The sequence below is a fragment of the Zea mays genome, chromosome 2 (genome assembly GCF_902167145.1).
Source record: "Zea mays cultivar B73 chromosome 2, Zm-B73-REFERENCE-NAM-5.0, whole genome shotgun sequence".
Lineage (NCBI taxonomy): Eukaryota > Viridiplantae > Streptophyta > Magnoliopsida > Poales > Poaceae > Zea > Zea mays.
The window spans coordinates 217,740,312-217,810,612 of NC_050097.1; the positions used below are offsets into that span (position 1 = coordinate 217,740,312).

A 70,301-nucleotide genomic window follows, 5' to 3' on the forward strand; every position below is an offset into this window, starting at 1 on the left:
GTATTTAAAATAACCTAAAGCATTGATTCTGGATTTTTAGAAAATAAATGGTTACACCTTAGTTAGAAGCCTTGGGTAGAGTTTGGTTTGATTTGGAGCTTGTTTGATACTTAGAACCCAAAACTTCCTGCCCTTTGAACTCCTTTACTAACTCCGGAAACCCTAAGTTCTCGGAGTTCCGTGAAGGAAAGTTGTATTCAAGACTTAGATAATAAATCTTTATTATCCTTGCACTCTCATGAGCATTACATGGCATTCATTCTTATATATACCATATGGTTATATTTAGAAAACGAAGAAGAGATCGAAGTGACTGAAGAGAAGACACCACCACCTTGGGAATCTCAGGCCGGAAACTGTTTCTACTTTGACATCTGCGGATCCGAGCCTGACTCACCTACTAACAAAGGCAAGCCCCGGTGCATGCAACCCCTTCCTTGTGTTTTTAAATAATTTTTGCACACTTTAAGTCTAGTGAAATGTGCATTAGGTTTATAGGAGTTGCTTGGAAACCCTTTGATGCATTGCCTTCCTTGATATCCATACCTTTATAGATACTTCTGGTGAAGTATCAAAAATATGATTTACAAAAATGCTTAGCCCTGCTTAGATCTTGTGGATAGAGGTTGTCTTTTGCAATACTGCCTAGCTCAGGGGTTATCCTGAGGAAAGATGGCTTTTACCTGCAAGATTATATTTTCATTGGGAGCATGGTGGGATCTTACTGCAAAGTTTCCTGTGATGCTCTTTTCATCCTAAGGAAAACAAACAATCCTAAGGGTGGAAATACTTAAATCGGGACTTGGGCTTGGAACAGGTGATGTTCTACCCAGGTTGATTAAGGATTGATGCGTATGTAGGCTTGCTGACCGAGGACCCTTTAACTGGTCACATGCCTCGTCATGGGTAAGCCTTGCTTCGGGCAGACTAAGGCCAGAATAAGATAACACGAAATGGGCGTGGAGCGGTGGCGAGAGTAGCGTGTACCCTCCGTAGCAAGAGGCTGGACGGTGGTGTATATGTGCTCTCGGTTTGCGTGAACCTGATCTGGTCTTAAGAACCCCGGTGGCGGGTTGACATATGTAAGGGTTAAGTGCTACATATGTCGTGTGATTAGAGATCCTCAGCTGAGTATAATCGATTCGGATCGCCGTACCTTCGCGGTTATGAAGACTTGGTCACTGCCCTGCAACCTAAGTCAGGATGTGAACATTATGAATGAAAATGATGTTGTATTGATGAGATGGTGAAAGTAGACCATATGCAAACAGAGTCTATTAATACTTAATCTGCATTAAAATGTTGAAAGTAAGGACTCACTTTAGTAAGCTATTTCTGCAAAAGTATCTAAGTTGATTCTTGCTAAAGCCTCTCCTTGATTCCCAAATCCAGCATATCCTTGAGAGTCTTTTACTTTGTCGGGTAAGTCTTGCGAAAGTACACTTCGTACTCAGGGCTTTGTCCCATGTTGTTTTAGGTGAAGGAGCGACAACCTTTTGTTGCTTCTGCTCTAAGGTGGTACCAAAGGAAGAACGCAAGGAATGAAGTGCGGGAGGAAAGGATCCTCCATCTAGGACTTTTGTGAAAAACTTATCGGGAGGAGTTTTTGCCTCCCTTGGTATGTATAATAATACTACTCAGCACTCGTTTTAGGACTCTGGTCTATACTAAATAACTTGATCTTACTTTCTAAATAAATGTAAGTTTATGTAATTGCTTCCGCATCTCTATATCTCCGATGATCTGTAATGTCTGCAAGACGGGTAAAACGCTTTTAGGAAAGGTAAAGAGTACGATACCGAACTTGTCAAGTGATTCAGGAACATCTACATGGTTGTCTGATGTCCCTTGGACAAGGACAACTGTAGCTAGGCCTAATTACTTGGGAGGTTCCACCACAGCTAGGATCGATTGTTAGAGGTAGTTGTTGTTCGTCGATGTAGTTCAATTAGAATACATGGATACTAGGAATAGTGGAAGTACATATTTCCACAAAGATTAGAGAGATTACTAGGGCAATGGGTTATCTAGGTAGAGAACAGCAGCACAAAAAAAACATAGATAAAACACCATTCACTCTATCATCTCCTTTGTTTTCCCCATGGTTCATCCAAATACCTATTCTACAAAATTCATATATGTTTTCCACTTTTTCACGCATGCATAGAAAGGTTGGACTGGCACCCAGAAAATGTGAAATAGAAAGGTTGGAATGGCACCCAGAAAATGAGAAGAAAAAAAAATCATTGTCATCAACACGGCTTCAACCTTCAAGAGCAACGGCTGTCGAGGAAACAACAAATACGGACCAAGTCAAGTATTGCAAGAAAAAACAAGCATTATGCATTGTTGTGGATTTATTAAACCAACACGTTTTCCCTGTCCGCTCATCACAGAAAATTTCTTGATACCAATATACCCTATGCCACATAGCTGCCAAGAAACAAAGCTAAAAAACACCAATATGTGCACATGTCACGGCCTTCGTAACTTCAAATACCTCTAACCACCCACGAACTCGTAATTCTAAATAAAATCATGAAGGGGGTGAGAAATATACCTTGTTTATTGTCGATTTATAATCACAACATATTTAAGATGCATTATATAGACCCAATCAGCACTAATGCAAACAGTTTTATGGCTTAGACCTGTTTGGATGCAAAGTACTTTCGGAGTTCTGAATAAAATATCATATTTTTATGAAATACTTTGGTTTTAGAGTGACAAGACATGTTTGGAGGCAACAAACTTTATGGTTTTGAATATTGCTAAAGATAGTCCTTATAGAGTTCTAAAACAGGTTCTAAACCATGATTTTGCACACTGATGGGTTCTAAAACTGCAGTTTATTAATACTACATCGTCCATAATGCATTAACGAGTTCCAGAAAAGACTATTAACACTCCAGTTAATCATACAAAAAACAATGCACCAATTACGATTTACAAAAAAAAGAAACAAAATACATCCCAATTGACAGCACTAATAGTGCACCGTGTCTCGCCGAGTAGGGCTTCATTATTTACTGAACAAGGAAAAAGTGCAGAACTATCAAAATGCAACATGGTAAACTAAGGGGTGTTTGTTTTGAAGAATTACTTTATCTAAAATGAGATGGTGCATCATAAGCCAATTTCTTAAATTTGGTGAAATGACTCTATTCCTCATATATTAGTACTAACTAACTATGAGCAATGAGTTGGTGACAGATCAAATCATTTCATTCCACATACCAAACAAAAAAAAGGTGAGTAGGAAGATGATGGAATAGCTCATTTCTAGATCCAAACACCCTATAAGTGCTGCAGAGTTATCTTATATAAAGATAACTAGTGGCTGACGCGCGCCTTGCGCGCGTTATGTCTAGGTGTAAATTAGTATTGTTATGCAAATAGAACACAGTTGTAAATACTGATATGAATTCTAAATTGTTTATAGTAAAAAATACTGCATTTATCACTTACCTTTCGATAGTAGGTTGCACGGTTTAAAGGCTAATTGGACAAAATGATGACATTATCCAGCTGGTAATTATGTTTTTGACAATAACGTTCAAGCGACCTAAATGGTTGCTGTAGTTTCTTTCAGGGAAAAAAATGGTTCCTACAGATTACAGAACATGCTCCAAGTATACATAGATAAGCAAGCTAGCACTACACAATCATACTATGGTAAATCACCTTTGTATCCCAGCCATCAACAACAAATACATCCAAACAAAAGCCATCAGTCGTTGAGAAGACATGAGCTTCACGGATGTTCAGTCCAACTTCAGACAACAAAGCAGATAGCTACAAACAATAGCGCGGACAAACATTCAAACCTAAGGAACTTGATATGTCATTAATCTTAAGTCCAAATGGAAACCACATAAATAACACAAGGATTGGTGTTCTAAGTCTTACCTGAGCGAGGAGCTTTGGTTTGTCAATGGTAGAAAAAATAATTTCATGAACATGGAGGATTTCTACATCTCCCCTGTGAATATTTGAGTGTCAGTTTCAGAAGTTCCATGAACCAGCCAAAACTCATAAGTCAAGCAATTTAATAGAATGATTTCCCACAAAGAAGGTCCACATACAGAAAATTGGTTGGGAAAACGTAAAATATAAAAGCAGACGAGGAAGACAAGGCCAATCATTTCATAGAAATATGCTGAATTTCTAAAGTCTAACTTATAAGTTTATGCTCATGATCAACCAAATTTTACAAATAAAAGTACTCCTTTCACGTCAAAGAAGCTTGCTGCAATAACTCTTCCATTGACCTACAGTTGCGGAAAGTGCCATTCACAACAAATGGAAGCATGGTAGAAACACTCATCAATTTACACCAATCAGGCATAAGCGATATTATTATTTCTAATCTAAACCAGAAGCATGAGTTATGCCATGGTCCGTGGATATATTATTCAGGCTTTTATAAATCAAAATTAAGGCATGAGCTTTTGCGATTGAAATCATGGCAGTGGTGGTTGTTTAGATCAAGTCATATGGCTGAATGGCAGCCTGATACACAAAGGTTTCATTGATGCAGCTTCCATTCAACTGAGGTAGACACAGACCTCGAAGAACCGGCCACATAGTCACCCACAACCTTTTGTCCAGTTAAACTGAGGTCCTCGATCCCTTCACATGGCTCAAATTTTCTGTGCAGCATATATATAAGCATATGTTTTTAGCAAGCAAGACATAACACCACAAAAATACTCATACAAGGCACAGCTTTTTTTTCAAAAAGGCTAATCGAAACTACAGATGACAAGAGGTTGATTTAAAGTTGCACCAAAGGTAAAATTCTTCACCATGGTGTTGCAAAGTGCGTGGGTCATAGCCTGTACCTCAAAGTGGAATCCTGAGAACCCCCACAATTACCGTTTTCGCTCGTAGAGATGGATTGAGTGTTATAGAGATGGATTGAGTGTTATACTGTGGATCCAACGAGGGCGGGATGCACTGGTCATACAGAGGCAGAACAAAAATCTCAGTCTCTTCTAAAAAAAGATACGATCCCAGTCTGTGCTGGCGCGTTTTTGGCCTTTCAGTGAGAAGCCAAAGCACAGTGGAGACGCGATCGAGCAGTGGAACTCACGTTCAGGAAGCCCACATGGAAGATGGGGCGATTTTCAGGGTCAGTGCACTCGTTGAGAATGCTCCGGTGCAGCAGCACGTCCTCCGCCTTGTCGACGTTCACATCGATGGCGTAGCTGCACATACATACACGTATAGCAGTGATTGTAAGGGCGAAGCAAAGCAGGTGAGGGGAGTCGACCGACGACGCTGACCTCAGCGGCAGGCGCTCGAAGTGGCGGTGGAGCTCTTCGCGGAAGGCCACCGGGTCCGCGACGACCTCCGGGATTCTCTTCTCCATGAGACGGTCGAATACCTCCTTCTCGATGTCAGTGTAACCGTGTGAGTCGCCGCCGCCGCCGCCGGCCGAGGAGGAGCCTCCTCGGTCGGCGGCGGGGGGACAGGTGCTCTCGCCTACACCCTCGGTGTCATCGTCCTCCATCTCCCACGGTGCCGAGGTGCCGCCTCCACCTACGGCTCGGCCATAGAGACGTCCGCCAGTCACATCCTAGGGCTCAGCACTGGGGTGATACAACGGCAGCGGGCGGCGGAAGCGAGAGCTCGATGGCGACTGGCGAAATGGGTGGGCGGGGGCATCCGAGAGGATCTTTTGGCAGAATCTTGTGGAGGAAGACGACCCCCCGTGGGTTCTGGAACCTTCACGGCACATGGAGACGCCGAGCCGCTAGGGAGCGTCCACGAAAAATCCGACGGCCACCTGAATTTCAGACGACGTGGATGGCGTAACCGATGCCGTTTTCATTCTGCTTTCATAATATAGAAATTCCATGCAAGAGCATATGACTAATGAAATTATTCAAGACACACTACAAATTTACAAAGCCTAAGGCTAAGACTACCAAATTCATGACAAGTAGCAGGCGCTACCAAGTTCATGACAAGCAGCAGGCGCAGCACAGAGAATTGAGTCGAGTTTATTAGTCTACACTCTACAATACAAAGAGAACAAGCTAGCAATACCCGTATTTCACATTGTTTCTACCAACCTTATAGCGCAAGAAAAGAGACATACGAGTTTCACAACACGAAAGATATCGCAATATGCATCACAAAATCAGTTGAACGGATGAGAATAGCACAGTTGATAGCGCAGTTAGCTCTAATATACCTGAAATATCTGATATGAAAGCACTGTCCAAACAGGAAGGAGCAATGGATTTAAAAACTACGTCTTCTTAACACAAATAGGTGAGACAAGAAAGCACTGCTAGTCCAGATATAGATCTCAAAACCAAGAGGCGAATAAGGACTGAAAACTAGGCGGTGAGCACGACGGCGCCGCCGGCGGCTTTGATCTTCTTCTCGGCGACCTTGGAGATGAGCTTGGCCTTGACGACGATGGGCTTGGGCGGCAGCACCCCCTTCCCGAGCACCTTGAAGTAGCCGAACTGCGTGACGTCGATCTGCGGGGCCTTGTCGCCGACGGCTTCCGCCGCCTTTTCGGCGGGCACCATCGACCAGAGGCGCTCGATGTTGACCGCGGGGCAGTAGAACTTGTTGCGGAGCTTGTGGAAGTAGCGCATGCCGACCTTACCGAAGTAGCCGGGATGGTACTTGTCGAAGAGGATGCGGTGGTGGTGCATGCCACCGGCGTTACCGCGACCTCCGGGATGCTTCCGGTGCTTGCCGATGCGGCCGTGCCCGGCGGACACGTGGCCGCGCTTCTTGCGGTTCTTCTTGAAGCGCGTCGTCATCGCCGCCGGCGACGTACCTGTGCGGCGCCTGGGAGTGGGGTAGTGGAGGCGGGGGGGAGGGAGTGGAGGAGGAAACTCTAGGAGCTGGGAATGGCGTGGTCATTATAAGGCAGGCCCCTGGCCACAGGTGTCTGATGCGTACGCCGTTGGATGTAGGATGCGGGAGCGGGAACCGTTGATGAGGTCTCTCTAGGGTTCTGCTGTGGTGTGTGACGAGATGTTGGGCTGTGACTGGATTTGGTCGTGGCGATTGCATGGTCTGGGCTTTCAACTGTTTCGAAGCAATGGGCTTCTGTTCGATTCATATGATCTGCAATTCGGCCCAAGCTGCAGAAAAAAAATAAGGGGGAGAAAAAACTGCTTCTGCCCTGAGATTGTGATTCTCGTCCAGCTGTTTCTCCCTTGGCATGATGCAGCATCTGCGTGAGGACAACTCGCACGGGCGGTTTTTGCGAGTGCGATCGCCAAGGCGAAGCTCACGCTCACGCTCTGCGTGTCCATTTTTGCCTCCGTTTGTGAGAGTACGTTGGCAATTTGATAGTCTTCCTAGGACAATTCGCACGGGCGGTTTGTTCATTTTCCTTCCAACCCAGGGAATTTTGGTGTAAACTTTTGTGTCCAACAAGCAGTCAAGTTCATGAATCATGACGGTCTCAGAGTACAAGTTTATATTGGTAATAACATGACATTATGTGCTGCAAATGATTAGAAATTAGAATTCATCGAATGGTGGGTTACGTTGCAGATGGCATCATTGTGCTGGAAATGATTATAGAAATAAGAATTCGTCGAATGGGGACATTTGGTAGCTTTACAGGAAAAAAACTGAGTGGTACCTTTTGAATGACATGCTTTATTAGATGCCAGTACACATTTAGATAATATATGTGCTCATAGAAAATAAACAATATCTTACACTGCAGATGACTGTTAGTTCTAAGGATCTCTACTAAGTCGAACCTAGTCAATACGAAGTTACTTGAATGAATAGCAGTGAATCTATGCATGTGCTCACTGTGAACACATAAACAGAAGTGATTAGGATGACATATAACCTTGTAGTCTCCATTCCCGCCGTCGTCGTCCTGCAGAGATGGCTCGGTCGACAAGATCCTAGGCCGCCATTAGGGGTGTATCTTTCCGTCACTCTGACACCTAGCTGATGAGTCATATCGTTAGCTTTTTCCTTCGACCCCTTAATCATTTATATATAGTATTGTGTACCGGAGACTCCAACCGAGGTTAGCATAGACCCTTCCAATCAAGCGCCCGGTTAAGGGGATGGACAATTGGGTAGTCGTTGCATAGCTTTGGTAACTTAATACAAATATTAAGCTTGTTTTTGGTCAATTTTATTTGTCTTATCTTTTATTTATTTTATTAAATTTGTTTTGAATTTAGGGCCTTGATATGAATTTCGGCAAAAAAAATGAATTTCAAGTTTTTATAATTCTGGGCCGTCCTAAATGAGTCTGCCATGTTTAAGCAATTACGTGTCAGACCGTGGACCGAGGGCTAGACCCATGGACCGGCCCGGCCTGGCCCGACCCTGGACCAAAATTTAAATGGACCGGCCATTTTTAGGCTTGGGTCGGGCCGGGCAGACCGAATGTACACTATACTCTCTATAAAAATAAGTCCTCATTTGATTTTCATGTGGAAGGCTAAGAACTAATTTGATAAGTGTTGCTTGTCAAAAGAGGTTTTTCCCGTGACTTTAATTTTTTTTTTCTTATCTTTGTTTAGGAGTGAGTTTAATTTTTGTGCACCGATACAAATAGAGACAAGAAAAATAAACATACCCCAATTATATCTTAGTGCTTCTGTTTTACTATATCATTGTGAAAACACGATAATAATTGGAATATGTCATACAGAGGACATATCCTGTGCAATCACTTATCCTGGTGCAAGCGTGCAATCAAGCGATCTGGTGCATCCGATCTAGATCTAATGATGACTGTTATTTTATATTTAACCCCTTCCACCTAAAACATAGTACCTATTTTACTTTTAACTCTTTCCATATGAAACCGTTAGATCTAGATTGGATGCTCTGGATAGTTTGATTGCACGTTTGCACCAAAATGAGTGATTGCACAGGATATGTCCTCCATCATACAGGGTGATATTTAGAGGTGGTCACATCGACCAGCTCATTGAATCAACTATTTTTTTCATATATATTTTGATCTAAAGATAGCAAATAGAAATAGAAATATATAAGCCTCGGGTCACCATCCTTGACCCATCCGTGACTCGGGTTTCCCCGGATGATATCTACTTTAATGCAGTAAAAAAACTAACAGTCAAAATGCTAAAAATACTCTAAGGACTAGTTTGAAAGCCACAAAATCGAAGGGGTTGAAGAGGTTAAAATCTCCTTATTATTATTTTGAATAAGAAGATGATTCTAGCCCCTCCGATTCCCTTCGATTTTGTGGCTTCCAAACTAGTCATAAGGGCTTGTTTGGAGCAAGTGGAATAAAGGTGATTAAGTAGGCTAGAATCTTTTAGGTTTTATTTGGATACTCTAATGTTTACTCCAAATGGACGTCCTGGCCTAGTCCTGCACGGGACCATTCGGCCCTACAGCTAATCTGGCCTTGTCGGATCGACCCACGGCCCACGCACGACATGCCAGCTGATCCATTAGCCCGGGCATTTGATTAAATAGATGAAAAAACCCAAAAAAATTATCATAGGTAGGGTTTAAACTCGCGCGACTAGGACAAAAGGCAAAAGACGTAGAGTGAGACTAGCTAACCAACAGAGCACATATTTTTTTATAGTATACATGAATATAAATTATAAATATATACACTATTTTTTGTAAAATAAAAAATATAATCACACCATCAGACCAGCTCAAACACTATTAAATTGGCTTATTAAATTGTCCAATCAACCCACCAAATACGGGTTATTTGAACATTTGTACCTTAAACCCACAATAAACCCACCGAGCCAAACCCCCAACCACCCTCGCAAACAACGCAAGAAGCACGGACTCGGGCACTCGGCTCACGGCGGAGCAAACCCTCTCGGCCTCTCCTCCTGAGTCCTGCCTCCGTCCCTCATATATTAACCGCAATTTTGTCTTCGCTTCCGTCGCCAGATTCCTCCGCACCGCCATGGATGACCTTGAGCATGTCATCCTTCTTGCCTCCGACTCACCTGCTGCCGCAGCGGCGTCCCCATCTATCCGCGCGGAGGCTCTCGCCTTCTGCGCCCGCGCCCGCGACGAGTCCCCGCCGTCGTCGCTCCTCCGCCTCTGCCTGTCCGGCATCGCCTCCTCCCCGCACGCTCAAGTCCACTTTTGGTGCCTCCAGTCCCTCCACGACGCGCTCCTCCGCCGCCGGCTCGTGCTCCCCGACGACCTCGCGTTGCTCCGCTCCTCCCTCCTCTCGCTGGCGGTTTCCTCTCACGCCGGATCGCCACCGTTCCTCCGCAACAAGCTCGCGCAGCTTGTTGCGCTCCTCATCCGCCTCGAGTACCCCCATGTTTACCCCTCTTACTTCATTGATCTCCTCCCGCCCGCACCGCCGCAGCCTGGCCCCACGGACATGTTCGCGCGGGTTCTAATCTCTCTCGACGACGACCTGCTCTCCCAGGAGTACCCCCGCAATTCTGGCGAAGCCGCCGACGCTATGCGGGTGAAGGATTCCATGCGCGCACAGTGCGTGTCCCAGATCGCCAGCCACTGGCACGCCGCCGCCGTGACTCTCCGTACAGCCGACCCTGCGGCTGCGGCGGTGGCCCTTGACGCGGCGCGCAGGTGCATCTCGTGGATTGATGTCGGACTGGTCGCCAATGATGTCTTCGTTCCTCTATTCTTTGACATTGCGATGTCCCCTGGAAGCGCGTCTCCACTCGCTGCTGCAGCGGTGGGGTGCCTTTCTGGTGTGGCGTCGAAGAGGATGGACTCAAGGGCGAAGGTGGGATTGCTGAGGTCACTCCTGGCTGCACAGCAGGGGCTTGGTAGCCCAGACAATGGGTTGAAAATGGCACCTTTGGTGATAGCATATGCTGCAGAGGCTCTCGAATGTCATAGCAGGCTTGGCCCTAGTGATGCTGATGGAGCTGCAGCATTGGAGATGCTGGAAGAGGTGCTACCAGCTGTATTTGCAGCTGCAGAGAGCGGTAACGATGAAGATGTGGATTCTGGTTCCGTGCTTGAGTTCTTATCTGGCTATGTGAGCACAATGAAGGCACCATCTGAGAAGCAGTTGGGGCACTTGGGACGGATCTTGGAGGTGGTGCGGGTACAGATGTCATTTGATCCAGTATATAGGGGGCATCTTGATGTGCTTGACAAGATAGGGAAGGAGGAGGAGGACCTCATGGCAGAGCAACGGAAAGATTTGATCGTATTATTCCGGAGCATTTGTCGTGTTGCACCAGCTGCAGCTCAGCTATTCATAAGTGGGCTGATTGTGACAGCTCTCTCATCTGCAGAAGCTAGTGTGGAGGATGTTGAGGTTGCTCTTACCCTGTTCTTCCGGCTTGGAGAAGCTGTGGGTGAGGAGGAGATTCGGACTGGGGCAGGGCTGATAGGCCAGCTTGTGCCCATGCTCCTAACTGCGAGGTTCTCGTGTCACACACACCGCTTAGTTGCATTGGTGTACCTGGAGACAGTAACCCGCTACATGAAGTTCATGCAGGAGCATGTGCAGTATGTACCACACCTGCTTGGCGTGTTCTTGGATAACCGTGGAATACACCATCAGAATGCCCACGTGAGCCGTCGTGCAGGATACTTATTCATGAGGGCAGTCAAGTCATTGAAGGCAAAGCTAGTGCCTTACCTGGATACCATACTGCAGGTCTTTCCTTTTTCTGTTTGGTTGGTAGAGACATAATTTTTATGCTATTCTAAAGCTAATATTATGTATCTGTGAGTTAGCAGAGCCTGCAAGATGTACTAAGTCAATTCACTTCTATGAATTGGCCAAACAAGGATACTAAGTTTCCCAGCTCAGAGGACGGCAGCCAAATTTTTGAGGTGCATTGTTTATTTTTCTCTATAAGTTAACTTACCTGTGCCTATTTATTTATGTTTTGTGCAGTGGAAATACTAACTTGGACCAGTCACTCATGGTTTAATTTCAGGCTGTTGGATTACTGATAGGCATTGAAGAGGTATCACCAGAGAAGCAGGCTCAGTTCTTGACCGCTCTTCTAAATCCTCTCTGTCATCAGGTGATTAATTTTTGTTTTTTAATATTATGGCATTTTTTAAAACATGAGAGACTTACTGATGCGGGTAACACCTCCAACCCCCCAGGTTGAGTCACTTGTTATGGATGCCAAAGCACGAGGGCTTGAGGAATCATCACCAATGGCTATTAGCCTTCAACAAATTATTGTTGCATTGAATATGGTCAGCAAGGTAATTTGCATCCACCATTGCAAGGATGCACGTAAAATATTCTCTAAAATGTTTGATATTAAGGAGACTGCCTGTGGTCCATCTGATTGTTTAAAGTTGTGATTTATTCTCATGTAATATTCTCTAAAATGTTTGATATTACTTACAACTCATACTTACTGTATCTGAACACTGCCCTTTTTTAGGGCTTCAATGAGCGTCTTGTGATGGTAAATAGGCCAGCTATTGGGATCATGTTTAAGAAAGTAAGTTTTGTGAACTTGCCTATATTCCACAGTATTGTATGGTTCTCACTTGTTACCATGTAGCATATATGCAACTAGCCAGTGGTGGAATCTGTTGTTAGCCCTCAATTACTACCTGTTTAAGTAGTCTCCACATCTGTGGTCTTCATTCAGCCCTTTCTTCTGATATAAATTGTTTTTACCATCTTCTCCCCAGACCCTTGATGTAGTTTTGCAAGTCCTTGTTTCATTTCCTAGCGTGAGACCTCTGCGATCTAAGGTAAATCTGAACCTGTTCCTTAAGCATCTTCGTTACTTCCGTGCTTTAATGGCATGATTAACCATTCCCTAACTTCTCCATATGCTGAAATACAGGTCATATCGTTTCTGCATCGTATGATCGAGATATTAGGTCTCTCAGTGCTTCCCTGTATTCCAATTGCACTGAGACTATTGCTTCTTGACAACGAGGTGTTTCAATTATATTTTAATGACAAACCTCTGTTTTCTTGGTTTTTTTGCGTGTGAGTCTTGCTGTGTAAATAATAGTGTTAATGGTTTAAAAAAATGGTTCTCAGCCTTTAAAATAGAAAGGTGACCAAAAGGAACTTGTTGATTTACAAAGTTAGGCATTTAGCCGCAGACAGGATTACGCCATAGATAGTATTAGCAATTTCTTAATTACCCCTTCTCTACTTTGTGAACTGCATGTTGCTATTTTAGGCAGTGCATTAATAACAAAGCACTCTTTCCTTTCTGAAGATTGCAGTGTGCTCCTAAAAATATTGTCTTGTCTGTCCTAAAGCAATTATAATAAGTCACTAGAGAGCGTATTTGTGTTTTTTTTCTGTTGGCCAAAAAGCACAGGAATAAATCCTCTGTACTGCTACTGCTCTACCCCTATGTTTTCCTATTTCTCTGCTCATGGCCATAAATACAACATCCAATGTCTTCATGGTTTGTTAGAATCTGCCTACTCAGATATGTATGTTTTCTTGTAAGTTCCATCACTCGCTGCTTGACTGACTTCTATGTTCTATTACTCGCTGCTTAACTGGCTTCTTTGTTCCAGCATTTCTTTTTTACCTTTTGTAGTGGGAAACACCATCATTAGTACTTTATGGTTGTAGAACACAGGTTGAACTACAATAGAAGCCATTCGTGCACAATTGAGTTTAGGCAAAGTTCATTCAGGGGTTGTCTTAGGGTGATTAGACTATGGGTATGATGACTAGGGCAGGGCACTTGTTTCATGTCACCTAACTATCTCTTAAAAACAACAACAAAGCCTTTTAGGCTTTTAATCCCAAGCAAGTTGGGGTAGGCTAACTATCTCCCTAAAGGCAGTTATTAACACAATTAAAAATGTGTGATTCTAACCTGTTAATAGCCTTGAAAGACTTCTAGTTTGTCTTGTTTCTTTCTCCTTTTCTATCTTGTTACTGTTAATTCTATCTTGCGCCATTTTTCAGTTCTGACAGTATTATTATTTTCGTGCAGGCTAAAGATATGGTGGAATTTCTCGTATTGGTAAACCAAATAATCTGCAAATTTAAATCGTCAGCTAGCGCCATATTGGAGGAAATATTTCCTACTATTGCAAGTCGTTTGTCTGCGATATTATCACAAGATGCATTTTCAGCTGGTCCTGCAAGCAATACTGAGGTAATGTTGATTGCCTCTGTAAACAAGCCACTGTGTATATTACTTTATTTTCTAGCTGCTTATACTTAATATACTTTTTTATGTTTCTGCTGTCTCTATATTGCAAGAATGCTGCTTTTAAATGTGCTAACCTTGGGGATATATTACATTATTTGCTATTGTTTATGTTTGCCTGCTTATGATAGTGCAACTCTAGCTATAACATGTGGCAAATGCCATACAGTTCAACAAAGCAAATATTTCTTGCACGACTCTCTAACACACTAAAGGAACAAAAGTGACATGATAGGCTGTTGCCCAATATACGTCCTTACCTATTTACTTATTTGTTTGGCATCAATTCCATTAGCTTAGGTTGATAGGTCTGTACAGGTACAGCCATACAGGATATATTTCTTTTCGTAATATATCTCCGACTCACCACTACAGGAAATGCGAGAACTGCAAGAGCTGCAGAGGACATTATACACATTCTTGCATGCTATGGCAACACATGATCTTTCTGCAGTTCTCCTTACTCCTAGCTCTAGGGAGTATCTGGAGACCATAATGCAGTTGCTTTTATTTACCTCATACAAACATAGAGATATACTACTGCGCAAGGTGAGGATTTTGGTTTAATTTGATTTTTTTAATCTTATTTTCAATCTATCTGCATTCTTGAGTTCAACTATAAGTTAAGCTATGGACACCGTTTACTCACACCTTGGCCATGGTTTCTTAGGCATGTGTACAAATTTTTGTGAATCTTGTAAAAGACTGGTGCTCTAACTCTGAAGATAAGGTAATCCTGTTATCTCATGAATTTTTTGACTATCGTTACTTGACATTGAGTTGGATTGCTCATTGCCCATATGATTCTTTGTTACCCTCTCGTTCAGGTTCCAGGCTTCCGAGTATTTATGATTGAGAAGTTTGCTACTAATTGCTGTTTATACAGCGTCCTTGATAAATCATTTGATTTACGCGATGCAAACTCGGTAAGACAATGTCACCTAGCTACTATGTGAAGTGGCAATACTTACATTTTCTGTGTTGATGAAAATGGACCTCCACATGGCTATTTGCCCTTTGTATTTGGCTTTGTTTGAATATTAGTAGCTTCAGCAAATGTTGATAAGATTTATAGATAACTTTGTGCCCAGTGCTTGTCTCACAAAAGGGTAAAATCAGTGAGTGCCTGACCTGCCTGACCACTGTCTAATAACATAAGTTAACAAGGGTTAAGGCCCTGTTTGGAACCTCGAAAACTAATAGTTAGCTACTAAAAATTAGTCGTTGGATTCCAAACACCATCAGCTAATGCCACAGCTAATTGTTAGCTACCTCACAAGCTGGCTCAACCCAGCTAATAATTTATTAGCTGGCTAACTATTAGCTCTAGGGGTTCCAAACAGGGCCTAAATGACAATTCAAATTTCAGCTGACATTACCTTTTCATCTTGATTATGTAACATGTAGGGTATATCTGTTTTCTTAACAACATTAGGGCTTCAAGTTACAGCGAAGCACTATTCTAGCTAGCAATTAGCTCTTGTATCCAAACATGCCCCTGAAAAATCTGTGGCGTGGCAACCTATCGGCTACCATTCATGCCGTAATGCATTTGTTTGATTCAGATACAAGAGCTAGCTAAAATTAGCACTAGTGCATCTAAACAGAATGGCTAATAGGTGGGCTAATTTTTAACCAAAACTTCAACTAGTTGTCAGCCAACTAGCTAGCCATAGTTATCCAAACAGGCCCTGCCCTGTTTTGTCAATTTTACAGCATTGTATGTATTTTTGACTGATGGATTGGTACTTTTTTTCAACAGCTTCATTTATTTGACTTGTTTCTTTCTTCAGCTTGTCCTTTTTGGTGAAATTGTGCTGGCCCAGAAGATTATGTATGAAAGATTTGGGGGGGATTTCATTGTGAACTTTATAGCAAAAGGTCTTTCTGGAGTTCACTGCCCACCGGACCTAGCTGAACAGTACTACCAGAAGTTAAAGGTATGCTACTTCTCTCTCTAACCTCACTTGGTTCGACATTTGTCTTGATATTAGCATATGGATCAGTTCTTCTTAAATTAGTGAACTCAGATGTGTCTAAACTTTGTTTCTGTGCTGTTGAATGTTGATAGTTGGATGCTTGTAAGCAAGGATCCCAAAACAAATGGTGGCTTGCACAGTGAACATTAGTAATCAGTTCAATGATAATTGAGTGAACGAGTAGCCTATCTACTGTTTGCCTATGTTCTTTTTTGGCTATTTTATTTTTAGGCGGAATTGTGAGAAGTTGCTGACTTGTCGTGGGATCTTAAATAGCAATTTCTTTTTGGATTGATTAAAAAGATTTTCTTGTTGTAATGTGTGCCATTCTGTTTCAACAGGGAAATGATATCAAGGCATTCAGGTCATTTTATCAATCGCTTGTTGAGAGAATAAGACCGCAGGGGAATGGGAGTCTTGTTTTCAGATAGCATCATCCTTTCATTTTCAATATGTTTTCCACCAAAAGATACCTCAACTGTGTTATTTAATTATATTTATAGGTAGCTATTACTATCCTTTCGTTTCTTATTTTGCTTTCTGTATTCTTCTGTTTTTCGGCGTAACTCCTTATAATTCGCAGGCTAGTTGTGCCGTCAATGTACATAGAGCTACCATTTCTGCGATCGGAAGGTAATCTCTCTTGTCTCTAATACAATTGAAGCTATCTACCCCCTCCCCCATCTCTTTTGGTTGTAACTCTCCAATGTGTGTTTTGTCATTCGTATGCCCTTTCTCGGGTACTTTTATGTTGTTCTGAGCATCCAACTCGAGTAGCTCAATATGTGTGGAGTCATTCATAGACCCCATACATTCGTGTCCCATATCTGACTTCAGATTTGTGAACTTGTGACCCTAATGCCTATTTTAGCTTGGTGTAACAGAATTGGCTAAATGCATTATTTGCTTTTACACCACCACTGAAAACAAATTAGTGCAATTTCACTCTTTTTTTTTCTCAGTTCAGTTTATTTTGGCTACATGCACTTTATCATAATTTACTCTTATGCTTTGCAGACGTATTACTGCGGCATTATCTTTACCAAGTCTGGCAACCATGGTTGTGCCCTTATTCATTGTATTCTATCTGAGGTGCAGGGGAATTCATCCTGCAATAGTTTGTACTAGGAAGGAATCACAGGGTTCCATTTTCTTATTTTGCCTATATCCCCAAATCATAGGCTGTTCTGCTGTCTGGGCCTGAAATTTTGCAAGGTACTTCCAGTGAACTACTGCCTCCGTTCTCGAATATTTGTTGCCCGCTAGTATATTTTTAAACTAAACCACGACAAATAAAAAAGAACGGAGCGAGTAATCGGTAAGGGGGCAAAAGAGTGTTGCGTAGGCTGTGTTTTTCATGACAAAAAATGCCGCACCGCCTGTTGTGTCGTGAGTCGTGCTACACCAGTTTTGCGAAACGGCAACTGGTTTTGCACCCCCTATTGCCATCTGGGGTGATGTACATATTCTTTTTTTTCTTTCTCGTTTTCCCCATTTGATTTCATAAATTATTTTGTCGCCTACTTCACCAATCTGATGATCCAGTGATGACAGAGCATGCCATGTCATGCTGGTGCCTGCAAATGCTGTATCTGATGAGGAATTCCATGGCCCATGTTGCTGTTGTCTCAACTGCTGCAAGTTTTGTTGGTCGGTTCTTATTTGAGCCCATCCTGTTCGGTATTGGAGCTTGTACAGAACAACACCGAGGTGCATGATATTCTTGACTGAATAAAATTAATTGACGACACTGTTTTTACGTAAGGAAGGATGAGGATAATTTGGAGACATAGGTCTAACCACCGGAAATAGTAAGCGGGAATCTCTTGTATGTCTTTTTTTATATAGTGTGGCATGAGTCGTGTCAACCTCAGCTCAGCTGAAAGGGCTCAAGTTCGTGCCACAACACAACTGGAAGAGCTGCGGCCGTGGCCAAGGAGGGAAATGCCAAACAACAGCAACACCATTACACCAACAAAACTAAGGGAGAAAGACCAGGGTGTTACTTGTATTGTATATATCACTCCGCAGAATTTTTGTCGTCACAAAGACACAAATGAAGGAGCGCTAACAACCATTATCGGTGTTAATAATAATATTGTATTTGGCTGCTATCGTCTTGTTCGATGTGGCTTGACTGACTGTGGCTGTGATTTATATAATATTTTGTCTCTATTGCAGTTTCAGCAATTTAAACAACTACGGCCGGCCCTATTCGGTTTTTAGGGATTAGAGCCTCGGATTAATTCATAACCGGATTACTTCTCTAATTTATATAGATTTTAATGAGCTGTAACGAATCCTGATTTATTACTGCACAACCGAACGGGCCCACATCAGCTGTATTCCAGCACGTTTGCCGGCTGTTGCTGGTGCGGACTGCGGAGCTAGGGCTGGATATCGAGCCAGCTCGGCTCGTTATAGCTCGGCTCGTTATAGCTTGGTAACCAAACAAGCTAGCTCGGCTCGACTCGTTAAAGTAGCGAGCTAGGAACCATGCTTAGCTCGACTCGTTTTGTAGCTCGAGCCAGCTCGTTTGACTCACGAGCTATACATAACAAAAACAGGGCATGGCTTTAAAAAACAGCAGGAGTTCAATTTAAATTCTCAATCACACACAATATGAGTAACAACATTGCAGATTAAGACATTCACACTGATAACATGAGTTCATCACAGATTCACACTATCACACATTAACAGTTAACAGTTAACACAGATCCATAGCCATAGGCCATAGCCCATAGGAGTAGTATATCAGTCCATCACAATTCACATATTCACACATTAACAGTTAACACTGATAATAGACTAGGACAGTTTAGACTTTATATTCTTAATAAAGAACACTGAAGGACTCAAAAGTTCCCAGGTCACAAAAATGCAATACAATAAAATCTTCTTGTAGCAGCCTGCAGACCATCAGCCACTGAAGAACCTGTGAGACCTACATTTCAAAATATGAAAATACCATCAGTCACTGAAGAACCTGTGAGCTCAAATTCGTTTGAACGTGTGCATAAGACACTTACAGACTTATTATTACTAGTTGCTTCCAACCACACAGTTTGGGAATTCCACATATTCATTATCATCATCATTTTATCCTCCCTGTAATCAGTCAAAAATAAACATTGAATATGTTTAGAAACAAAAATAGTCAAAATAAATTAATCATCACATAGGAACATACCACAATGATAGGATTTGGCGAACCCCGTATCCAACTAGATGCACAAACTAGTGCCTGAACTATCGCTGGCTTTAAAGAACTCCTATAATCATCAAGAATCCTTCCTCCACAACTAAAAGTTGATTCTGATGATACACTTCCAGCAGGAACAGCCAAGAATCTCTTTACCATACTCGCCACAACAGGGAATCTATGAGAATTCACTTTCCAATAGTTCACCAAGTTGAACTTCTTATCATCTATGGACACATTTGCTTCATCTAGATAGATAAGCAACTCTGATTTTGAGCTTTCTGTGGCACTTGAGTCCAAAAAATCTTGAAACTCACTTGGGACTATGGAAGCAAGATCACTGCTTACATCCTTTACTATTGAAGTTGACTGTGTATTTGAGCTACTGTCACCATTTTACTGCCTATACACCAAATCATATTTCTTGTAGATATCTTCTAAATCTATGTTGATCTCTTCAAGCTCTGTTTGACACCTAAAAGCGTCATAAAGCTGACCAAAACACCATCTGATGTACCTCATTTTGAACCTAGGGTCAAGGATTGTAGCAATAACCATCACATTGTTCCTCACCTCCCAATATTTATTGAATTTTTCTAACATTGCAGCAGCCATACACCTCAAATATGCATCACTAGATTTTTGTGTTGTTAGCAAAGCAATCTTAACTTTCACTATGTAAGGGTAGAAGACATTGGCAGTTGGATAAAGTGAACCTAAAAAAGTAGCGGTTGCTCCAGCCATTGTTCCTAAAATTGGCCTAATCTTCTGATACTTATCCCAGTCAGTTTGTGTAGGTTGCCACACATAGCTATGGTCTACTTTAGCATAGTACCGAAATGCATCCCTATACTCCATACATGTGTCCAACATCCTATATGTTGAATTCCACCTTGTTTTAACATCAAGGGATAGGTCTTTTCCAACTTCAATAGCATACTCATTGCAAACCTCAACGAATTTATACATACGTGAAGGAGACCTTTTGAAATATTTGACTGTGTCCCGAAGATTACTTAGAAGAGCATCTAATGGTTGCAGGCCATCATTTATAGCCAAATTCACTATGAGCTGCAGTAAATGTGAGAGTACCTTGAGGAAGTTGAGATTTTGCCTTAGCCAATTTGTTCTGAAACTGTGTGCACTTCTGTAAATGACGGTTTAGCTGTGAAGTTGCCCCCTGGATGGTATGCATAACTTTTATAACAGAATTTGCACTTGGCTTTTGTCACCATAACCCCAAACTCCTTCTTAGACTAAACATGGATCTCCTTAAAATATTTCCAGCAACCAGCACGCTTTCCTCTCTTTGCCTTATCTTTGGAAGGAGACAGCTGACCACCACCTTTCAATCTTTTTCTTCCTCGATTTGTCTTCTGAGCCTTTGACACATCATCATCATCCCCCTCCTCCTCCTCCGCATCATCATCATCCCCCTCCTCTTGGCTTCGACCACAATCCCCCTCCTCATATAATTCATCATTCATATCGATCAAAATCTCTTCCTCTTCTTCATTTTGCACATGCTGCACAAATTAACCGATTCATTATTTCTCAACTAATGATCAGTCCAAATACAACATTAGCTAGTGAACACAGAACACACCTTTTCTATAGATGTACATGTAGCTACCAGAGCATGAATTTGAGCTGTCGATTGAGAACCAAAACCTCGACAAACTTGGCCCTGCCCCCACCCACGATTACCTTGCATAGCTGATGGTAATGGCTTCTTCCCCATTATTTTAACCCTTGATCCGCGACTTGCAGGTGATGGACGCACTTGGTTGTGGACTTCTTGCTCGTGGTGCTCGTCCTCCATCTCTTCAATGGCCGACTTCCTGGCTTCCTGCTTGCGGTCGACGTGGCATGATGGCGTCTGTCGGTCTGTGCGTGGCCGCACGGCGAGCGGCGAGCCAGTGACTCGGTGGTGGGCGGTGGCCATCGCAGCGAGATGGCGAGTCGGCGGTGGGCGGTCGGTCGGCGGTGCACCGATAGCTGATGATGGTAGTGGCTCAGTGAGAGAGTGGAGTAGTGGACCGTGCGTCCGTGCGACCGTGCCTGCGGGCTACGGCGGCGGTTGGCGCTCGGCGGTGCACAGTGCGCTAAGGTTTTCGAAAGCACGGCTGATGGCTGTGCGCCTGTGCGGTGCGTGCGTGGTGTGCGCCTGTGCTCTAGCGTCTGTAGACCGTGACTTTTTGCGTGTGGCCTGTGGGCTGTGGGTGTGTCCGCGTGTGGGCGTGTGGGATGGGTCGACTGCCCACTTTGCCGAGTGGGCTTACTTAGTTGTGTGGCTGTGGGCTGTGGCTGTGTATGTATGGCTCGATTGGCTCGCGAGCCAGCTCACGAGTTGGCTCGAGCTAGCTCATTTTAACACCGAGCTACAATGCTGGCTTAGCTCGCTACAAAATCAAAACGAGTCGAGCCGAGCCATTACTGAGCCGAGTTGAGCGAGTTATCGAGCCACAAGTATTTTGTCCAGCCCTATGCGGAGCAGCCGTAGCTCACTGTTGTCACGTTGTCCCTGCTCTGTACAGCAGTGTTGCGCCCAAACATCTGACTGTCGGGACAATGACACTGCGCACTACTACTCCCGCCTCTAGCTCTAGGGGCGTGTTTGCGTGGGTGGCCTTGCAGCCCGGTCGCGCTCGTGGGCTGTAAGTAGCCGTGTTTATTAGGTTGGTCCGTTTTACAGCCTGGCTGAAAACAGCCAAAAAGCCGGCTTGTGCCTGGCTTCCAGGAAGCGCGGCTAGGATTCGTTTCCTGGGAGCGCAGCTGCGCGCGACGCACGCAGGGCGCTTTGGCGGTCGGCAGGGTGGCTCGCGCAGTCTCGCGCGGGAAGGTGAGAGGATTTCGCGCGCGCGGGAAGGTGCATCCCGGTGAATCCTCTTGCGGCTATATATGGCAATGGTGTTCCCTCTTTTCCTCCTCCTCTCGCTGCTTGTTGTTCTTCCACCCCCTCCCCCCTCGTGAGAGACCGAAGGCGAGTGGTTGTGCGCCGCGGTTGCGTCCAGCTCCGCCTGGTGACGGGACTCCGTGGTGTTGGGCATCTACTTCGTCTCTGGTCGATCTGCTTCCTATACTTCTAGATCTGCTCCGTCTCCGTTGCTACGACCTTGACCCCAAGGTGAAATCAACCCCCGATCGTTCTATTTTCTGGTGCTTGCTTCATGAGTTAGGGTTTGGTACAGTTTGTTGTTCATGTTATACCTGCTGCGATTTTTATTTTCATGTGGTTTGCTTTGGATTTATATTAAAATGGTTGATGATGTTGTCCTTTACGTTCACCTGGAGGTATCATATAGATGATGCAGGCATGCAGCCGTGTTCTTTTTCCTTACTGATTCATTTGCAAGCATGTTGAGGCCAAGCAGGGTATGATTAGATTAATTCTTGTATCATTGTTATATGCATGTAGATGGATCCCTCTTTGAGCCGTGAGCTGTTGTGTAAGCAAGCAGCTGCCTTGACAGTAGGTCTGTAGTGATGGTTTCATTTGTTACCACTAGACTTAAAAGAAAAAGCTTTGATCTTGAAGTAGAGCCTGTCCCTCTAGTCTATGTACTTAGGAAACAAAGTGAACTTCACAGACAGAGGACCCTCAACATGATTTTAGACTTTGGCATTGATGAAGTATAAGACACAAGTCAAGCTTGTGTTAGCATACTCGATCCTGCATAACTGGATTTTAGGCTTTGGCACTGATGAAGTAGTGTCTGATGAGGAGGGTTTCACTGGCACACAACAAGATCCACTAGATGACAATGGTAGCCAGAGCCAAGAATCCAGTGCCATGGCTGTAAAGAGGGATGCCATTTGCAATGTTATGTGAGGAGGGAGGGGAAGCTCTAGAATATGATGGACTAAATTATTGAATTTAGTTTTGTTTACCCTGCTACGGAACTCATGTTTGTTTGATGATCATGTAATAATATGATGGACATGGCTGAGACCAATTTTTTTTCATTCCCATTTGTCTTTTCTTGTTGTGACGATATTATTATCCTAATTTGTACATGCAAACCAGTGGTAAGATGCCTTCAGTCCCAGCTGGTGATCAACGTGGGTTTGTCCCAGCTACTGATGTGATGACTGAGATGATAAGGGTTGGTGCTAGTGCAGCAGCTAACGCTGATGATGCTACTGTATCTAGTGTCGGTGCTGCTCCAGCAACAGCTGGTCTTGTTGCTGCTGTTCCCAGGGGTCCTAGGGCAATGGGGTGGAACAACAACACCTCTAGATTTATTCTTAGGAGGATGGCTCAACTTCTTAGTGATGGTAGCAGGCCTGACAAGGTCTTCAAGGACAAGGATGTCAACTTTGTGGCCAAAGCCCTTAAGGAGTACAGTGGGGAGGCAGTGAGCCCAACTCAGGTGTATAACCACTTGAGGAAATGGAGGCAGAAATGGTCTAGGGTGTCTAAGCTCAAAGACATTAGTGGGGCTTTATGGGATAGTGACACCAATGCTATCTTGCTTGATCATGAGCACTACCTTGGCCACTGCAAGATAGCACTATGATTTGTTTCCTATGTCTCCTTGCTTTTTTACTTGTCTAAAACACTATGTTTTCAATTACTTGATCAGGACCATCCAAAAGATGTAGAGTTCCTAAACTACCCTATTAGGTTCTACACTGAGATGGAGGCTATTTTTGGCCATGCTATGGCCACTGACAAATTTGCACTTGGTTCTGGTGAAGCCTTAGGACAGAACCAGGTTGATAGTGTTGCTGCCAAGGTTGAGGGCCCTGCCTTCACCTATATCTCTGAAGAGAGAGCACAAACTGATGTTGGAGAGGGTAGCAAGGCCACCGAGATCCCCTCCATAGTTGTGGGTAGGAAGAGGAAGAGAGGGAACTTCAGTGAGGATGAGATGCTTATGTTGACCAATATGTCTGATGCAGTGAACAATGTGGCTAATGCTCTTAGAGAGACTGGACTAGCCCATGTGGATGCTAACCTCTACCTATCTGTGATGGAGATGCTTGGCTATTCTGAGGAGGCACTGATTGTTGCCTACACCTTCCTCCTGGACAACAAGGCCCAAGGCAGGGGCTTTGTTCACATGACTGAGGCACATAGAAACATTTGGCTTAGGACCTTCCTAGCCAAGAACTACTACATGTAGGTGAATTACGTGTTGGTGTGCACCACCACCCACTCTATCTTCCTACCCACTCTCTTTTTACTACAGTTGGGAATAGTTTGTTGTAGACATTTTGATGTGCAGTCTGGTTTACTCCCACCAGTCCTTTTATCTAATTTACCTAGGAGGGTGGCTAACAATAGGTAACATTTGGGTGTCGTGGACACCATTTGAACCCTAAGCTATTGGGCTCAAACTTATTGTAAGGCACTATTTGTGCAGCCTCTGTAATTGGTTGTTGTGGTAAGTTTATATTATTTCAGCCATTTCATACTATGATTGAAGTTTTTACTTGGCCAATGATGCTATATACACTAATCTGAGGTGCATTTGCATTTGGTGTGTTGTACTGCAGCTGAGGCACGTGTTTACTTGTGCTTTCCTTTATGCCTATGATGACATAATTGTTACTTTGTGAAACGTTAATGTGGATGATCTTTAAATTGTGAGGTACTGGGCATATGCTGAAAATTATGTTGTTTCCACCATGTTGTCATTATTGCCATGGAACCATGGGGCACATCCATGCCCAATGCAACTGTTATCCACCAAAGATGACTTGATGGCTGGGTTGGATGAATATCATGGTTTCATGGCTGCGCAGCTATGTTCCTTATGCTCCAAGTTAAAAGATCACATGAAAATGGCAATTATATCTGAGGAAATCATTACTATTGTCAATCTTGCTATTTTCATTTCGTCGATGATATAGGTGAAAAGATTAGATGGATATGTTATTCTTTCATGACTTCTTTGATTGTAACTTGTAGCCAACAATGACAGTAATTGATGAAGTTAAGTTAAATTTGTCTGAGGCTAACTCAGCTGATGCTTGTATTGTTCAATTGGCATATGTTGTTGTAATGCTCTTGCAAACTCTTGCTCATTCTTTTTGTCGGTACCTTGAAACAGGGGTACCCCTGTTACAAGGAAAAGACGTTGTGCCGACAGTGAAGTCTCTGGATGCGCGATAAACGGCTCACCGTTGCGCAACCTCGGCCGCCTTGGGGGTCACCAAGTGGCCAAGGGGAAGGATGTGCTCCGGATGGACGCAACAGGTCTGTACCCGCTACGAGGAAAGCACCGGACCCCGCGCATGACGAGCGGACCTCCGGGACAGATGCCGGACCCTTCGAAGTGAGGTCCGGACAGTTCACCACCGGATCCCGGATCTTGGGGCAGGAGACACCCAGGTCCTGCCCTGGAAGGGGTTCGGTGCTGGCACGTGTCCGGGGCTTGCATAGCGCTCCCCCACCCCAAGGTGGAGATCTGCTACTGCCGCATGGCTGGTGGCCCATGACGTAAGCCAACGAGAAGAGTCTGACGTCGGGCCACTGGAGCTGTACAGCCGCTGCATTTATTGCAGAAAGGACGCGCCGTCTACCGGAAAGCCAACGAGGGATGTGCCCTCTCGGCATTTAATGCGTCTAGTCCTTTCCGCTGGCAGACAGTGTCAGACGACGCGCCGGTCCAATCTATTATAGAATAGCGCGCTCGTGCCATGCGGTGGACTGAACTCGTTACCCCTTCTACAAGGAGTTTCCCCTGCACACCAAGGATACGCAGATCTCATGTGTCAGAGCGCTAGAAGATCGCCTCAGCAGCACACGATCGTGGCTCCAAGTACAATATTCGTTAAGCCCCTGGGCCCACATGTCGGGGCTCAGTACCTTTGTGCATGCCCCCCTTCGGCTATAAAAGGGGAGACATGCGACGTTACAAGACAGGTTCACTCACACCCAATCTTAGGCAGACACTCACATGTTCATACAAGCTCTCAAAGCAATACATCACACAGTGGAGTAGGATATTACGCTCCGGCGGCCCGAACCACTCTAAACCTCGCCGTGTTCTTATGTTCGTCCATCCATCTCGCATAACAGGCAAAACACTTAAGCCCCTCCTCTTCTTAGGATTTAGGGCGGATGCAATCCACCACCCGGCTGGAGAGATTTTCCCCTCCGACACTTTTGTATTCATCTATGTCCATCTCTATTTTCTGTCTATGGGCCAGGCCGACCACAGCCAGCTGCCAAATACATTCCCGGTTTGGCAGTTGGGCAGTTGGCCTCTTAGCCCAGCTGTCAAAATGGGTCACAAACACGATCATGCCTGAGCCGAGCTTATTTCGTAAAGAAATACAAACAAGGTGACTTACACCAAATGAGCCAAACTAACCTAGAGCTGAGCTAGTAGGACAGACCGAGCCAGCCTCGTGCAGGGTCACAAACAACACACCCTAGATGTCTGAGAGGACCAAGACAACGGCATGCATGCAGTACTCGCATGCCTCTAAATAGATCGATATTTAAATTTTGTTAGTACCGACCAAAATTATTAATTCAAAAGAACAAAGTCTCCTGCCATAAATATGGAGAAACATATCCCCTGCAGTTGATCGGGGAGCAGTACTAGCAGTGGTATATACACATAAAAGGAACGATCGAGATGGCACCTCAGGGTAGCTTTGCACGGACAGCGATTCCCGTGGTGAGCGAGCGTCATCGAGCCCGCCCCGCGTGGATCATGCGCGCTGAAAAAACTACTCACGCGTCGCTCGCTGTGCTTACACCTGCCTTGTGCACACAAGCAACACTAGGTTACCGAGCTCACGCGAAGCAGAATATATCAGTACAAGGCCAGAAACCAGCAAGTGATATGATATACATTCGCTGGTCTAATAATATATAGTTCGTCGATCTTCTCCATCCCCTGTATGTACACATGTTTATTCATCTTACTTGCTTAATCCTGGCAGCAACTGCTAGTGCAAGCAGAAACGCACAAGAGAGAGACTAGCTAGCCTGTTCTCCCTCTCCATCACGCACACAAGCATCTCGGATTCCTTCCTCATTCGACGAGAGCGGCGAAGCAGCTCCCCGTGCGCGCCAGCGAGCTCCCGGCGCCGCCCGATGCCACGGCGGAGATGCCAGGGGCGGCGTCGCGCCTCGGGCTGCTCGGCGTGGAGCGCGCCTTCCTCGGCGCCGGCTCCCTTTCCATGGCCATGCCCTCCAGAGCTCCCGCCTCGCGCGCGCCTTGTAACTGGTCAGATCGGCGGATCCTCACCCTCTGCTGTCTGCTGCTGCTGCTGCTGCCGGTCGTGGCCGTGGACGCTTCCTCTGCCCGTCTGCCGCCGCCTGCTTCCATCTACTCGCTCCCGGCCGTGAGGAGAGGAGAGTGAGCGCGTGATTGGCAATTGGCACGGGCTTTTAAGGTGGGGCGCTGGCGGGGCCCGCGCGGGCGTGAGTTATGGAGCGGGACCCGCCTCTCCACGTCCGACGGGGCCCGTATGGCCAGCTTTCACCAAGTGGGCCGCGGAGATCGCTTCCTTTCCTTCCTACCTACCATCACGCGATGACGTCTCTCTGCAGCAGCGGCCTGCTAAACTAAAGACTAGCCTGGCCGCGGCCGTTTCGTGCGCCGGGGTTTGCTTGCCCGACGAAATCACGGCACTGGATTTTGTCCTATTGTTTACTCGCGTAATGTAGTCAAAAGTTCACCACAGGACGCCACCGTGCCGCACTACCGTAAGTAAGCTTATGCGGGGGTGTACCCGTATCGGGGTTGGGGGTAAGAGTAAAAACGGTCCACATATATCTCATTCCGTTTGGAAACAAATCTATTTGACCTCGTATTTATAGACATATGATTGTTTTCCGGGTTTTAACAAATATGTAAATGGGACGAAAACGTCATGGGGATTTTTCCGAATGTTTTCGCTTTTTTCTGTTTTTACATGGGATATTCTATATCACAACACAACAAACTAAGCTATAACTAATTGTTTTCTTAGGTGGTCATAAGTATGTTATAACAAATTGCTTCCATATGCCTGTATAATACGTTTCAATTCTTCACAATACTACTTTATTACGAAGTTTGCTGTCTAGTATCGTAATAGGTTTTCACCATCAATTCTTAAATTTGACTCTTCAATTACACGAACTAGATGTATGTTACAATAAAATCGTTATTCACTTATTTTATATGTGTTGTATGAAGTATCATTAAATCCTTGTGTTTATATAACTTTTACTTTTAAAAATTGTGTACAACCTATCAATTAAACTTGTTGTATTTGTTGCCTTGTAACCTTCTTGATTATGGTCTTCGGCTTTTACTGAAAAACAGAAGTAAGAAACTAAAACTAAACTCATCGGTTTTTCATTTTCTAGTAAAATGATTGATTCCTAATATTTGTAAACCAAAGTAAAAAAAAAAAACAGAACCGATGTTAAAAACCAAATACCAACTCGTACTCTAAGACCGTGCCTAACAATTCACCTATATGGTCATCCAAAATACTATTTTCCACTGTAGAATGCAATGTACACAAGAGTGACGTTTAAATATGGGTATGTGCATGGGTAATGATCGAGATAGCCTAAAGAGGTAGTGAGAATATGTTGTCGAGGCCCCAATAATCCGAGGCGTGGTGCCAACGTGGCACTATGGTGGCATGTGGAGCACGCTGCCAGAATCTGAAACGACCACTATAGCGGCATGAAAGATACATGTCATGAATCGTCATGTTCTAGGTCACCCGTGTCGTGCGCCACGTGTCCTTGACTATGGTCACCCGTGACCTACACGACGTCGTCCTAGATCTCTTATGGCGGCTTGGGGGCGTTCCTCCACCTGCCACGTCCTAGGTTTTCGCCAACAGTCACACGTCCCGCTCACGCCTGGTATATCCAGTATGGGTAGGACGTACATTTATAGTGTCTGGTATATTCCTACAAGACTTTTGACTGGCGTCAATAGGACTTTCATAAATAAAGGATGAGACAAATGCCAAGACCGACCTCACCTATCACATGTAATCCCCTCTCCCTTTGTCTTTAATAGAGAGAATGAGGCCTCCCTTATAGGGGGCACACGAACTAGCTAGCCGCATGTAATACAATTTAGCCAATTTTATTGTAATACAATCCACCCAAGGAGGAAGTAGTATTACGCCTGGGTGGTCTGAACCTCCATAAGACACATTCTAATCCCTGATAAAAAAGTTTTCCATTGATATCTATAGTAATGACTAGGCGATTGGGCGTGAGTAGGGTCTCGTGGAACATGCAAGATGAGACACATTTCTGAGAAGGGTGAAAAGTTCCATGTAGTAGACCGACAAAAAAAGGGAAAAGTCCTTACATGATGTTGGTATACAAACCTAAATTCTCTATCTGCCGCCTAGAAAACATGGTTTTCATATATATCGTTGGTGTCAAACTCTATACGTCATATGGATCTGTGATGAGAGAACTAGAAGAGTAGTTGTACGTAGTGTGCTGGAAAACCCGTGAGCTACTGAGCTCACAAACGGCCACAACCACAAGATTGTAGGACTACTAGACGGCCATGCGTTGCTCTTGGACTTGAGCTGCTGTTGGGCAACTTTCTAGTTCCGAAAGTATCTGGACTGTCCTGCAACCGTAGCTATAGCTATTGTAACTGTAATTTATAGAGACAAGGTACTATAGAAATTATAGCCACAACCGGAATAAATCTGCAGTAAGGTTTAGTCCAGTGCACCGCCTCCCTCTCGCCCCTGCCACGTCAGCTCTCGCCTCCACTCTCGCCCCTGCTGCTCCAGTGCACAGGCTGCAGCAGGCTACAGCCTCAGGCTATAGCCACGTCAGCTTTTCTATTTCAGAATTAAGTAATTCACGCGGATTTATTTCAACGCTCAGAAAACACACAACATAATAGTTTTTATTGAATTAAAAATTACAAAGTACATAATAATTAAAATAAAATGACATGATAATTAAAATAAAATTACATAACTCTAATCGGACTCCTCGATCTCATCCTCATCTTCCTCCTCTTCACGTTCCGCTTCCGGTTCCTCTTCTTCGTCATCTAGCAGACCAAGTTCTTTTTCGACCATCTTTACGGCCCTGCCATGGGTACGTCTTTCAGCCGGGTCCATATCTCTGGTTGATCGGCCCTTTAGGATGTTCCATTGCTTCAAAAGCTTGGCCTTCACTAATCCACCCCACAAGTTCTTCATTTTGAATGCTTCACTTGTTGATTCGCTGCTCGTGGCTTCCTTCCCTTTCCCCTTCGTCTTTGTCTTTCGCGCAGCCGCCTTTGCCCTATCACGCCCCACTGGTCGGGGCACTTCCTCCTCGGTGTCTTCAGTGCCTCCAGAACTATATTCACCAGAGACTCCGAGTCGGGTTCTCTTATTCGCAGTCGAATCAGATCCACTACCAAGACCATGCTTTGCTGACCACTTGGGCTCGTGGCGAACAACTTGCCACCAATGATGGCGCTTAAATGGATGCCCCATTTTACCCTCGAACCTCGCCATTGCTGCATCCATGACCATTGCATCGTCAGCTCCGCTCTGACGCAACCTTTTTTCTTGGAGGTAGAATCCATTGAACTTGGTCACCTACCGGTTGTAGGTGACCCAATGATCTTTAAGTTGCTTGGCGGTTCGATGACGGATAGGGTCGGAGGTGGAGTTATATGTTGCCGCTATTTGGCCCCAGAAACTTGATCCGCTCTTATTGTTGCCGGAGATGGGATCATTAGAATGCATAAACCAAGCATTAACCTACAATAAAACCTATAATATAAGTAAACTAAAAAAATCAAGATTAAATAAATGAGAAACGATTCACTCACCAGCTTTTCCTCGTCTTCCTTCGTCCACTCTAGCCTCTTTGGACGCTTTTCCTTCGGCACGGGATTTTCCTCAGCTTGGTTTTCAGATCCAACAGATAAAGGTGCAACTGGAGGAGGTGCTCCATACGTAGGTGGAGCATATGGATGAGGTGCCCCATACGGAGGTGGAGCATATGGAGCATAAGGAGGTACTCCATACGGAGGTGGAGCATATGAAGGAGGGGCATATGGAGGTATCTGGAAAGAAGCTTGACTTCCGTCCGCAGCAGGTGGAGGAGGGGCATACGGACGTACCGGGAATGAGGCTTGAATTCCGGCTTGGGAAGTTGGAGGTTGACCATATGAAGACGGTGGATATTGATACAAATGATAGGGATAAGGGTATGGTGGTGGACGCGCAGCCGGAAATAGTGCACGGGGGAGTGAGGCTGAAACATCGGAGCGACGATGTAGTGAAGAAGACTCATCTAACGGAAGGGTTGTAGGTGACCCATCGGACTGCAAGAGATCCGTGAAGGTGTTCAAATCTGGGGACCAACCCGACATTGTGTGAAGAAAGGGGAGTTTGGAAGAGAAAAATGAGATGGAATGGTGTGTGGAATGATCTCCACCCGGGTAGGGGTATATATAGAGGGATTGGGGATGAAATTTGTGATTTTTTTGCAATTTTTTTCGAATTTTTTGGACTCCAAACGGTCAAAAACGGCTAGTTGCAACGGCTAGCACACGTGGACCAATCAGATCGCGACACGTGGACCAATCAGATCGCGCCACGTCGCTCTCGCCCGCACTCTCGCCCCGCGCTCTCGCCCCGCCAGTGCCTCGCCCGCCTCTCGCCCGGGCGGGCGCTCCAGCGCGGGCGAGAGCGAGACGATATCGCCCGCTCTCGCCGGGCGCCAGCGCCATCGCCCGGCGCCGGCCTCTCGCCCGCCTATCGCCCGCGCGCGGGCGGCAGCGGCCTCTTCTCGCCCGCGCTGCCGCCCGCACTGGCACCAGCCTAAGCCGCTGCGAACAAGCCGACGCCTGGATTAGGCAGCGTGCCATGAGAAAGGGCGAGAGACGTTGCTTGCAAGAGGTCGTCACAAGCACATTCTTGAATACTCTATTATTCCTATGGTCCCGGATATCTCGAGCTAGTTTTACTTCCATTCCCTCATGCAACACGTACGTACGTCCGCACGCACGTACGAGCGAAGCAAGTGACGCCGCATCCGCACGAGCGTGGGTCCGGTCTACATTCTCTTCTCCTCTTGTTTGTTTATCGTAACTGGGCGGCGCTGCAGGAACAGGTCCGTCTCGGCGGCCGACGGTCGTGCCGCGTCGGCACCGACCAAAGGAGCCGGCGCCACGTGGAACTGTGACTGCGTCATCTGGCAGGGAAGTGTTCGGCTTTGGGCGGTGCCGGATGCGTACCCGGTACTCAACGGGTTGTGCAGTCGGCGGCATCCGCGGCCCGTTGGACTCGGATAACTGAGCAGCCCAGCCCATGAAAACTTCAAAGTTTTTCCAGCCCGGTAATACTACTAGTTCGTACAAGCTACCGAACGGTTGGGACCTCTTGTTCGGTTCATATGGATTAGTAGGTAGGTGCCCGTGCGATGCCACGGAACATAAATCTCGATTTGTATATCAGATATGCTTCCTGTGAAGCAAGGAAGCGAACGCAAGCCAGCTTTTTGTATTAGTGCATTATGTTCAGTTCTTACTTGAGCATCCCGTGTTCTCGTGTGTGCCATGGCCGAGTGGCAAGCTCAACACTGGTATTGTTGTCTTGTCTCAAATGAAGTCCGCTTCCACAAGTTAATCGGATTTCTTCATGGGTGATAGCTGTGTCAGATTCTTCCACGCATAGGGCAAGTAATGCAAGTGATAGCTGTGTCAGTTTACCCCCATTTTCTTGGGCATCACTTGTCACAAATGAAGTCCATTGGAGGTTCGCAATTTATATTCCGTGGCATCGCACGGGCACCTACCTAGTAAAATTTGAAGTTCAAACACATCATATATTAAAAGATAAAAAAGAAAATTCTGAGATAAAAAAGTGAAATTATCTCTTACAGTTTTCTCTTCTTTTATCTCTTATCATATGATGAATTTGAAGTACATCTATAATTTAATGCTTTTTTGGGACTTTTGTTAGTTATAATTTAATATTTTTTGTGGCTTTTGTTAATTGGTTTGCACGAAAAATTGATTTTAAAGTACATCTATAATTTAATATTTTTTGTGACTTTTGTTAGTTATAATTTAATAATTTTTTGTGACTTATGTTAGTTGGTTTGCACGAAAACTTGATTTGCACTTAACACGTTGCCAACAATATTATATTGATCTCTTGTTCTCGCACAAGTACTGAATTTGGGACACGCTCTATTGATCCAAGCCATATCGCTTCTCATGGCCTCTTGCACAGGCGCATCAGGTTGAAACAACTTATCACACGCCAAAAGCGCATCAGTAGGATAGCGAACTTGATTTCTTACAGCCACGAAATCCATGCACTACAGCAAATCTGCAATGTGAACACAACAAACACCTGGGTATCGATACAGCACACAAGAACGTGAATCACATAAACAAACTGCAGAGACTGTCAAATACAACATCCATCTTACGTATCTCATTTGTTTACAGTATGCGTTCAGGAGGGTTTCAAATGTAAACATCACATGTCGTTGGAGCAAATCAGTTTACAGAGTGATAAAACCAAGACATGTCGCTGGAGCAAATCAGTTTACAGAGTGAAAAAACCAAGACAAGCTTCAGGCTGGCTGCTCATAAGTGATGCTGCTATTCTTGTTTGAAACAGTAAATCATCAACAGACAACTTACTCCACCTCTTCCAAGAAATCCTTGATCTCTGATGGGCTTAGAACTCTGTTATTTGTATGGAAACTGTTAGTTCTCACCAAACCATTTGAAGTAGCAAGGAGTTTGTAATATCAAATAGCCTTAGATTTCCAACAACAAAAACATAGTAAACAGATTCATTTCCCCTACAGCTAGAGGAGCACAAGTTGTTACCAAACCCTAAAGAACAGAATGGGAGCAATGAGTGATGCAGTGATTTGATCATTTGATGAGGCAAGAGGAACATGGATCATATAAAGGTGGCAGTAATAATTGAGTCTGTGTAACTTACTTGAACTCACGGTCAGCTCGAATAATTCCGATTTCAATGTTGTTGGAGGAAATTTGCCCCTCATATCTGCAAGTCCAAGATGCAGAACCAATTAGTAACTATTTAGGATGTTTTAAACTAAGCAACTACAAGTGGGTTGCAATACCCTTCTTTCAAAGTCAAAATTGCAGTGTGGATGGCATCATCAAGCTCTATATCCTCTGTGTATCTACAATGAAAACATATTATAAAGATAAGATGTGAAATCAGAAGGAAAGGATGATCTGTTATGGCACACAGGGGGTGGTAATGGGCTCTAAATCTTACACTATAAAATTTAAGGATCGAATCGGATTAGGATTCGGTCTCTATTCCTATTCATTTTTGTACTAAAATTTATTAAGGGCCACAATTTATTGTGAAGAAACACTTGATCATAATCCATTACCATCCCTAGGCACACATGCCTCTTATATTAATCAATGATGAGGTACATAGAATCAACTGGAATTTATTTACAATCAATGATGGAAGAAAATTATCAATGATAGAAGAAAATTATCAGCGGTACTATGTCACAACTCACAACAGTGTATCTGTATATAGTGCAAGTGCACAACATTACTACCATGAGATTATGTACCTCTTTCCAAGAAATGTCTTTGCATTTGACACATTTTTTTCCCATGGCTGATGCCTTCCAGGAGAAGTATGATCCTGAGGGATCAACCTGAAGAAATAGCCAACAATGTCAGTTGTCTTGACTCTTGAGTTTACGAAGGTACATCCTACAATATCATGGTGATTGTTAACACATATGTGCACATTTTTCACTTTATAAGTACTACTTGTGATGATCCCTGTGAGACAATAAACAGGTTTCCTTTTTTTGAAAGGTTGATAATCAGGTTTGAGGTTTCTATCTTGTAACTTCTTCAGTATACCTGATACAACTGTGGGCCATTGTCATCATACCCAGCAATCAACAGCGATACTCCAAATGGTCTTACACCACTGAAACAAATAAGGATCACAAGTAAAACTCATTAACATATACGTATCTCAGGTTTTCACTAATCACCTTAAAAGCCCCAGACAATAGAGGCTAGTACAATCCTTTTGACTGGATGGTGTATATCCTAGTAATCTCTATTAGTTTAACTGGCTGGTCAAGCCATCACGACGACGTCAAGTGCGTCAATCAATAAATGGAAATATCTACTAAATGTTATAGATATAGTGCATATTCTATGTATGATGTTGGTTGGCTCGCTTGGCAAATAAACAATATTTAACCCTCGACCACTTAAATATCACCAATTAATTGAAAATCAATATCTGGATTGCACACAGGGACAATACATTTAGGTAATGTACAAATAAAAAAAATGGCAGACCGAGTACCAGAGGCAAGCCTTCCTCCCGCAAATGCAGAGAGGCTGCTTCGAACCCGCGATCTGGTGACTCAATGAAGCAGATCTTCCAAGTGTTTAGCTATTTAGGTAATGTACAAATAAGGCACTAAAAACAGCTAAAAAATACAATGTTATTCCAAGTGTTTAGCCCGGAAGAAAAGTTGTTTGAAGGTTTAGTGCCATAATATATTGATTATGGAGTGGCCATCCTGCAGTATGCAGATGACATTATCCTCTGTATTCAAGAATCTGTTTTCAAGTCGTCCGATTAATTGTGATTAATCGTCCAAGTTGATTTGGACCCAATCACGATTAATTGCCCAAGTTGGTCAGCCAGAACGACCAGCAAGTCGTCCGACTTGAAAGCAGATGACAAAGAGCAAGCTGCAAATTTAAAGTTGCTCTTTATATCTATGAGATGTCTGGTTTTTAATCAAAATGCAGTTTGTACAGCTTTTTAATATGAACAGAGGCTCAAGGTAAGTTAGATGCCACTTAACTCAGCTGAACTTGATAAAGGCATAAAGCCATAAGCCAAGGAAGAGGCTCTGATCACAGATCCCTTGAATGGGGGAAACTTTAGGTATGTTTCTTGTTAAAAGAAATCAATGGGACTACAGCCTTCTATATAGGCCAGCCCTAACAATCTTTAATAATTAGCATAGAAGCATATCGTCATGCCCATGCCACCTGGGTAATTGGGGCCATGGTTTCCTTCTACGTGAGAAGGTGCAACCCACAGTGGTATTTCACATTTCCACAAGACATGTAATGATTAACTCTTCAAAATTCACTTTAGATTGGGAGAGTAAGCTCCACAAGAATTACAATATCTAAGGGTATTAATGTTTTAACTCTAAAAACTGTTTGAATTCATAATGCAATAGAAATTAATTATATCGATTTCTGGTCAAATAAAGGAATGAACAACTGGGGCCTTCCATGTGATAAATAGTAGTGCTGGGTCTTCAAGACCAAATTACAAGAACATTGCGAACTTGACTTCATGATCATGTACTGCCTTTATTAGGACAATATGATGAGCTTTTAACATTTCCTTTCGACTTGCACAATCTGGTGTGTATGTTATAATCATGTTATTGGATTTCCATTATTGTAACAAACTACTTTTTTAGAATACTATACTAACAATGAATACTATACTAACAATCATGAAAAGCAAAGTAGTGACAAATTTCAAATTATATTGGGGCAGACACACAGAAAAGGAAAATGCAGATAATGCTACTGCCACTTAACAAAATGCAATGGAGTTACACTCCGAGGTTTTATTTATAGCTTCACCAGAGATGAAAACATTAAGTTCTAGTTATAAAACCCCAAACGGGCTGCATGTGGTGTAAACATAGAAATGCACTCTATTTCATATATAAGCAGTAATAGCGATACAAAAATGGAAATCTATTACACTGTAAGAATTTATAGTATTTTGAAGACTATAAGGGACATAAAGCTAGGCATATTCATATGTTTCATATGAGACCATATATTATGAATGACAAATGCATATGAAAAAAAATAAGATACTGTAAATGTTGTTCAGGCATGCCAAATAACAAGCATGAACTGAAGGTGATTAGAAACCTTGGCTGACCGTACATCTGCTTCTCTGCTCCCATCGACGGTTTTAGAGGATTCATCTTTAGATGTGTTGAAGCTGAAGCAACAATCAACAAATATGAAAAGCGTTAGGACCCAATCATCCAAGTACCAAACAATGAATGATCATGCTTACAGAAATTTACTCCATGAGATTTTACGTGGTTAACAAACAATTCAGTTTTGACAAACATACCGTGGGTCTAGTTTGTTAGGACCTCCTTGTATACGATGTTTTTGGTGCATGTCCCACAATCTACTGTAGGGTTCTTTCTTAGACCCTTCCTCGACCTCTTCTTCCCATCGACGGTTGGGATGGCAAGGATCTTTATGTTCGATCGGGCTATCGCTCTAGATAGAGCAACATATAGTTGGCCATGAGAGAACACTGGTTCGGGCAAGTACACACCAACATTGGGAATAGTCTGACCCTGTGCTTTGTTAACAGTCATTGCAAAGCTAAGCCGTACAGGAAACTGCTTTCTTTTGAACTGGAAAGGGAACATCTCTTCATCGGAGGGACACAGAGGTATACGCGGCAAGAAAATCCGTTTTCCAGCGTGCTGACCCAGTACAATTTCTGCGTCAATGCTATTTCTTTGGAAACCACGAATGACCAGTCTGGTGCCATTGCAAAGTCCATTCGCAGGGTCTATATTCCGAAGCAATATAATAGGGCATCCAATCTTGAGCTTCAAAACATGTGGTGGCAGCCCATTAGGCGTCAGTGTGTTTAGGAACTCAGGAGGGTAGTAGTTATGAGGATCATCCATGGCGCTATCGAAACTATGGTACAACATATGCTCCCCTTGAAAACGATCGATCATCTTAGCATTTATCATATCCACCCAGTCGTTCCGCGTTGACAGTATCGCCCTTGAAGTGATGTAGGTCGAATCAGACATATTTTCGTTGAGATTTGGGAAAACGAAGTCTATTAGGTTGTCAAGATCGTTGTCACTCCCACTATAAGGCACACATACCTCGTCAGGAAGACAGATGTCGCCGTCACTATTTGTGTCCTCAGTTCCACCGCCTACGCGCAGCAAATACTCCGCAAACCAAGGGTCATTTTTTGCCCTCATATTGCTAACAAGCTTTAAGTGGGACATGGACTCCCATAGGTAAGACATCCGTAGCGAAGAAGCGACCACTTGAGCCCTTGACCCTTTACGAACAACAGGCAAGACTTGTCTGAAATCCCCACCGAAGACAATGGTTTTACCACCGAATGGTAGTTCGGGCCGACCCATTATATCGCGCATGCTATTGTCCAGTGCCTCAACGGCTTGTCTCTTGGTCATAGAAGCCTCGTCCCAGATAATGAGAGATGCTTTCCGTAGCAACTCTGCGGTTCCACTCTGCTTCGTGAAGCTACATACAGCGCCATCGTCAATAGTGAGAGGTATTTTGAAGCGTGAATGGGCGGTTCTTCCTCCAGGCATTATGGAAGCCGCAACGCCAGATGTAGCTGTTGCCACTGCAATCTTGCCCTGGCTGCGTAGCGTCGCGAGCAGCACTCTATATAGATAAGTCTTCCCGGTGCCACCAGGTCCATCCACAAAGAACAATCCGCCCTTATCAGTGTCCACGGCAGATAGAATCTTATCATAGGCGACCCTCTGTTCCTCGTTAAGAGAGTCTTTGAGAGCCACATCTCCCACTGCTGGTTCGATACTTTCCTCCTCGTAGACCTCCCTAGCAGTACCAATAGCATCGTCATATGCGTCGATGATAGGAGGAAGAGGGAATGTCTTTATGTCCTTTCCCATTGACTGCAGCATGTTCCTAATGTCAATCAATACCATCTGCTCAACATGAGTTTTACCCTGACTCCTGTGTTGATAGTCCTCTGACATAACATCTAGGTGATTCTGCCAGAGTACCGCCACGTCGCTTGGCTCACAGTACACCAGTATTGTGGCAAAAAGTCGTCGCAGCGCCGATGGCATCTGGAAAAGAGCACGTTCAGTGAGACAGTCATCCAGTGTGTTGTCCGACTCAAGCAGTCCCCTTCTCTCTGCTGCCTCACGAAAAGTTGGTAGCGGGACACCATCTACTGTCCTTAGATCCACATAGGAGGTGGCACAAGTCACATGGTTTAGGAGAACACGGAGATAGTAGCGCTCCCCCTCAGCGGGATGAGCAGAGACTATTCTACCGACTTGTCCACCCGTATCACGCTTCCTCCGTTGCCATACTTTGCCCTTACCACTTTGCCAAGTGTACCACTCAGGGAAGTCACGATATAGGATGCCACGAGCCCCCTCATGTAGCCTATTCGCTTCAAAATATGCCGTGAGCATTGACCTATCAGCACCTGGACGGTTGACGACTCGCTCGACCATTTGTCGTTCGTGAAACGCCACCATGTGCATGTTTGGAAGATGGAGTTGCAATTGCATCACAGGTGGAGAGTTCTGACTAAGCTCAAAGCCGTATATCCTCCATAACGCTTCTGGAGGAGTCACCCACCTTGCATCTCTGTACTGCTTGATCTCATCTACATCATCATCTGCCTTGCTCGCATCTCTCATAACAACAGACGCACGATCATGGCCTTTGTATATGTACTTGAAAAGGTATTTAACAGCCTTGATGCTCCCGCACACCTCAACATTGATGTGACAGTTGAAGAGACGAAGGAGGTAAGGGTTGTAAGGGACAACCCATCTATTGTCCAATTCGCACCCTCGAACCTTTTCCTTACGCCCATCATCACGACGTCTGTAAATCGGGTATGAGTCCTTCCCTTGCAAGGTTGTGTCACTGAAAGGCCGGGGGTAATGATTCTTGCACGATACATGGCCCTTAGTGCATGGGCAGTTAGGGTTTAACGACCCACACGGGCCATGCATCATATGCTTGATAACCATCTTTCGTAGTTCAGGGTACTTGTTGTGTGGGATCTCGGCTGAGATCAAAAGGTCATACTGCTCAGGGCACGTTAGCTTGTACTTCCTCTGCATGATGAGTAGAAAATGGGCATGTGGCAAACCCCGCTTTTGAAACTCCACGACATAGACGTAGGCCCGGACCTTACCGAGAATATCCTGTTTAGTCAGCCTATGCTTTAACTCCTGTAGCTTCGCATGAAAGACACGCACTACAAGATCGGGACGATCTTGTGGTGTTTGCCCAGGGAGAAGCTCTCTCCTTATCTCATCCCAGTTGGGGTTACATGTCATGGTAAGAAAGATGTCCGGTTTACCAAACTTCCGCACCAGAGCCATAGCATCCATATACCGACGTTTCATGTCACGAGGACCACCAATAAATGACGTAGACAGCACAGTTCGCTTCCCAACCTTTTCTGCTCTGATATCTCCATCTAACATGCTATCCACCAAGCCCTGGTATAGGTCTGCCCTTAAACGATCCTGATTCTTACGTATGAAATCTAAACGAGAGCTCTCAATCTTGATGTACGTGTCGACAGCGAACTGCTGGAAAAGCCGCTTTCCATGAAGTATTGGATTAAATACCCCGGGACGAATCTGGAATTTGTAGCAGTAGTAGTCACGTACGGACACACATAAATGGGTAGGAGATTCTGCATACGCAAGGATTGAAAAGTGAGTGATGTTGAAAGAATAGTTAATAATGTGCAAAAATCGCAAAGTACAAAGAAACAACTAACCTGCATCTTCATCGTTTGAATTATTTGCCCTATGTGTCGCACGGTATGCATCCACTTCATCCATGGATACACCAACCTTTGGGATATTTGCATGCCATCCAAGTTCACCTTTAGGGAAGAACAGTGGATACGATAGTGCATCGTAGCATCCATGGTATGAGCGGATGCCGTGGCTTGACCTATCCTTCCCATGTAACATAACACTCTTGCTGAACTGGCCTCGCCGTTCGCTCCCCTCGATCCATACAGCGGCCACCTCCGAAGTGAGAGGCGTGTTATATGTCTTCTGGTTCAAAGTCTGGTCAAGGTTCAATGCGATATGATAGTCATCAAGGTTCTCAACATGGCCCATGCTCCTAAGGTGCTCGGAGTACGGGTTTCCATGGAGTATGCCAACTATCTGTTTAATAACATCTTTGTCTTTCTGAAGCTGTTCTTCACGACACTTACGGTACCGATGCTCGAGACTGGGATCGTCATCGTAAAAGTAAAGCTCTAGATGTTTATGCTCCGACCCACCTTCCTTACCGAATGACTTGATATTGTGGTACATCATGCCTTGTGCCCGGAACGTGTATATACCAGAATCTCGCACATTAGTTGTCATACTATCGAGGCAACAGTATAGGGAAGTGAAAGAGAAATGGCCATTAAAAAACCTAATGTTATCACGAAAGTGCTTAGCATCAGAGTCTGCACTATCCCACAACCTCCTGAGCTGGGGAGGGGTATCGAGTGGTGCTAGCTCAACCTTCCCACCACGACAGCAAAACCCAGGTGGCTCGTACTCAAACTTCTTCGCAGTGCAATAACCGCAGTCAGGAACAGGCTTCAGCATATGTGTTTCTTCAGGGAGGTTACTGTATACCTTGTCGTACGGGTCAGGCACATCAGTGCCAGTAGATTCATCCTGAGTACCATCGATTTCGATGTCCTCGTCAGTCTCCTCGTCTGATATTTTTTGGAAAACAACGACTAAGACATGTGTATTTATATAAGCCTTGGTATCATAATCATAATAAAAATTGACATAAGTACATTGGCCAGCGAATATGTATCCCTCGTCGTTGTCATCATCTTCTTCGAATATGACAGCCTCATCATCATCATCATCATCTGGATCGTGAAAATACGAGCCACGTAAAAGACAAAGGCATTAAGGGTGGGGAAAATATGTAATCTAATTAAAGATTTTTTACAATTACCATTGGAAATGACCGTTGGCTTCTCTTGTGTATGCTCCACCTCATTTCCTTGTTCGGTTATGCCTTCACTTCCATTTGTTGGCAAGGTAGCGGCTTGGCATGGAACGCTACATTGTGCTGATGGAAACACACGATTAGTCTGACTATATGGTATCGTCGTCGTGCAAGATCCATTTAAGATTGGATAGTAATTACCATTGTTGTTGGCGTCACCGATAGTATCCCCATTCAAAGTAGTCACGTTCCTTGCAATGGATGCTTGAAATTGTTTGTTTCGACGGGCTAAGATAGCTTGTCTTTCCCCACGCGGCACATGATGTTTATGTCTTATTGCTTCAGTAGACATATCGAATGAACCGACATCCTCGGTCTGTGTTTGAGCTGGTAGGAAAGGTGTCCTAATGAATTCAGGGATAACCCAGTCGCAGGTGGTAACTGTTGAAGGTTCCGTTGCAGGGTGCACAACCTCAGGGGTATATGTTGGGTCCTCCATGGCGATGGACGCAACATTCAGAGTGTCAGCCTGTAGCACTCTACGTTTTCTCATGTACTCTATCTTTGCCTCTTTTCGCTTTGGTGTTTGATTATACAACCTAAGGCGTTCAAGCCTATACTCCCTAACGCCGATACTCGGTTCCCCAATGACACCAACAGATTCATGCACACTGCCTAGAATATGGCATGTATAGGTTCAATTGCACGAAACCTGTTGTATTTTGCCTTATTTTAGTAAAGTGAACAGTCATGAACCTGGTGGCAGAAGGTCTGTCGTTGCGACATAGTCGTTTGACTGGAATGTCTCGTTCCGATGCAGCCAGTCGCTATCATCATCTGGATCCACATTTTCTTTTTTGTCGCCATCTACGAAATATGAATACAATTACTTTACAATAGTAGGTCTATGAACATACATATTTAATTTAAATTTGACGGGTTTCATCACCTCCTGAAACATCGGGCATCACATTTTGTCCCTTATTTCGTTGACGCATTTGACGACGCTTGTTATTGTACTCATTCCTTTGTTCAACCGACATTGTTGCACGCCTTTCTCTATCCCTTTGCCTCTTTCGTTCGATAGAATTACCAGCCAATGGAGTGTTTTTAATAGGACCTACCATAATCATCCTAGCATTAGCCAAATAAACAGTGGTACAAAAGGCAAAATTTGTGAGATCAATGGTGCTACAGTTAAATACGAACCTCTAGATGACTCAGACTTTAGGGGTAGTCCTTTGTTTCGTTGACGTGCTTCACGGCGCTTCCTATTTTTCTCATTCTTTTGTTCAATGGACATCGTGGCATATCTTTCTCTATCCCTTTGCCTCTTACGTTCATTAGCATCGTCTATTGGTCCAAGCGAGTTTGATCCTATTTGATCACCTACAATTCAACCTTTTGTATTAATGAACACATACTTATTAAGTTTCAATCATTAATTGACATGTGTGAACAAACTTTTACCTGTAACGCTTGTGTTTGAGATGTCTATTAATGGTGTGCGATCAGCATTATGCTCCATTAGATTCGTTTATGTTGGTTCTTCGTTTTCACATAAGGAAATCTGCTAGTTGAGAATGGGCAAGTTTAGATGGTGCTTACAGAGATTCTGGTGGAAAGGGAGATACGGCAGCAACCGTCCTATTTTGGTAAAGTGTAGATGGTGCCATTGATCTTTTATCGACAATATATTGATCAAAGCACCATTAAAACAACAATAAAATTATGAGAAGGATTAAGTAGCCCTATTATGGTAAATTGTAGATGGTGCCATTGATCTTTTATCGACAATATATTGATCATAGCACCATTAAAACAACAATAAAATTATGAGAAGGATTAAGTAGCTTTTCACAAATAACACAAGATACCACAAGATACCACAAGATATCTGGTTATCCTAGATTCATCATTAGAGACACCCAGAATTAAAAAAATGGAAACAAATCACTTCCAAACTGTAGATGTGCTATATACCTGTTTTGCTTGGTGGCTGGTGCATTGGAATTAGTAAGATGAGTCCATACTTTGTATTAGCGTGGATAACTTAATCCCTACTATTAAGTGTAAGTCACTAAACAATGTATCTTATTGGTACTACACGTAAAAAACTGGTGCATTTTAGATGTGACTGTACAAGTAAAAAACTGTAGATGTGCTTCTACAGTTGGGAATTGTAAAGTAGACTGCTTCCATTAAGTTTTGCCAAGGAAACTCAATTGATATCAACAAGCTGGGAACACTGCCGCTGAATTTAGAGGCTGGCCAAAATGGTTCCATAAAAAAGGTTACAAGTATTCCTGTGATGCCACATTCTGGGCACAAAGGGCAAGACAGGATTGGATGTTGTTGTTGCACTTCATCGAGTACTTGGCATTCTAAAAGGTAAAATCTGGAACTAATGGCTGCCTGCAGTCACCGGGTGTTTATACTGTTAAAATCTATAGACGCGAGGACACTTTCTGTTTGGCTGAACCAATGGCGGCCTCTACTGTTTAATTTAACAAAAACATTGGTTTAGCAAAAAATCTTATTGGAACTACACGTAAAAACTGGTGCATTTTAGATGTGATTGTACAGGTAAAAAACTATAGATGTGCTTCTACAGTTGGGAAGTGTTAAGTAGACTGCTTGTATTAAGTTTTGCCAAGGAAACTCAACTGATATCAACAAGCTGGGAACAATGCCGCTGAATTTAGAGGCTGGGCAAAATCCCTATCCCTACTCCCTACTACTAATTAAGAATGGAGTGTGGGCGCCTGGCGTGGCCATGCCCCCGCCTCCGTTTCTCTGTCATCCTGGCCCACTGCGAGCCCTTTCTCGTCATGCTGGCCCACTACAAGCAGAGAGAATCTCTGCCATGCTGGTCCACTACGAGAGAAGCGTCATCAGCTCGTACACACAGCTCCACCGCTCCACCGCACACAGCTCCACCGCACCTCTGCACACTGCCGGCCCCACTCCTGCCCCATCTCGCCTCCACCGCACATCTCCACAACACAGGCCGGCGGCCGCAGAAACCTCGCCTCATATGTTGTTGTTTAGGGGATATCAGCTGCTGGTTTGCTTCTGTTCTTTTGGTTGGTTGCTTCAAGCTCGTGCAAACTATCCTTTCGTATCAAGAGTTAACAAACTTGTAAAGTTAGTATTTTCTGTTTTTGTTCCATGTATGTATTACACAATCGTGTAAAGTTTAATTTATGTGCTTCTTATTTTTTCAAAACATTATATTAGCCGGTTAGGTTCTAGAATACATAATATATTGTAGCCTTGTAGGACTTGTAGGAAAATACTACTTACATAAACCCACCGGTGTAAGAGATCTAACTATAATCGACTAAGTTAAGTCTGCTAGGTAAAAACAAACTTATCAGTTTTTTATTTTGATGCGTGCACAAAACCAGTTTATACCCTGACTGTTGTCTCAAAATTATTATAAATCTGCGCCTCCAATAATTACATAAATTTATTTGCTACTGTTTTTTTTTATTTTACTTGTACAAACACTTTCCAACTGAATCCGAGATCAAATCTAACTTTTAATGGTGAATCTAGGATAACCAGATTGTACTAAACTTAGTTCCAATAAGATTTTTTTTGAAAGCAGAACTTCAATTTAATCGAACCCAGAACTACATCTGAAACCCAAATGAACACAAACCACTGTAAATCTGCGCCTCCAATAATTACATAAATTTATTTCCTGTTGTTGTTTTATTTTACTTGTACAAACACTTCCCAACTGAACCTCAGATCAAATCTAACTTTTAATGGTGAATCTAGGATAACCAGATTGTACTAAACTTAGTTCCAATAAGATATTTTTTGAAAGCAGAACTTCAATTTAATCAAACCCCGAACTACATCTGAAATCCAAATGAACACAAACCACTGTAAATCTGCGCCTCCAATAATTACATAAATTTTATTTGCTGCTGTTTTTTATTTTACTTGTACAAACACTTCCCAACGGAACTCCAGATCAAATCTAACTTTTAATGGTGAATCTAGGATAACCAGATTGTGCTAAACTTAGTTCCAATAAGTTTTTTTAAAGCAGAAATTCAATTTAATCGAACCCAGGACGACATCTGAAATCCAAATGAACACAAACCATTGTAAATCTGCGCCTCCAATAATTACATAAATTTATGTGCTGCTGTTTTTTTATTTTACTTGTACAAACACTTCTCAACTGAACCCCAGATTTGCAAGTACCAGTTCTACCTTGACATGCTGAACAAGGGCTGTCGTGGTGGTATGTCTGCCTAAACTAAGTAAGCTTGCCTTTATTAGGATTATTCATACTTTGTAATCGGGCACTTTAATGTACTCCGGAGAAGCAAGGAGAATGTTTTCGAGTGATTAGTGTATTAGTTGGGATGGAAAGTGTGCATGTCGATCCCACCATCTAGGCTAGAGTCATCTTTGGGCTCAATTGGGTGATTTTTTTCTTACCAATGCAGAGCCTTTTTCTCTGATGGATATGCTGTGGAAGAGCAGGTCAAAAAGAGAGTAGAGAATAAGGCAAGAATCTTCGAGCAAAATGCTATCTACATGTGTTGCTTGGTGGCTGGTGCATTGGAATTAGTAAGATGAATCCATTCTTTATATTAGCGTGGATAACTTGATAGCTGAACATAGTATATACTTGTCTCTCACTCCATAATTAATTGAAGCAACATGTGCTGGTTACAAGTATTATCCTTGCCCCAAGGTCCTTATAGTTCTGTTATTCGCCCAGCAGAAGAACATGATTTATTCACACATTTGTTATCAGCTACCTGCTTATCGCTTTTACTAAATTTCTAAACACTTTGGATACTATTATGTTGTGATGTGGTCAAAAGTATTACTTTATTGTTGTGCAGTAAATTGAATAGGAGGTTTGTGGTTTGTGCTTGGCCTGAAAGGTCATGCCACTCTAGTTGATTCCTTGCAATTTAGCAGAGCGAAATATTTTTGGTGTATATTTTTTTCACGAGTGCAATTGTGATTGATTATATCGTTTTTGTTTGGCTAAACCAATGGCTGCTTTATACAAAAGTTGCTAGATGTTATATTACATAAACGTTGGTTTATGTAAGTTGTTTTTCCTACAAGTCCACAATATACCATGGTCTGCAACCTAACAGGCTAATAGTGATACATGAAAAGTTAAAGAATACAACACCAGTGTATTTCTACATCGTTAAGAAAGCAAAGCAGAACTAAACACACTATGAACTAATACATAAACACAGATTAGCAACAACTCGGGGAAAAAAAGTGTACCAGCAGGAACCGCTAGCACATAAGAAAATTGTATATCTAGGTTCGAACAGGCAAGAACATGGTTATGCATAATCATGAACTGCTAGAGAAGCTAGTGAAATTTATACCTCTGAACAGGGGCAAATGAGGAGTAGGCTCCTGCTTGGACCCTCCTAAGTCAGCTGAACCAAAAAGAGAAGAACCAAACTGAGAATCTACTGAACATGAAGATGTTGGCACACACATGAAAATGAAGGACCAGCGCTGACTCACCTGGACGTGGGTGGGCGCGACATTTGGGGGATAGTTGTTGTGATTGCGGTACCGAGATCGTGCTTTCCAAATCGGCGACGTAGATTGTGCGATTTCCAAATCAGCGACGCCATAGCCAAATCGGGCGCCATTGCCGTGGCTTCCAAATTTGTGGGTGCATTTCCAAATTTGTGGGCCAAGCCGAGCGCGGAGGGGAAGGAGAGACAGGGTCCTGGCGGGTCGGGCGGTTGCACGAAGGGGAAGCCGAGGCGCTGGCACGGCGGATCGTGCGAGGCGGGGGCATGACGGATCGTGCGAGGTGGTTGCATGGCAGTTCGTGTGGCTGCGCGGAGCGTCCAAATTTGTGGGCGCATTTCCTCGGCTCGGCTTGGTTGTTTGAGCGCGGAGGGGAAGGAGAGGCAGGTCCTGGCGGGTCGGGCGGCTGTGGATCTGCGCATAGGGTTAGCCGAGGCGGGGACATGGCTGTTTTGCGGAGGGGAAGGCGGCGGGTCGGGCGGCTGAACGGAGGAGAAGCCGAGACGCTGGCATGGCGGATCCTGCGAGGCGAAGGCATGGCGGATGGTGCGAGGTAGGGGCATGGCGGTTGCTGTGGTTGCGCGGAGGGGAAAACCATGGCGGTTGCGCAGAGGACGGAGGGGAAGACCGAGGGGCATGGCGGTTGCTGGTTGCGTGGAGGGGAAGACCATGGCCATTGCTGTGGTTGCGCGGAGGCCGGAGGGGAAGACCGAGGCGGGTCCACATGGCAGACGCGTAGGGGAGGCGACGCGGGGGCATGGCATCGCCAGGCGCCCACTCTCGAAGCTTAATTAGTAGTAGGATTACTAGGTACGTGTGCCTGTGCGATGCTACGGTTTAATTTAAATAGGGTAGTTATTCAAATATATTTAAAATCTTTACAACAATATTAACCATAAAGATAAATTGATATATTTATCACCCTCCACTTATAGAAATAGCATTATAGTATGATTTATAAAAAGAAAACGAAACATACGAGCACATAGAACTTTCACGACATTATGGCTCACTGAGCACTCGAGCGATCATTGAGGACATATGTCGTCCATCAAATTCACATGTCAGCCTCTTGAGCAGTGACGACCCGGGCTTGGTCTCCACATGCCGAGTGCTCCATGATGAACGCGGTGCCGGCCTCCCGCGCCTCGCACAGCTCGTGCAGCTCCTCCAGCATGTTCTCGTCCACGTCGGGGCTCCTGGGCGAGGCCACCAGGAACCTCGCCTCCTTGACGACCGACGGCGCCGGCGGCACTGTGGCGACCTCTATGCTGTCTGCACGGTCCGAGCCAGGCGACACGCCGCTATCGTTGGAGTTAGAGTCATCATAGCCCAGGCCCATGCTAAGGTGGCACCACAACGGGTTGTTCTTGATGACCATAAGCAAGTTTTTGCGCTTGTAGTACTTGTTGTCCCGCTGCAGCGGTGTGTGCACGACTTTCACCCTGGGGAAGAAGCTCCGAGACTGGCTCTGATTGATGATGGAGAAGGTCCTTCCTATGATGGCCTGACTGCCCACCATCGATGCTAAGATCGCCAGCACCAGGTCATCGTACGGTTCCCGTGTTCATCACAGATGCAAAAGCCGTGTGAATCTCTCAAAGCATATTGCAATGTAGAGTACATACGCGAACCAGATAGTGGCAGTAGTGTTGCGTACCGGGAAATGCAATGTAGAACCTGATCTGGTAGCTTGCGTCAAGGTTATGGTGCTGAGACAGATAAGCAGCTTGGTCGATGCATCTAAACCAGGATCCGTGAAGGGTATTACTAACTCGAAAGCAAGCTGCATTTTTAAAAAATGGTAGACTTCATCAGAGCAAGATTAAACCAATTGCATATAAAAGCACATATTAAAATTCACAAATTATTTTCCATTTATTTACTGTCTCTATATAATAAAACTCAAGCAAGACAAAAAAGTCCGCATTTAGTTTAAATTTAAGGTTGAGTTCATCACAAATCTTTATGTAGAACACTTGAGGAAACCACATTTACCAATGGCAGGAAAAGAAGATCGATACAAATTAACTCTTTAATTATGCCTCCCAAATGAATCAACTGAGAGTACTTTACAGCCCTTTACAATATCACACATGACAGAATTGATAATGACTTAAGTGTTGTACCCTGGTATCAACTGAGGTCTATGGTGTTACTAATGAAGTGACACACACAACATTTTCCCTAAATATTCTGCTCTAAACAAATGCTAAAAACATTAAAAAAAACTCAAATCAGAAAACTACAGGCACATTAGTAGACAAAGTGGAAACTATAATACATGCAAAATAGTAGGAAAGGAAATCTCAAAGTTAATCCCCAACAGACGAACACTGCACTGAATCAGCAACAAAAGCATATCACTTTAAACAAACATGTATAAGAACATGTATAATCCCCCAACAGGTATACGAGACTGGCTCTGATTGATGATGCAGAAGGTCCTGCTTATGATGGCCTGGCTGCCCACCACCGACGCCAAGATTGCCAGCACCAGGTCATCGTACGCTTCCCGCGTTCATCACAGAGGCAAAAGCCGTGTGAATCCCTGAAAGCATACTGGAATGTAGAGTACATACGTGAACCAGGTAGTAGCAGTAGTGTTGCATACCAGGAACTGCAATGTAGAACCCGATCTGGTAGCTTGCGTCAAGGTTATGGTGCTGGGACAGATAAGCAGCTTGGCCGATGCATCTAAACCAGGATCGATGACGGGTACACTAAGAAGTGAAAGCAAGCTGCATTTTAAAAAAAATGACAGACTTCATCAGTTGAGAACTGAACAATGAAATGTAACATGCAAATATTCATAGAGGAGGTCAGGTTTATCAAGTGCAGGGTTAGGTGGGGGAATTGTTTGGATGGCGCTGTAGGAGAAGTGTCCAAGATCAGCGAACATTGCTTTGGATCCTAAACGAATAATGGCAGACAAAGATGTTACACACGGTAAGTTCATGTTCATCCATCCACCTCTACTGCTTCTTTACATGCTCCTCTAATATTCCAGAAACAACAATTATTCCACCAGGTTTTGCATAACCAACTATGTCCTCAACCATCTCCAGTAAGGGATTTAGAAGGATATTTGCTGCCTGTACATCATAAGTTCCTCTTAAGGACTTCAAGCCAAGGTTATTGGTTTAGTGGTGCTCTTACGATTTGTCAATTGCGCTTGGAAGTTAAGAAAGCTGGGCATTTTTTATACCAAATAAAAAGCATATGGTTAGAATGTAAGCCATTCAACAACAAGTTTTCTGAAACATACCTGGCATCATTTAACTATAGCAGCAATAGAGCCTTTGATCCAAAACTGTAACCACAACTCAAATCGGAAAACTACAGGTACAGTAGTAGACAAAGTTGAAACTATAATACATGCAAAATAGTAGGAAAGAAAATCTCAAAGTTAATCCCCCAACAGACAAATTGAACACTGCACTAAATCAGCAACAAAAGCATATCACTTTAAACAAACATGTATAAGAACTATGAAGGAATATGCATAATGTAAAACCTGATGAGTGGTTTCAATAAGCGAATAAGCAAGATTAAACCAATTGCATATAAAAGCACATATTAAAATTCAAAAATTATTTTCCATTTATTTATTGTCTCTATATATCCAGAAACAACAATTATTCCACCAGGTTTTGCATAACCAACTATTATCTTTGGTAATCCGTGCATGTTCAGAGTCCCAACACATTGTTCATGTGCTATCACAAAGGCGCCGAACACGGCACGAGGCGTCGAGGATGATTGTGGATGTGTTTTCGGCTTGGAGTGTAACTTTAATTTGAGCTACTGTACTGCATGAAAAAGAACAAGAACAATTATTAAATACAAAAAGAGCCATTATATAAATAACAATGCATCATATGAAGTACCCACATTGTGACTGAACAAAAGTTTTTGTTCATATGAAGCACATAATCCACATGAAGAGGAAATAACAGAAAAAATGTCTACATGCCTAGAACATAATAAAATCATTAACCAATTCAAACAGCAGATTATATTAGTCATTACCTGCAACAGCAGCAAAACCAACCTATAAAAACCACAATGGGAATTGGGGGAAAGGGGGCAGGAGTATTCAGACAGTGGTACTAAGAGAAAAAGATCATTTGAGTGGCTCAAATTTAACCATTACCAGGATAGCAAGTGCTCCCACCACGCCTAATATGAGCTACTGCGTAGTACTAAAACATAAAATACACCAAAACAACAGTGACACCAAGAAAGTGAACTATTTTTTACCAAAACAGAAAAAGGTTGGTTTTTACTCTACTTACAAAGGTTGCTATGTGTGAGATACAAGTTAATGGTAATGAAACAATTTTACCAAGTGTTGATCGATCCATGAGGAAGGGGAAGACTCCAATGAATGAATCTGGGGAGGAACTGCTAATGGACTCTAAATTGCAGAACTTGAAGTTGCATGATAACTTGGGGAATGAAATTCCCCATAACATTATTGCTATTTAAGATATGGTAATTCTATGGAATATTATATCTGCACAGCTGAGATGATGCTCCATCTCTACGGTCATCATCTTTAGCTTAAGGAAAAAAGGTATTCATTTCATTTAAGTATCGGAGATGAGAGTGGCATCTCATCGCCGGTGAGAGTCGAAGAATGGTTGAGAGCGAAACACGAGCACACAATAGGTTTTGTGCAGCAGAGAATTGTCTGCATTTTTATTAATTGTATTTAACCAAACTCACTAAAACAAAGTACGCGCACATCAAGAGGTGGTTGTGTCATCCCACACCTCATGATCAAAGCGTTGCACATCCCTTTGCGCCTAACTGAAATAAAAAAGTGTGCCAGAAACTAAAAGTTTAGACACCGAAAAGGTTTTCTACTTCTTGCATCCTGGGCTTCGCTCCAGGCTGGCCATCGCCACACTTGGCAGGCTATTTTTAAGTGGAGGGTCAGTATTCTTTCATCTAATTCTTAGGCATTACTTTTATTGTATAAGCTGGCAGCTGCCCAAACTATTCGTACATTGTAAACAAAACAAGGATGCTGCTACATACCTTAATCTATAGTCATGCTTATACGTATTATAAAATTCTACCGATCACTTTCCTTTGTGTCTGTAAGACAAATATGATTATAGAAAGTTAAAATAGAATGCAAATTACATCCTTCTTAATAAAGTAAATGTTGAAAATGGAAATAAACAGTGAAACAAAGCACATGATCCATTACTCAATATTCATTGCATGCAGTGTACTGAATACTCATTACATGCATTATCCAGAATGAGTAAAGTCTCTAAACAGACAAGTGTGTCATCAGTTGTTGTAGGAGTCCTTTTTTGTAAAATAGAGTTAAAACGGACTCGTTGTTGCAATAAACTCTATGACTTGCTGATCTTGTTTACTGCTCTCTATTCTTTATTCACTGTCAAGTATTGAAATATCTGGATATTGTTGGCAAGGTAGAATGCTGCAAATTTGTTCTAGTCGTGCCATCTGAGTTGCCAAGGATATTATTCTGAGCTCAATCATCTCGATCTCTTTACCTTTTTCAGGAATTACCTTAACAGAGGTTTCTGTTACAGGTTATATTGAAAGGGAGAGATTGAAATTCCAGATTTTGTTATTGAACATGATAAGGTCCTTGAGCACCGACCACTCACTGATTATGGCATAGAACTAGATCCCCTAAAAGATGAAGAAACTATGGCCAAAGGCACTCTTAGCCTCACGAAAACCTGAAAACGACTAACTAAACTGAACTCTAAAACTACTGAAGACTGAGAGACGACTGAACGAGGTGAACGCTAGGGTTATGAATTCCAACATTAAGGACATAATTGGTACATACATTAACTGAAACATGGCAGCTCCAGCTCATTCTCCCAGTTGGCGTCTTACCACAATTTCAGTATTAACATTAATGAGATGACTAAACAATATCAAAGGGAAATGTTGAGGTAATTGTAATGATATCACAAACAATCAGCATATGAATTCCATAGAACTAATCCCAGTACCAGGAACAAAACAAATGCATCTAGTCAGGTACTCAGGTCAGAAGTTTAAAAGATCACGAGAACTAAGATCCTTGTGACTGGAAGTGAAGAAAACAACCATCAATTAGGTTCATACTAACTTACAGATTGACAATTCCACATGTATCGCAATGATATAAGTATCATCTAATTAACTTCACAAAAGTAGTAAGTGTAATGGTAATGTCTAATGATCTAACTTACAGATTGTTAACTTCACAGGTATCGCAGCGATAGCACCAAAGGAAAACCATTCTCATCAGCTAGCTGGCACACTTGCTGCCTGTACTTAGCGTCATGATCGCTCGGCCACGCCTGTGCCTCGTCCACTGCTCTTTCCTGAAGGTCTATGATTATGTTGTGCAGCAAGTAGCAGACATGGATTATCCGGGGCAGCTTGTGCTTATCCGGACGCCACATCTCCCCTTGCAGGAACTTCCATGTGTCCTTGAACTTGGCCAGTGTTCTCAGAGCGACTGTTCTCACAGAAGAGTGCCTAATGTTGAACTTAGCACTGGACTCTGTGAGGTCCTTCTCTTGGTAAGGTGTGAGCAGCCAGGGGAGAAGGGGGTAGCCGGAGTCGCCGATCAAGTATTTCTCGATCTCTGACCCATCTGATACCTTCAGCTTGCTGCCACTCAGCCGCTCGCCTTTCTCGCAGAGCTTGAAAAGGCCAGAGTTGTGCAAAATGCTCGACTCTTTCATACTACCAGGCCAGCCAGTCACGATGACTGTGAACTTTGTGTCCAGATCAACAACGGCTTGCAACACCATGCTGTAGTTCTTCTCTTGAGAGGTGAAGCTGCACGAGCGGGTGCGGGGATTGGGGCGACCTTCCATCGGCGTCCGCGTGGTGGGGGAGGCGGCGAGGTGAAGCTGCATGAGCGGGTGCAGGGATTGGGGCGACCTTCCATCGGCATCCACGCGGTGAGGGAGAGCGTGCGGTAGACGCGGACGCGCGGTGGGGAGAGCGTGCGATGGGAGCCGGTGCGTTGCCACAGAGGCGGAGGCTCGTGCGGCGTGGATTGCGGCGGAGCCATGTATGGACGGGCGTTGCGCGGAGGCAAGGAATCGCGGGCGCAGATTGTGGCGGCGGAGGCGCGAATTGCGGAGACGCGGACACGGACGCGCAGGAGGCAGAACTTGGGCATGTGAACGCCTACAGTAGTGTCTTAAGAATTAGTATAGATATAGATAAGAGGGATTAGCATGAATTAAGAGGGATTTTGATTTGTTAGGAATTTAAATCCATTTAAACCCTCCAATTCACATGGATTGAGATTGAAACGATCAGACTCTTAAAGAGATCATCATACCAAATTGTTGGGCACCAAAAAGAGCCAGTGGACGGTCCGACAGTCCGCGCCTGTGGGCCGGACGGTCCGCGCGCGTAGAGCAGATTAGGGTTTCGAGTTTTGTGCTACGGTTGTTAGCTAGAATCGTGGAAATAGCTCGGAAATTAGTTTGTAAAGGGTCCAGCCCCCCTCCTCTATAAATAGAGAGGTATACAGCCGATTTGGAATGATCAATCGAATCAACAACACTTTTATTTTGCATTTATTTCCTGTACAATTAGGAGTAGCTCTAGTCTAGTTCTAGTTTAGCCTCTTAATCTCCAAATTCTCCGCTTCTCTTCGACTTTACGTCGATTAGAGGAGTCTAGGTCGGTCTATCTGAGTCTAGATAACTACTAGGATCTCTCCTCCCCGACGGGGTCCCTCCTGGGAGCGAGATCCAGGCGCCACCGGTGATCTTTCGCCGCCCCTGCGCACGCGCGGACCGTCCGGTCCTACGGCGCGGACCGTTCGGCCGTCAAGCAGGAAACCCTAGCCTCGCGCTAGGTCGTGGACCATCCAGCCCTGTGCCATGGACCGTCCGCGCCTGACCAGAGAGTACCGTCGCTGGTTCTTGTTGAGTAATTGGCGCCCTAAAAAGGTGTCAACATACTTTTTGGCGACTCCGCTGGGGAAGATTTCATACCGACCTATCGAGATCGGCCCTCAATGGCCGATTCAAAGGATAACTCTGAAGTTTCCACCAACAATATCATCAAGCCGACATGGGAAACCTTGCCGGCTGAAGAACAACTCCTATTCGAGGAGCGCCAGGAGTAGCTGATCCTGGAAGCAAAGGCGAAATTCCTAGCCGACTTCAAGGTGGACAGGAACAACAAAGTCGTTCGGCAACAGGCGACAGATCTGGCTTCGCTTCGACCTACTACGAATACCCCCAATGTAAGTAGCACCAATGAACTCTAATCTCTTAAAGCTTACATAGACGAACAGCGAGAGCAAATGCAACGTATAGTAGGGGATATACAAAATGATCATAAAAGGCTAGTTCATGCGCTTGATAAGTCTACTATGACAAATCTTCCTTCGCACGAGGTTGAATTAAGGGAATACACACGTAATTCATCGACTACAGGTTGTCACGACCAGTCACAACCCCTTTATGGGATGCCGATAGACATGTACCTTGGGCAACGACAGCCTCCCATGCACATCGGCGATAAATTTGCTGATCTGCGCATGTCCGGACCGTCCGCACGTGAGCGCGGACCGTCCGAGCCAGCGGTGGCCGATCCCATTTTTAGAAGCGAATTACCGAGACCTGCACCCAAGCCGCCACATGCCGTGCAAACCCTAGATAACCCATTCGGACCGTCTACATATGGCGCCAGACAGTCCGAATATAATGTCGGATGGTCCGACCACATGACCGGACAGACCGTGCACGGAGCCTGACGGTCCGCGTATTTAACCGGACGGTCCGATAAAGAGTTTTTTTAGGAGGATGGATATCCAACTTCGTATCCGTCCCAGCTAGACTCCCCATCTCACCATACGATACACCAGCACCATAATATAATCTACCAAAACCATGAGAGTGAGTACTTTCCGGCCCCCAGAAGGTCAGAAAGGAATGGCCAGTCCTATGAGCCTCATAGGGCATGTATTAACACGCCGCAAAACCCAAACCATTGGGGAAGAAAACAACATACCAACATCCAAACAAACTCACCCATATTGGACCAAAGAGCCGGTGATCTCCCACCGGCTGCCATCTATATAGTAAGAGAGGAAATAGCTGGGGAGTTCCGAGATAAGCTCGGAGTTAGTATAGTCCCCGGGGGCAGTCATATCAGAGACCTTATGATAGCCAGTTTGACCGTCTCCCATACCCACAGGGGACCAGAATACCCGAATTCGCAAAGTTTTCGGGTGACCAAGGAAAAAGCACGCGCGAACACATAGGCCAGTTCTTAGCACAATTAGGAGAATTGGCTGACACAAAAGCATTTCACGTGCGTTTATTTTGACTGTCTTTAATAGGAACCGTGTTCGCATGGTACGCTACATTACCTCCTAATTCTATCTTGTCATGGGGGGATATAGAACAAAAATTCCATGATCACTTTTTCTCCGGTGACTATGAGTTAGATTTAGTGGATTTAGTGGCCTTGCGACAAGAAAAGGATGAATCAGTTAGTGATTACATCCGGAGATTCCGGGATACGAGAAATCGATGCTTTCAAATTTATTTAACAGATAAACAACTAGCGGGAATAGCCTTTGATGGATTGTGCTATTATTTAAAAGAGAAATTAGAAGGCATCCAGTTCTTTACGCTAGCACAATTACATCAGAGAGCTTTGGCTTGTGAAAGCCGAAGGAAAGAACTAGTCAAAACGGTTCATCATAGTGTCCATATAGTAGAACACAATCAAAGTAGTTCGGACGATGAACCAAAGGAAGTTTACACTGCCGAAATAGTTTGGCCCGAACAGGCCAAATCTTCGGCTTGCTCCTCCTTGCAGTCAGTTCAAAAGAGACGACAGTAGGAGATTAAGTTTACATTTAATGTCGGCAAATGTGATAAGATATTCGATGAATTACTAAAAAATGGTAACATTAAGATCGATTATACTGTCCCACCCACCTACGAACTAAAGCGTCGTGCATATTGCAAGTGGCACAACTCATTTTCCCATGCCACTAATGATTGTAATGTGTTTCGACGACAAATCCAATCGGCCATTAACGAGGGACGATTGAAATTTCTGGAGGACACGGAGCCCTTCCCAATGAATGTGATCGACTTTAATGGCAAAAAGATCCTAATTCGGCCCAACACAACTGATAAGGGCAAAGAAAAAAGTCATCATTGGCAATGCACGGGAGGCCGATGGAAACAACAAAATTTATTGCAGGAAAGTAATGGCCGAGAAGACTCCTGATGGAGGGGAGACATTGAAGGCGACCATCACAAACTCCAGCACTGGAGGGCAAGCGTAGACAAGGGGACATATGCGAGAACCCATAGTACGCATCGCGGACGGTCCGGTGCTCAGGCGTGGACGATCCGTAACATCACCGGACGGTCCGGAGCGTTCTAGCGGACGATCCGGCAACGTCGAAGAGCCACGGCGACCACGTACCTTCAAACCACGACGACCAGAAATAGGTACGTGGAAAACTAACATGTTCAAGGCAACTGGTCGGTTGGTAAAATCCAGCCCGACCTTTGATCAATTATTGTCTAAATATGTGAAAAACAAGGCTGGCCCCAGCGACCGGCCATCAAAGCGACCTCGCTTACCCACCCAGGTGCAATGGCAGGTTAGGCAGATTGGACCACCACACTAATCGGAGAGAACAAGAGGTCATAATGTTCAATTAAGACCTAACGTACCTGCATGGACACCTCCACCACCATAACCACTTATGACATATCCATACACATACATACCTCCACCATATGTCCCAAATCAAATGTGGGGCATGCCACCATACCCATTTGGGATGCCACAGTACCCCGCTTGGGGGGCACCCCAAACATCTATATTCAATAGGTTGACACCTCCAGTACAAGACCGATTGAAAGCCCCTCAATCTGGTCCACGAGCACAGGAGCAAGATTGTCGAACAACTCGGCCCCAAAGGCTGACTAATCCGGTAGGGGGGCATACAGCTACAACCTCCAACAGTATGAAAAAGGAGACGTCATTAAAATAGGAACGACAGATGTCGTCGTACAACAAAATAACGAAGGGCCGATGATTTTTGGTGAATCGGCCAACACAAACAAAAAAGAAGGTACGACTATCAACAAAACAGCCGATCCAAAATACTCCATGCCCCGATGGTACCCATCGGGATTGACATGATCACAAAAGCAAAAATTACAACGCCTTAGAGCAAAGGAGAATCAGGAGAAGGAGGCGGAAAAAATATTCAATGACACGCATACGCAGTATCCGCCACCACAAAAGAGATGGAGACCAAAGGCCGTTGAGTGAAAGTCGCCTAGAGGGGGGGTGGATAGGCGAAACCTGAAAATTAAAACTTTATCCCCAACTAGATCCCTTGATTAGTGGTTAGAACAATATATGTAAATATCGGAGTATAAAAACTAAGTCCTTGCTTATAAAGTATTGCTAAATAATGCGGAATTGATAAATCAATACTACTAATAAGTCTATGAGAATAAAGCAAGAAGGCTTAGGTAAGAAGAGTAATAACACAAGTTCTCTCTTGCAATTTGTTGCTTCACTAAATGGGAAGTTAACTTAAAGCAACACCAAATAGAATTAGCAAAGAGTGGTGCAAGAGAAACTTATAAAGGGAGAGGACAAACAAATCACAAGAATAAGCACACAAGACACGGGTGATTTGTTTTACCGAGGTTCGGCCCTCGAAGGCCTAGTCCCCGTTGAGGAGTCCACTTAAGGACGGGTCTTTTTCAACCCTTTCCCTCTCTCCACCGATCACACAAGGATCGGCGAGCTCTTCTTCTTTTCAAGGATCACTCTCGATCCCACAAGGACCACCACACTCTTTGGTGTCTCTTGCTAGCTTTTACAAGCCTCCAAAACTTTGGAGGAAGTTCGATGGGAGTCAATACTCCACGCGCAAATGAACACAAAAATGTAGCACACACTATCTCTCAAGGAATCTCACAAGGCACTAGGGCTAAACTCAATTGAGTAGCTCTCAATTGCTTGCTCTTTCTTTTGTGGCACTTGTGTTGGTTGTAGTGGTCTAAATCTTGTGTATAGGATGGATCAATGAATATATGTGGTTGGGAGGGCTTGAGTATGTCAACTAGATGACTTGGAATGTTGCTTGGGCTCCCACTCCTTGAAGTGGCCGGTTGGGGTGGTATTTATAGCCCTCAACCACCCATATAGCCGTTGGGGCGCATCTGCCAGAAATTGCACTGGCGGACGGTCCGCGGCTAGGGCCCGGACGGTCCGCGACCCTCCAACGGTCGATTCTGACATCTTCAACGGATACTTCTGACAGATCAACGGTTAGATCAACGGCTATCTGCCTCGGTGACACCATGCAGACGGTCCGCCCTTGGTCCCGGACTGTCCGCCCCAGCTATATAATTCCTTTTGCTCAACTTGTCACCTTCGGGCTGAACCAGGTCTTCTCATGCGGACTGTCCGTGAATTATAGCCGGACGGTCCGCGGTTTAGTCGGACTATCCATGATTTGTAGTTCCTGGTCGAAGTCAAGGTAGTGTCGCGGACGGTCCGCCGTAAGAGCCCGGACGGTCCGCGCTTGGCCTGATTTTCCAAAAAGCTTCTCCTGTCCGGAATAATCTACGGTATTCCGGACAGTCGATTTAGTATAGTTGTAGATAAACCTTTGGCACCTGTAGAACATATAATCTAGAGCAAACTAGTTAGTCTAATTATTTGTGTTGGGCAATTCAACCACCAAAATCATTTAGGAAAAGGTTTGACCCTATTTCCCTTTCAATCTCCCCCTTTTTGGTGATTGATGCCAACACAAACCAAAGCAAATATATAAGTGCAGTAATTGAACTAGTTTGCATATGTGTAAGTGCAAAGGTTACTTAGAATTGAGCCAATAAATATTATCATGGGATATGCATGGATTGTTTCTTTACTTTTAACATTTTGGACCACGCTTGCACCACAAGTTTTGTTTTTGCAAATGTTTTGGAAATTCTTTTTCAAAGTCTTTTGCAAATAGTCAAAGGTAAATGAATAAGAATTTTGAGAAGCATTCATAAGATTTGAAAATTTCTCCCCCTGTTTCAAATGCTTTTCCTTTGACTAAACAAAACTCCCCCTTAATGAGATCCTCCCCTTAGTGTTCAAGAGGGTTTTGATATTAATTTTGAAGAGGGTATACCAATTTGAAATTATATCACAAGTAAGATACCAATTTGAAAATACTTCTTTAAAAACAAATTGAAAGACTATACCAATTGAAAATTCATCATTTCAAAACAAATTTTGAAATTGGTGGTGGTGCGGTCCTTTTGCTTTGGGCTAACACTTTCTCCCCCTTTGACATGAATCGCCAAAAACGGATACTTTGAGTGAAATATAAGCCCTTTATAAAACTACTTTCTCCCCCTTGGCAAATAAAACATGAGTGAAGATTATACCAAAGACGGAGAGACGGCGGAATACCAGCAAAGAGTGGATAATACCAATGGAGTTGAGTGGAAGCGATGTCTTTGCCGAATACTCCATTTCCCTTTCAATCTAAGACTTAAGACATGAGATGCTCATGAAAACATATTAGTCTTAGCCTTGGCATAAATAGAGAGAAGAAATGTGCAAATGTACCAAGGGAAAGAGACAAGATTAAAGGTTATGTCAATTAAGCGTAAACAAATCTATATAATATAGATTTCTCCCCCCTAAATATGTGCTTTGAGAGGAATACAAATTTTTGGTCTTAAATGCCAGGTGCACATAATGAGTTTAATGAGATCATGTCTATATCATAGAGAATGTGAAGTGCATTGTGTCATAGTGCAAGTGTGATGCTCATGACATTTTATGCACTTATGAAAGCATGTTATAAATATCTCAAGCATTTACCTTTGAGGATTTCAAAGAGACTTAAGGACCATCCACCTTTGGAACAAAGGCAGCTTATCCTCGTTACAAGGTTAAGCTTTAAGCTCTTTGACAATAAAATTACTTCACCCAGTTTAAACAAAGATGTAAAAGTGAATGTTTGAGAAGTTAAACTAGGTATGAAGCAGGGTTAATGCATGAACATGCTTTCTCTTCCTTTTATACAAGATATGCAATGAATGTAGGAAGATTTAGGTACATGTATAAATAAGATTGAATGGTTTTACCTTTTTGTACCTTTACATAGAAATGCTCTCTCCTATCATTGTGTTGTGTCCTTAGTCATAGTCACTTATGACTTATACTCAAGACAATATATGGAAATAATTTGCACAACAGAGAGTTCTACAACTAGTGATCCTTTTCTAAGTCATGTTATTATATATTAAGTAGATCACAAATTGCATAAATGTATCATGAATTCTCCTTTTAACTTAGTGCATATTAAGATAGATGTCGATTGAAATTACTAATTGAAATCAAATTGAAATTGCATGAAGCACTAAGAAGCATAAGTGATAATTGAAGTTATTCAATGATCATACAACAGATGCGATCAAAAGAACAACATAGGCATTAGATTTTCAAATATGCTCATAAATAGGAGAATCCGATAAATATGCTACTTTAACATTCAAAGCTACAATCCTTGATAACGGTGACATTATTTTACCAAGATGGATTGAAATGTAGTAGCATGCCTTATGAGAAATTTGTTCTCGTACAAGAGACTATATGAGATTACTAAGATAGTGTGCTAGTCTCAATATAACAAAGATATAGAAATAGGCTCCCCCTAAAGATATTCATCAAGAAAGAAAGAATTGGGTGGATATACTCATTTTTAAAGGCAAATAGGGAGAAGCACTATTTATCTTTGATCAAGGCTTATAAGATTTGCAATAAACACCTTAAGCCTTGTATTCTCACAATGAAAAAGATTTAGAATACTCACAACCACATCATTGATGCTTTTGACAGACTTATTGTCCAAGTAGGTGTTGTTTCACTTAATGTCTTTCTCTTTCATGTGAGTGTCCTCCCTTTGTAGTTGTCTCTTTTTCCTTCCAAACTTATTGAAAATACTCAAGAGAGATGTTAATAGCATAAGGGAGTATATAATGAATGATGATTTCTTTAGATAGAAAGTAAAGGCAGTTCATCATCCATAGATCACACAGACATGAAGTAAAATCCTTGACATTAGTGCACATTACTTGAAAAGAGGAACATGCACTATTTAAACATTTGATCAAGCATAGGAATTTAATTCTTCATATTGAATTTATTAAACATTACTTAAAAGCAAGTTAATATGAGAACATATATAGCAAAGGTATGAAATAGATTCTAATGAATAAGTGCATTAATGAGAATGAGATTGAATGCACATCTTAGCCAATTTAAGTTTAATAAAGAATCTATTTCTTCACAAAGATATAATTAGAGTGAACAATCATTGATGGGAACTAAATTAAGGAGATGAGTTCCCATACCTTTGCTTTGACCTTTCTTCCTTTTGGGTGAAGAGTACCCTTTGAGGCTTGTGGCTTTAACCTTGCACTTACTCTCTTGTAGATTTTCATAAGTAGGCTCAAGAGAAATGTTAATAGCAACACAAGCACTAGTTTCCCTTTTTGTAATCATTTTTTTGATAAGGAATGAAAAGTGAATTACTGAAGCAAGGAAATTTTATAATATGAACTAGATTATTCCAATAAGTATGCTAAGTTTTAACTCATAAAACAAGCATAGTTAATTCCTTAAGATTATGGGAATAAATCTAATTCATAACATGGAGAGCGATAAATGTAGAAGAGTCATATCCAATTTAAGCAATAAGACATACAACATAAATCATTGGATTGATTTTCCTTGTCATGATGGATTACGCATTTCCATGGGGAGACTTATTCTCTAAATGTGAGACTACTTAGGTTACTTAGATAAGAACATTAGTCTCACTATTCTAGACATAAAGAAAGATTCCCTTTTATAAGTGTCCTTAGGATTTGAATTCCTTACATGACACCTTATTCTTTTAAGAATATGGAATCTTTTTCTATATCTAGATCATGGCAATAATAGGATAATTTAAAGAAAAACATGCCATGGGAACTTACAATAGGTTAAAACATGTAGATTGCCATAATATAGAACTGATGAATATGCAATCTACCATATGAGAGGAATTTCTTCAAGGAATGGTGACGTAATTTAAAATCATCTTAAGTGCTTTCTTTTTCTAAGTGACTACACAAGACACAAAAGAAATGATAATTTAAGATACTTGCACTTAAAAGCATAAGTGTTACCATCCTTTGACATTCCTCCATGTTGTAGGCTTTGACTTTTCCGCATAGGATAATTCTTTATTTCCTACAACATCAACAACTTCCTTCGAGATGATATGAGTTTTTAAGATATAATAATTTAAAATAACCTTGGGTATAGATCATTGGATATTGATAGCTTGAGTCAACAAAAATTGAATTGACTCTCTTAAGCACCCCAAGGCTTCATATCATCTCCTCCTCCTACAAAGCTTGTCAAGCACATTTTGGTACCCATCGCTTGATGGGTCCGTTAAGGTTAGTAAACAAAGATCTAGGAACCCAAAAGTCCTTTGTGTTAGCGCTTGGTAAACTTGTTACCTTTCTAGCACAAGTTGCAATTTTGGGTTGCCTAGTTACATGCGAAATGATTGACAAGCTAGAGGTGGGGTTGTTACCAATGGGACAATCCTTGCATTGATGTCCCTTTTTCCGGCATGTGTAGCATAGGCGTTTTTGAAGTCTTGAAGATTTCTTCTTTCCTTGTTTGTTGCTTGCTACATGGTTAGTAAAAACTTTCTTTTCTAACCCTATGCCTCTTTGTTTCAAATAGGGACAAGATTTGATTAAGTGTCCCTTCTTTAAGCATTTAAAACAAAGTCTATCATCCTTGTTAATAATCAAGCCATTTTTAATGTAGGGACATGACTTAATCAAGTGTCCCTCTTCAAAGCATTCACTACACTTCTTATTTTTCTTAGTGTGAAGTGTGGCTTGATCATTACCTTGGATGTTACCTTTTATGGAGGCATGGTTGAGGCTTTTGGAAGAGGTATTGATTTTCTTCTTTTGTTTCCTCTTCTTGGCAATCCTCAAGTCCTTGACATTTTCTTTAAGGGATTTTGTGCATGCTTCGGTTGTTCCCGTCTCAAGCTTCTTCACCATGTGATCACGGTTATCTTGAGAAGGTTGAGCAATGCACTTCCCTTTAAGTTGTGTCAAGCTCATCTTTAGCCTCTCATTTTCTTCTTTGAGCTTTTGATATGTATCATCATTTGTTCCTGCAAATTCTAGCTCAAAAAAAGATTTGCTTGTCGATGGACAACAAGCATTAGCACATGGTAATATAGTATCAATACGAACACATGTGCAAGAGTGAGGTTGTTGGAATTTTAAGTTTTCTATCACAACCTCATGAGCAATGTTTAACATGATATGATCATCCATAAGATTTTTATGAGAGCATAGGAGCATATCATATTTTTCTTGAAAAGCTAGATTTTCAACTTTTAGCTTTTCCACTTGGTCCTTAAGCAAGGTATTCTTATTTACTAATTGAGCGATACAATGTAAAGCGTTATCTTGCTCAATTGAAATAGTTTCATACCTTTGGACCAAATCAACATGAGAGCACTTTAGCTCCTCATGTTCTTTAGTCAACTCGTCAAAGTGTAGCATTTTCATGGAGAGAATATCTTCTAGCCTTTGACGAGCTTCGCTTTGCTCTCTCGCTCTTTCTAGAAGTTTGAGCATGACCGCCTTATCCTCTTGGCTTAGGCGAGCGTAGAGTTGCATGAAGCTTCTTTCTTCCTCCTCATCCTTGTTTGTGCTTCCGCTATCATTTTCATTAGCCACACAACACATGTGGGAATCGAAATGGGAAGACAAACCTTTTGGAGAGGCGTATTCATCGTTTGGTCTCCATCGTTCATTTTCTTCTTCTTCCTTGCAAGGGTTAGTATCACAAGAACTAAAGGAAATAGAAGCATCAAATAAACTCTCATGTTTGGACTCATCAAACTTGATTTTAATTCTAGTCCAAATATCATGCGCATCGGGAATATGTTCATAATGATTCATTATGAGGGCATGATAATCTTCCTTGCTAAGAGAATTAACTAAGATGTCAAAAGCTAGATAGTTTAAGCGTATACATCTTTGATCTTCATCGGAAACATTTTTCCTATCATAACTAGGAGGGATAATACTCTTCTCTAAGATTTGTTCTAATCGTGGATCTACTGTTCTAAAAGCATTTATCACTCTAGTAGACCATGAATCATAATTGGAACAATCGGAAAGTAATATCTCAAGAGTTACCTCCTTGTTCTCCTTCGGAATTGTCTTCTTGTTATTTTGGGATCTTTTACGAGCCATCACTTCGAGTTGTTAGACTCAAGATGAAGTGCCTAGCTCCGATACCAATTGAAAGTCGCCTAGAGGGGGGGTGGATAGGCGAAACCTGAAAATTAAAACTTTATCCCCCAACTAGATCCCTTGATTAGTGGTTAGAACAATATATGTAAATATCGGAGTATAAAAACTAAGTCCTTGCTTATAAAGTATTGCTAAATAATGCGGAATTGATAAATCAATACTACTAATAAGTCTATGAGAATAAAGCAAGAAGGCTTAGGTAAGAAGAGTAATAACACAAGTTCTCTCTTGCAATTTGTTGCTTCACTAAATGGGAAGTTAACTTAAAGCAACACCAAATAGAATTAGCAAAGAGTGGTGCAAGAGAAACTTATAAAGGGAGAGGACAAACAAATCACAAGAATAAGCACACAAGACACGGGTGATTTGTTTTACCGAGGTTCGGCCCTCGAAGGCCTAGTCCCCGTTGAGGAGTCCACTTAAGGACGGGTCTTTTTCAACCCTTTCCCTCTCTCCACCGATCACACAAGGATCGGCGAGCTCTTCTTCTTTTCAAGGATCACTCTCGATCCCACAAGGACCACCACACTCTTTCGTGTCTCTTGCTAGCTTTTACAAGCCTCCAAAACTTTGGAGGAAGTTCGATGGGAGTCAATACTCCACGCGCAAATGAACACAAAAATGTAGCACACACTATCTCTCAAGGAATCTCACAAGGCACTAGGGCTAAACTCAATTGAGTAGCTCTCAATTGCTTGCTCTTTCTTTTGTGGCACTTGTGTTGGTTGTAGTGGTCTAAATCTTGTGTATAGGATGAAGCAATGAATATATGTGGTTGGGAGGGCTTGAGTATGTCAACTAGATGACTTGGAATGTTGCTTGGGCTCCCACTCCTTGAAGTGGCCGGTTGGGGTGGTATTTATAGCCCTCAACCACCCATATAGCCGTTGGGGCGCATCTGCCAGAAATTGCACTGGCGGACGGTCCGCGGCTAGGGCCCGGACGGTCCGCGACCCTCCAACGGTCGATTCTGACATCTTCAACGGATACTTCTGACAGATCAACGGTTAGATCAACGGCTATCTGCCTCGGTGACACCATGCGGACGGTCCGCCCTTGGTCCCGGACTGTCCGCCCCAGCTATATAATTCCTTTTGCTCAACTTGTCACCTTCGGGCTGAACCAGGTCTTCTCATGCGGACTGTCCGTGAATTATAGCCGGACGGTCCGCGGTTTAGTCGGACTATCCATGATTTGTAGTTCCTGGTCGAAGTCAAGGTAGTGTCGCGGACGGTCCGCCGTAAGAGCCCGGACGGTCCGCGCTTGGCCTGATTTTCCAAAAAGCTTCTCCTGTCCGGAATAATCTACGGTATTCCGGACAGTCGATTTAGTATAGTTGTAGATAAACCTTTGGCACCTGTAGAACATATAATCTAGAGCAAACTAGTTAGTCCAATTATTTGTGTTGGGCAATTCAACCACCAAAATCATTTAGGAAAAGGTTTGACCCTATTTCCCTTTCATTGAGAAAAATCAAACGGCCACAAAGGTAGAAAATAAAACGACAACTATGCAGCTCTCTGCAGGTATGATAGATAGTCCGGCTATAAAGCCTGGATCATCTGCACAGGACGCGGACCGTCCGACCCCTAAGGCCGAACCATCCGCACTACACCAAGACACCTCCAACGACGTACCGACGCCCATGGAGGAAAACGACCTGCAAGGAGAAGACCTGGTCGACTACGGAGCTACGCTAGAACGCTTAGAAAATTAGGAAAGCAAGGTGACGAATTGGTCAGGACCACTATGACGCTCGGTGGTGTTGGGACTGACAGTTCGATCAAAGTTAAAGGGGTCACGTCCGTCGAGTCAACCATCAGGACCAAGGCCACTGCGTACCATCCTAGTAAGTGGCAAGATGCCTAAGAAAACCGATGTGATCACATCGAGTTAGTTGCTTTTGGTTCGCTCAGCTCCACCAAAAGGCAGGGGGCATATGTTGGGCACCAAAAAGAGCCAGCGGACGGTCTGGCCCAGGGGCCGGACGGTCCATGGTCCGGACAGTCCGCGCCTGTGGGCCGGACGGTCCACGCGCGCGCCGAGCAGATTAGGGTTCCAAGTTTTGTGCTACGGTTGTTAGCTAGAATCGTGGAAATAGCTCGGAAAGGGTCTAGCCCCCTCCTCTATAAATAGAGAGCTATACAGCCGATTTGGAATGATCAATCGAATCAACAACACTTTTATCTCGCATTTATTTCCTGTACAATTAGGAGTAGCTCTAGTCTAGTTCTAGTTTAGCCTCTCAATCTCCAAATTCTCCGCTTCTCTTCGACTCTACGTCGATTAGAGGAGTCTAGGTCGGTCTACCCGATCCTAGACAACTCCTAGGATCTCTCCTCCCTGACGGGGTCCCTCCCGGGAGCGAGATCCAGGCGCCGCCGGTGATCTTCCGCCGCCCCGTGCACGCGCGAACCGTCCGGCTGTCAGGCAGGAAACCCTAGCCTCGCGCCAGGTCGTGGACCGTCCGGCCCTGTGCCGCGGACCATCCGCGCCTGACCAGAGAGTACCGCCGCTGGTTCTTGTTGAGTAATTGACGCCCTAAAAAGGTGTCAACACAAATGCATGAGATGTATCAGCACAACTCACCATCTTCAGCCTTAACTAGATATATATGACCGTGCGTTGCTACAGAATCAATATGATAAAATCTCTACTACTCTATATGTTAGCAGTGTAGGCATCCACACTGCCCCGTTCTGCCTCCGACATCCTTGCTCCTACCGTGCCTAGATCTCTGTCGATGGATGGCGCAATTTCAGGATGCTCCGCGGCCGCCCCATCCATCCTCGGCCTTGCTGGCTTCGTGTCAACCCCGCCATCCTCGCCCCGCTCTCCGTTGATGGAAGCCAACGACCGCCTCCTCCATCCTCGCCCCGCTCACCGCCATCCCCTTCCATCAGCACCCCTCCATCACCGCTCCACATCCGCAATTGTCGCGTCCTTCCATCGGTGTCCACACCCCATGTACAGCTGCCACGATTGCCCCTGCCATCCTCGCCCCGCTCCCCACCATCCCCTTTAATCGATGCCCCCTCCAGCGACCCAGGCCGGCTATTCATAGTCAACGTGAGGTCACAAGGGGAGGCTGGTGAGGTCCTCGATGGCGACCATCTCCATGGCAGCAGTGGTGGCCTCTGATCTGGGCGGCATCAGTGTGCGTCTAGGAAACCACTCACGCTCAATGGTAGTGATGGCATGGGAGCAGGTGTCGGACTTGGAGGAGGTAGGCCATTTCCAGGCACGACCACGACTACCACCTCATGGTGCTCCCCACCTTCCTGCGCAAGCGATTCAACCACATCAAGCTCGGCTACTTCCTGCACTCGCCGTTCCCCTCGTCCGAGATCTACAAGACGCTCCCCATGCGCGAGGAGCTTCTGCGTGCCCTGCTCAACTCTGACCTCATCGGCTTCCACACCTTCGACTACGCGCGCCACTTCCTCTCCTGCTGCGGCCGGATGCTCGGGCTCTCGTACGAATTCAAGAGGGGGCACATTTGCCTCAAGTACTACGACCGTCCGGTGAGCATCAAGATCCTGCCTGTGGGGGTGCACATGGAGCAGCTCAAGACGGTCCCTGAGGCGATGTCAGGCTGTCAGCTAGTACCAATTCTATTGTGACTTCCAGGCGCAGTCGGAGGCGGACGCCGTCAGGGTGGCCTTTTCGGTGAGTTCCGGATGCTCTTGTACTCATGTCGTGTGATGCCCATGTGTGCCAGCCACCTGTTTGTTGTGTTGAATCAGTGTGATACCCATTTGTGCCTTTCATTCAATCATTCTTTCTTTTTCTTGTTTGGCATCCTCGTTTGAATCGAGCGGTTGCTGAGCAACCCATCTTTATCTTCCATTGATTAATTACATGGAAGCTGCTAGCAATACATGCACTTAGACAACCAACCACCCACTCTTTATGGCTTATCCCATTTGCATACTACCACTAGCAAATTTCATGTGTGTGTAATTGTCTATTCTAAATTGTTTGGGAGTTTTGGACTTAGGATTATTGAGTAGACAGACTACAACTATGATTATGTGTGTATTCTAAACTCAGGATGACTGGATCTTCGTTGGATCGGTCTCCAAGCAGCTAATCGTTGTGTTTGACTTCTGGTTTGTCAGGGTAAGAAGGACCTGACAGAGGTTACCCACAAAGTCTACTTTGACATTGAGATCGATGTCAAGCCTGCATGTTGGTTTGCGGTGGCCCCCTCTTCTCACTTTCTACAGTGTCAAATACTC

The 70,301-nt window shown here is 43.7% G+C and overlaps 5 protein-coding genes, 1 long non-coding RNA gene and 2 pseudogenes across 16 annotated transcripts; 2 read left to right on the forward strand and 6 right to left on the reverse strand.

The window, feature by feature from the left end:
• Nucleotides 1-3,490: 3,490 nt before the first annotated feature.
• Nucleotides 3,491-5,930, reverse strand: LOC103647838 (Protein kinase). 4 transcript variants are annotated; one of them, XM_008672342.4, is made up of 6 exons: nt 5,289-5,930; nt 5,096-5,210; nt 4,845-4,959; nt 4,569-4,652; nt 3,910-3,982; nt 3,491-3,795 (listed from the first exon to the last, which is right to left on the reverse strand). In XM_008672342.4, exons 1-3 carry the CDS (start codon nt 5,513-5,515, stop codon nt 4,846-4,848), a joined length of 456 nt encoding a protein of 151 aa, XP_008670564.1. In that variant the 5' UTR covers nt 5,516-5,930; the 3' UTR covers nt 3,491-3,795; nt 3,910-3,982; nt 4,569-4,652; nt 4,845. The 4 variants fall into 4 exon arrangements, with proteins under 4 accessions (XP_008670564.1, XP_008670565.1, XP_008670563.1 ...); XM_008672343.4 differs by lacking the exon at nt 4,569-4,652; XM_008672341.4 differs by having other exon boundaries at nt 4,569-4,959.
• Nucleotides 5,931-6,175: 245 nt separating this feature from the next.
• LOC100285257 (60S ribosomal protein L27a-3) lies at nt 6,176-6,866 on the reverse strand. The gene has a single exon (NM_001294299.2). The coding sequence runs from the start codon at nt 6,786-6,788 to the stop codon at nt 6,351-6,353; it is 438 nt and encodes a 145-aa protein (NP_001281228.2). The 5' UTR covers nt 6,789-6,866; the 3' UTR covers nt 6,176-6,350.
• A 2,882-nt stretch (nt 6,867-9,748) lies between these two features.
• On the forward strand, nt 9,749-18,216 carry LOC103647839 (exportin-T). 6 transcript variants are annotated; one of them, XM_020548599.2, is made up of 17 exons: nt 9,758-11,614; nt 11,698-11,793; nt 11,901-11,990; nt 12,076-12,180; nt 12,366-12,425; nt 12,622-12,684; nt 12,780-12,875; nt 13,905-14,069; nt 14,499-14,672; nt 14,794-14,853; nt 14,951-15,049; nt 15,917-16,063; nt 16,444-16,605; nt 16,686-16,735; nt 17,120-17,317; nt 17,648-17,812; nt 17,951-18,216. In XM_020548599.2, the coding sequence occupies exons 1-13, from the start codon at nt 9,923-9,925 to the stop codon at nt 16,531-16,533; spliced, it is 2,937 nt and encodes a 978-aa protein (XP_020404188.1). In that variant the 5' UTR covers nt 9,758-9,922; the 3' UTR covers nt 16,534-16,605; nt 16,686-16,735; nt 17,120-17,317; nt 17,648-17,812; nt 17,951-18,216. The 6 variants fall into 6 exon arrangements, with proteins under 6 accessions (XP_008670571.1, XP_020404188.1, XP_035821375.1 ...); XM_035965482.1 differs by having other exon boundaries at nt 17,657-17,812; XM_008672347.3 differs by having other exon boundaries at nt 17,648-18,216.
• Nucleotides 18,217-23,323: 5,107 nt separating this feature from the next.
• Nucleotides 23,324-24,516, forward strand: LOC118476423 (uncharacterized; annotated as a pseudogene).
• Nucleotides 24,517-27,063: 2,547 nt separating this feature from the next.
• LOC103647840 (uncharacterized) lies at nt 27,064-27,720 on the reverse strand. Its single transcript, XR_563086.4, has one exon. It is a non-coding gene; the product is annotated as an uncharacterized lncRNA (long non-coding RNA).
• A 3,131-nt stretch (nt 27,721-30,851) lies between these two features.
• On the reverse strand, nt 30,852-31,870 carry LOC103647841 (uncharacterized). The gene is made up of 2 exons (XM_020549152.1): nt 31,088-31,870; nt 30,852-31,016 (listed from the first exon to the last, which is right to left on the reverse strand). The coding sequence occupies exons 1-2, from the start codon at nt 31,631-31,633 to the stop codon at nt 30,852-30,854; spliced, it is 711 nt and encodes a 236-aa protein (XP_020404741.1). The 5' UTR covers nt 31,634-31,870.
• Nucleotides 31,871-33,651: 1,781 nt separating this feature from the next.
• LOC103649299 (ATP-dependent DNA helicase PIF1-like) lies at nt 33,652-39,051 on the reverse strand (annotated as a pseudogene).
• A 1,648-nt stretch (nt 39,052-40,699) lies between these two features.
• Nucleotides 40,700-48,356, reverse strand: LOC103649300 (uncharacterized). 3 transcript variants are annotated; one of them, XM_020548601.2, is made up of 10 exons: nt 47,615-48,356; nt 47,470-47,523; nt 43,553-43,652; nt 43,292-43,471; nt 43,032-43,202; nt 42,839-42,949; nt 42,284-42,757; nt 42,089-42,205; nt 41,922-41,999; nt 40,700-41,834 (listed from the first exon to the last, which is right to left on the reverse strand). In XM_020548601.2, exons 3-10 carry the CDS (start codon nt 43,608-43,610, stop codon nt 40,879-40,881), a joined length of 2,145 nt encoding a protein of 714 aa, XP_020404190.1. In that variant the 5' UTR covers nt 43,611-43,652; nt 47,470-47,523; nt 47,615-48,356; the 3' UTR covers nt 40,700-40,878. The 3 variants fall into 3 exon arrangements, with proteins under 3 accessions (XP_020404190.1, XP_020404189.1, XP_020404191.1); XM_020548600.2 differs by having other exon boundaries at nt 40,700-41,999; XM_020548602.2 differs by lacking the exon at nt 43,553-43,652 and having other exon boundaries at nt 40,700-41,999.
• Nucleotides 48,357-70,301: the final 21,945 nt, after the last annotated feature.

What these genes read in the sequence shown, in the direction of transcription:
- LOC103647838 (XM_008672343.4), bottom strand. Translation starts at nt 5,515, where the DNA reads ATGGAGGACGATGACACCGAGGGTGTAGGCGAGAGCACCTGTCCCCCC. An exon ending in TTCGAGCGCCTGCCGCTGAG is followed by an intron (nt 5,211 to 5,288) that starts GTCAGCGTCGTC and finishes ATGTATGTGCAG; the next exon opens with CTACGCCATCGATGTGAACG. An exon ending in TCCATGTGGGCTTCCTGAAC is followed by an intron (nt 4,960 to 5,095) that starts GTGAGTTCCACT and finishes CTGTATGACCAG; the next exon opens with TGCATCCCGCCCTCGTTGGA.
- LOC100285257 (NM_001294299.2), bottom strand. Translation starts at nt 6,788, where the DNA reads ATGACGACGCGCTTCAAGAAGAACCGCAAGAAGCGCGGCCACGTGTCC.
- LOC103647839 (XM_008672347.3), top strand. Translation starts at nt 9,923, where the DNA reads ATGGATGACCTTGAGCATGTCATCCTTCTTGCCTCCGACTCACCTGCT. An exon ending in TGAGACCTCTGCGATCTAAG is followed by an intron (nt 12,685 to 12,779) that starts GTAAATCTGAAC and finishes GCTGAAATACAG; the next exon opens with GTCATATCGTTTCTGCATCG. An exon ending in TATTGCTTCTTGACAACGAG is followed by an intron (nt 12,876 to 13,904) that starts GTGTTTCAATTA and finishes ATTTTCGTGCAG; the next exon opens with GCTAAAGATATGGTGGAATT.
- LOC103647841 (XM_020549152.1), bottom strand. Translation starts at nt 31,633, where the DNA reads ATGTCGGGTTGGTCCCCAGATTTGAACACCTTCACGGATCTCTTGCAG. An exon ending in AGGAAGACGAGGAAAAGCTG is followed by an intron (nt 31,017 to 31,087) that starts GTGAGTGAATCG and finishes GTTTTATTGTAG; the next exon opens with GTTAATGCTTGGTTTATGCA.
- LOC103649300 (XM_020548600.2), bottom strand. Translation starts at nt 43,610, where the DNA reads ATGGAGCATAATGCTGATCGCACACCATTAATAGACATCTCAAACACA. An exon ending in AAAGTCTGAGTCATCTAGAG is followed by an intron (nt 43,203 to 43,291) that starts GTTCGTATTTAA and finishes TGATTATGGTAG; the next exon opens with GTCCTATTAAAAACACTCCA. An exon ending in GCCAACGGTCATTTCCAATG is followed by an intron (nt 42,000 to 42,088) that starts GTAATTGTAAAA and finishes TTCACGATCCAG; the next exon opens with ATGATGATGATGATGATGAG.